The sequence below is a fragment of the Diplotaxodon limnothrissa genome, linkage group LG4 (genome assembly GCF_057381915.1).
Source record: "Diplotaxodon limnothrissa isolate DT_005_m linkage group LG4, D_limnothrissa_male_GT1.1, whole genome shotgun sequence".
NCBI classification, from domain to species: Eukaryota; Metazoa; Chordata; class Actinopteri; order Cichliformes; family Cichlidae; genus Diplotaxodon; species Diplotaxodon limnothrissa.
In genome coordinates this window covers 25,316,559-25,388,647 of record NC_140599.1, presented here as the reverse complement: position 1 = coordinate 25,388,647, position 72,089 = coordinate 25,316,559, and the positions used below count along the sequence as shown (strand labels likewise).

General features: G+C 38.6%; 1 protein-coding gene across 1 annotated transcript; it reads left to right on the top strand.

The window, feature by feature from the left end:
• The first annotated feature begins 33,499 nt into the window (after nucleotides 1-33,499).
• On the top strand, nucleotides 33,500-67,351 carry hs3st2 (heparan sulfate (glucosamine) 3-O-sulfotransferase 2). The gene is made up of 2 exons (XM_085352673.1): nucleotides 33,500-34,008; nucleotides 66,733-67,351. Exons 1-2 carry the CDS (start codon nucleotides 33,500-33,502, stop codon nucleotides 67,349-67,351), a joined length of 1,128 nt encoding a protein of 375 aa, XP_085208799.1.
• Nucleotides 67,352-72,089: the final 4,738 nt, after the last annotated feature.

Sequence of the window (72,089 nt, the reverse complement as noted above, 5' to 3'; positions counted from 1 at the left end):
GGACGCCGAAAACAAACAGCCTTTATTATGTCTATTTACCATGCCAGGCCAGTGTAATTTGTTAGTGTGAACAGAATGAAAAGAGGCGTGACCTGCCATGGTGCAAGAAGGGCAACTAAGCGAGGACAAGCTTTTCTGCCTGCTAAAATCCAGAAGCAAATGTTCAGCTGGGGTAACTTCAGATGTTTTTCAGAGAGAAAAATACAGAAACTTGTACGACAAATGACACCATCTCCCTCTTTTTCTTTTTTTTTTGGTCCAGGAGACAAAAGAAATGTCTCTTTTCACAAATCAGAACTTAAAGAAGACAATATAAATTTTCAATTTATATTCTGTCTATCACAGAAATCGGACCACAATGGCAATGCTGTGAAGACACATGAGTCAGAATATATGTCAGTTTAAAACCACAACTGTGTGTGTGTGTGTGTGTGTGTGTGTGTGTGTGTGTGTGTGTGTGTGTGTGTGTGTGTGTGTGTGTGTGTGTGTGTGTCTGTCTGTCTGTAGCAGTAATTTACACTAAATTCTCTGCTTCTTGCCTAATCTCCCTCTAGGTCACTAAATAGATCATGAGAGCTCTGCTTGACGTTGTTCATCTAATAATAAAAACATTAACCTTTTTTCATGTGTATGGACGGGGTGATAAAAGAATCAAAGCTGAAGCTTTTCGAGGAAGATTAAAGGTTAATAAATATAAATATATTTAAATGGTTGTATGTCAACAAGTATCTCTTGAAAGAAGTGGAATAACCCCAGAAACTATATAGAATCCTACAAGGGTTTAGTCCTTGTCTGTCTCTACGTTCTGGATGAAGGAGCAGGTCAGAGTGACCACAATCCCATCTAAATCTGATAAATCCTCAGCGCAGCTTACTGTGTGACTTTCTGGCACCTTTTTTTTGTTGGGATTAAACCTTCTAACCTTCTGCCACATGCGCCCTATTTCCTCTTCCTCCACATAGAATTTACTGACCTCTGACCTTTCATGCATACTTAACATGTGCTTTTTTAACATTGACACTTGTTTAACTCGTGAAATAAAGCTGGTGCTTCAAACCCTGACGTGAATGGTTAGATGTTTCTGGTGGATTGCAAAGATAAGATCATTCTGTGACTGCTGAGGCCTGTCAACACTGTAATAACTGATAGAGCCTGTGCTGTATTTAATAGGGGGAGAGGAAATGTATACGAAGAAAAAGCAAAAAAAAAAAAAAAGAAAAAAGAAATGAACAGAATGCCTTTTTTTTCTTTCCTTGTCTAGAACACACCATATTTTCCAAATCACAACACCTTTACTGCAAATTAGCATTTAATTCATGCAGTCTATCAACGAACCAAAACACTGATTACACAGTACTTGTGCAGATAGGCACTAGTTTGAACTTTGCTCCTTGCCAGGTTTTTCATGGTTCCAGATATAATCAAATTCCCCGACTCATGCCAGCCCCTACAGATTGAATGAACAAGGCACCTGCTGTGCCAGTCTGGGAAGGTGACAGGGCTGGCAGCTTGTAGATTAAATAAAGCTGTCTCGTCTGTGCCAAGGTAATGGCTTCTCAAACCAGAGTTAAATGTAATACTGATGCTGTGTCAGTGTTGCTTTGTTGGATAACTCGGTTTGCTGTACTGAAGCAAGAGAGCATTGCACACGGTACACTTAGGGCTCCAGCTGAGACTGCTTCAGTTCTGGGTCCACAGGGGCCCCAAAAATGTTCCTTTTATTTCAGGTGTGCAACACGCCAGCAGCGAAAGGGCTGACAGTATATAAGAACATGCATGGGAACAAATATTTAACTTCAGGAATTTTAATTATTTAAAAATTAAATAATGAATAATGCATCTATATGTAGCTTTACATAAACTAAAAAATTAAACATTACTATACATTTCAGCATTTTTGTTTATTTTTGCCAAGTACTATACATAACAGATCCTTCTGGCTTAGCATGGTTACACTATATTTTTAGGGTTTCCTAATTTAGAAGTGCTAATTTCAGTCATGTTAACATCAAATTAAATTTAGCTTTAACAACGTGCTTTATATGTTTATATTTAGATCAGCACTTTGCAGGTATTTAGTTATGACATCTTGTCAGAACTACAATAACACCTCCTCTCCAGCATCCTCTCTCTATGCGTTGAATAATATGTGACTTTAGAAATGCCGGGTAAATGTGGTTGTTCTTACATCACACATAACCTCTAAAAAGACGTTCACCCTTATTAGTAAAATTTAGCATGGATTCATGCTTTTTTGTATTTGCTGTACCCTAGTAACATGGCAAGTGGGCTGGAAATCACTGTATTTGTCACAGCTTTCATGAAAACATCAAACAGTGCATATTTCTGAAATTAAAGCACCAGGTTTTTAATATGAGTCTTATCACAGTATCATTCACGTACAAATGTGTTGCTGTTCGAATTACACACACAGAGCTGTGTGTCATGTTACAATTTGGTGCATGTTGGATTCACTGTATTATATAAGTATAAAAAGTCATATAATCATTATGTATTCACATATGACTCGATACCTCAACTTTCACCCAGTGTCACCTGGGATAAGCTCCAATTAGAGAATGACATTACCATGTTCAAATCAAGTTACTAAGCAATAGAGGGAAAGACTCATATTCAAAACACAAGGGAAGCTTTTGTGGCATTCTATGGTGAAAGTTGAGCTTGTTGTGAGAAACATTTGATATATTTCTACATTAGAAATATAGGACTTGACTATAAATATTCATGAATAACAAGGTGAATAGAGTATGTCGTAAAAGAGGTACAATAACTGGCAACAAACCCAAGTACATGAGTACTTTTATGTAGTCTTGATGGGGTCATTCACTCTGTCAAAACACAACCATTTTCTTTTATCTTAAATCAATTTCTGTGGAGATAATGTAATTTCTTATTTCATGACCACACATTGGTGGTTGCCATGACAAAGAATCAATCTAAACTGTAACAAATGACTTCAATTCATACAGGGAAATGGTTCCCATTTGTCCCCAGCTGGTCAATACACATTTGAGGTCCAGTCGAGAGCTCTTTAATGAATGTGTGCTGGCTTGTTTACTCTGGGAGAAAGGAGACATAATTTCTGACTGCGTGTCCCTGGCCACATTTTGCAAGAGCTTCATGCCATGATTGCAGCAAAGCCAGTTTTCCACAAAATGTTCTGGGCTGATCAACCCTTTCTCTTTGGCAAGCTACATCGCATTCTCCACCAGGGTAAAGGATGGAGATAATCACTGCAGTTTTGTATGCTTTACTCGCCTCCCCATTTTTAAAGGGCGGTGCTTAAGGATGCCTCACTGTGAAGACATGCACACGATCCACAACACTCAAAAATAGATGGAAGACTGCAAAGCTTGACCTATACTGTATGTTTCTCCTGTTGTGATGAAAGGACATCAAGCTTTCTTTGCATATAAACCAGTTAAGTTGTGTGAAGGAGCTCAAGGGCAGGGGCAAATTCATAATCAATATTTGCTAAAGATCCTAATTTAGCACATTATTCATGTTGACTACTTTGTTCCATGGCTATTGATCGATGGGCAATGTTGTCAAGATGACAAAGATGAATAGGTGAAATAAGAAGCCTTAATAAAGGCGACAGAGTCGTGTCTAGGGTCACCGTGTACCTCCGTGAAATGAACCCATTAAAAATCACATTTTGCATTACCTCTTCATTTTTGTCCATGCCGGCTGTTTCTTCCTGTCCTTTATTCACACAGACTCACTGTAGGGACGTCTTAGTTTATATTATCGATCTATGATGTTGAGGGCTGGTCATCTTGGCCTCCACAGTATGGATGTCAATAAGCATCCATTTACACTGGCATCCAACAAATGGAGAAGGAATTCAATTTGCCAGCATTCATTCAAAAACGATTTTGTTCTATGGTCTTGCTGACATCTACCATCAAGCAAAACCAATGTGGTGGAACCCACAGACAGCCTGCAGGCTGACAGTGAATGTTCCCCCATTACTGCAAGAACAGATCAATCCACAGCAACTATGGTGGAAGTGCAGACAACTGACAATAAATATGTATGGTTTTAGGAAACTGTACTGTATGGTGACCATTTTTTAGGAATGTTTTTCAACACAGTATATAGTAAACAAAAAATACTCTTTGCCTGAGAAGGACATGTTTGTGTCAGAGCCATTAGTGCAGGAAAATGCATGTAAGAAAGTAATCTGGAACCATTTTTTGCCTCACCACAAGAACAATTAATGGTTCCTGGGTCTAATGGTTAGACTGTCACGGTTCAGTCCTCTAATCCCAATAGGAACATATATGTTTAAAAGATTAACACAATTGGGATTTTGTCTATCTGCTGTTTTACTATGTAGATAACAATAACCGTCTGTGTATGCTCAACAGAGAAGTTCAAGATGCATCTATTATTTAAACCATGACATTATAGATGAAACTAATTTAAATATTTAATTGTTTCATTGTTTATGGTCATACACTTTTAATATTGTGAATTCTACTTTTGATTCTTTAACAAAAAACAAAATCCTTTTGAAAAACAAGCACCTTTCATTCTCTTAATAATTGGATGTCACAAAGCATGGATTAGAAATCCCTCATACCCAATAAGAGACACCTCAGAAGGTGGTTGAGAACAACAGGACTAAGAAACCTCGAGTTTAACGCAGACAAGCAGCTGCAATTAATCAAAGCTGTGGTTGACAAGGAGAAGAAGTGTTCAGTTGTGACAGACTCAGATGACAGTAACACAAGAAAGAAGATCATGAGAAAATTGTGAAGTGCTGGGCACTGAAGGCCTGAACTGTATATATGGAGAGTAAATTCCAAACTGCAAGAGTGGCTCCAGCAGATTCCAGGCACACTATCTCTGCTCTGTCCTGATGAGTACAGTCCTAACAGCAAGGATACAGACACACACATACACACACAGTTAGGTCCATTAATATTTGGACAGGGGTAAGTTTTTTTCTAATTTTGGTTCTGTACATTACCGCAATGCATTTTAAATGAAATAATTCAGATGCAGTTGAAGTGCTGACTTTCAGCCTTAATTCAGTGAGTTGAACAAAGGGATTGCAAAGAAATGTGAGGAACTAAAGCATTTTTAACACAATACCCTCATTTCAGGGGCTCAAAAGTAAACAAATTAAACGACTGGAAATAAAAAGAGTTGAAAACTCTTTTTTGCCAACGACAGCCTGAAGTCTTGAACTCATGAACATCACCAGATGCTCTTTAATGTTCTACCAGGCCTTTACTGCAGCGACATTAAGTTTCTGTTTGTTTCTGTCCAAAGTTTAGTCTTCAACAAGTGAAATGCATGCTCCATTGGGTTAAGATCAGGTGACTGACTTGGCCATTCAAGAATATTCCAGTTCCTTTCTTTAATAAACTCCTAGATTGCTTTAGCTGTACATTTTGGGTCAGTGTCCATCTGTATTATGAAACGCCATGCAATTAATTTGATTGCATTTAGCTGGATTTGAGCAGACGGGATGTCTCTGAGCACTTCAGAATTTATTTGGCTGCTTCTGTCCTGTGTCACATCATCAATAAACACTAGTGTCGTAGTGCCACTGGCAGCCATGCACGCCCAAACCATCACACTGGCTCTACCATGCTTTAAAGATGATGTGGTATGCTTTGGATCATGAGCTGTTCCATGCCTTCTCCATACTTTTTTTTGCCATCATTCTGGTAGAGGTTGATCTTGGTTCCATCTGTCCAAAGACTGTTCTGTTTTTCCAGAACTCTGCTGTCTTTTTAAATGGTTTTTAGCAAAGCCCAGTCTAACGTTTCTCTACTTTACGCCTATGAGTGGCTTGGATCTTGCAGAGATGCTTCTGTATTAACTTTCATGCAATTCAATTTCAGTTCAATTTCAATTTTATTTATATAGCGCCAAATCACAACAAGAGTCGCCTCAAGGCGATGCAGTCTTCTCTTCATGATAGACTTGGATATCAATACGCCTACCTTCTGGACAGTGTTGTTCACTTGGTTGACTGTTGTAAAGGGGTTTCTCTTCACCATGGAAATGATTCTGTGATCATCCACCACTGTTGTCTTCCATGGATGTCCAGATTTTCTGCATTGCTGAGCTCACCAGTTCTTTCTTAGGATGTTCCAAACTGTAGATTTTGACACTCCCTAAAATTTAGCAATTTTTCGGATGGTTTTTTTTTTCTGTTTTTGCAGCATAAGTAGGGGTGGGTTTTTATAATCGATTCATCGATTAAAATCGATTCTGGCTTGGATAACGTAAAATCGATTCATTAAAATCCTGAATCGATTTTTTAATATAAATTTATTTTGTCCGAAATGCCAGAATCTCTGGTGACATCTCACAAAATTTCAAGAACCACCAAACAGTAAATGAGAGCAGGTACTGATTCTGACCCGCGGATCAGAATCAGTTAGATGTCGCCTTTCTCACAGTCGGGGCTGAAAGCCGACAGCTCGCTGATCCGGGTCCGCGCTTTGTGTTCACGCCCTTTATGCGCTGATTCTAAAGCTGTTAGTTTGATCTCTCTCCAAACAATATTGACCGAACCAGCAGCTAAAGAAGATCCAAACGCTTCACATAAACATCGTCATGAATTCACTCTTTTACTGTTTTGCTTCCATTGCGATGCGCAGCTCTCTCTCTCTCTCTCCCTCTCTCCCTCCCCCTCTCTCCCTCCCACCCTCTCTCTCTCTCTCGAACAGTTTCCCTTTCTTCATTATTCGCTTGCTTGTTACGCACAAGTCTACTGTTGTTTACAGCGCTGTCGGCCGCTGTTTTTTTCCCTTTTACATTCTTCCGAAAAGAAAACCTCATTTCTGCTGTTCAATACTGAACAAATTTAAACTTTTTAATATTATTCAAAATGCAAAATGCTTAGCCGTGTGTCTAATAAAACCGCTGTAACGTCAGAGGTAATGTTCATTAATTAATGGTTTTCTTTCGTTTTTGATGTACTGCAGAATATTTTTATAAAATCCCAGGCCAGGAAAATCACCTTCATGTTTTTCTGTGTTTTATCTTCAGCTACTTTGACACAAAGGCATCTGCTGTGATGCTCACACCTTGGATAAAGTCTTGCGAGTGTCAGCTTCCTTTTTATAGATACAAAAATATGTAAATGTTCTGATCTGAATTATACTTCTGACTGTCAAAATTTCCCAGATTTAAATCGAATCGAATCGAATTAAATCGAATCGTGGATCGAATCGATTTGGGACCTTGTGAATCGGAATTGAATCGATTCTAGAAATCAGTGACGATACCCAGCCCTAATAAGGATGCCTTGTTTTCATCTTGTTTCACCTGCAGGGAGACCTTGTTTGTTGTCTGTTCACAGCAAAATCTTCGAAATACAAGTGCCACACCCCAAATAAATTCCATCTGCTTAATTGATTATGATATAACAAAGGAATTGCCCACACCGGCCCATGAAATAGCCTTTCAGTCAACTGTCCAACTTTTTTTTTTTTTAACAAATGCTAGGAAGCTGAAACTCCCAAACCCTTCATCCAGCTTAAAAGGGGATACCCTAAAAAGAAAGTCTTCACATTATGTGTCCATTAATGGATATAGACACATTATGGCTATATCCATTAAACAGGACCTAAGAGCATGCATATATATATATATATATATATATATATATATATATATATATATATATATATATATATGTATGTGTGTGTGTGTGTGTGTGTGTGTGTGTGTGTGTGTGTATTTATTTATTACATACTTATTAGAAAATGTATGTTTTTAGAGAACATTTTATTAATACTATTAATTTATTTAGCCTAATACCTAAATATACTAAGTCTAAATATATTTCTAATACCACTTACATCATGTCAGTGCTTTATGTTATTCTGATGCAAATACTATGCTGCTGCTAATTTCTCAGTCTGCTATTTATGTGGCGTGAAGATGTAATATATTGACCTGTCTATGGGTGGCACTACATCAACACCACCAGCAGAGGGATGGGTGATCATTATTATGCTTCCCATCATATCTGTTTGTTTGACAAAGATGGTAAAGTGTGTTGCATAGTAGCTCATTAAAAATCAATCAAACACTTCATTAAGCCTCTCTGAATCCAATAATTTAATTTCTAGTGGCCCAAAGCTTTGTTAATGTATGTTACTGGTATAATTTTTCACTAGGTTCTAAGGCTTTTGAGCAGCACAAACATGTCCGTTCTTGTGTTTAAAACCTTTCATAAGACAGTGTATACTCCAATTAAATACTTTTGAGCAAGACCCTAAACTAAAACAGCTTTATTTGATCTGTAACTCTATCTGGAAATATGTCGTTAATCTTCACTGTTGCCTGTATTTTAACAGTTCTGTGACCACGTTTTCCTGTCTAATTATATACTGAGCCTACGCATTTTACTTTAATGTACTGTAGGATTTGAATCACATATCTGTAGTATGCACTCTGAGTCAATTTTTAAAAGAGTTTCTGAAATACGAAGCAGTCGAGAGGTTTCTTTGATCATTTTCTTATACTGACATCTGTATAATGTGAGGGCCTGGGATGTGGTTACAAGAGCTATTTTGAGCTCAGCTTGCTCTGATCAGTGAATTGATTAGCTGTGAATGAATCCCTACAGAGGTCACTGAAATCAGTACAAGGACATCAAGGACCATTGGACTAATACTTCCAGCCCATCAGTTGCACCCATGTTTCTAACTCAACTCCTCAAATAAAGATTTATTACAAATGTTATTACAACTTTGTTATATCTGTGTTTAGATATTACAGCATCCATGCTCTGCTTATACACCAACTCCCCCTAATGTGTATCCATCAAAGCAAAACCACTTTTCTTTTGTTGCAACTATCATATTTTTTACAGCAGTTACAGAATGCTGTAACAGTTTTTTTTACAGCATTCAAATGCATACTTTAAACATGAGCATCAATGATAGTGACTAACAAAACATAGACAGCCAGAAGGTATTATAATTAAGATTTAATTAGATGTGTTTAAAGAAAGAAAAAAAAAACCCAGGAAGCAGTATTAGTACTATTAAATCTTGTTCAACATGCAAAGGTCACATCAGTATGTAAAAATCATATTTTTGACTGGTAGTTCAGCTAATCAAGGAAAATTAGCTGCATTACGTACATGACCGATTTTAAGCAGAGCCAATGCGAGTGTACTGTAGGTGTCAATGTATGTTTGGTTATTTGGCGCATTTCATTTAAATTGGGGGGAAAATGTATGAAACATGTACTAATGTGCTTTTAACTGCCTGCTGTAATACATTTGTCAGATATTTCATCATCATTAAACCTTAAATTGAGAAGTGATCAAACATTTTTGTTTCACTTTCAGTTACACAAACGGTGCATTTGTGATTGAAACACGCTTCATCCTTTAAGTTTTGGCTTATATTGTCATTTACTTTGCCTCTGTAATGACAGACTTTATTATGTGACTTTACTGTAAATGTATTCAGTGGTGATAGTGCCTTAACAGCAATTTAGCACAGATTTCCCACTGAGACCAATTCATGCACCCTTTTTATTAAAATAAAATCTTGTGTTCAGCAGTAGACAGTTCTCCACCCATAGGAAATGATGAATCAAGATTTAACATTCTGTCTACACAGGAAGAGAGTGCCTCACAAACAGAGCTCCTCTCACTAACAAAATGTATTCTCAAAAGACAGAATTATAATGCCGCTGCAAGCGACAAATAGATGAGCCGAGTCCAAATGTTCACAGATGAAAGATTTTCAATAGTGGTAGAATATTCATTCAGTAACACTTACAGTGCAGCCTGCCAACTTTGTCATTGTACTAAACTGACTGCAAAGTAAGTACAATGCCTGGGCTGCAGATACTTTCAGACTCTGTTAGCAGGAAAATCTAAAATCCATCATAATGCACTCTCGCTGATTTCAATCAGAATATAAATTACAACATTTGTAAGTGATTTGATAAAACTCAAATCAGAATAAAAGGATACGTTTTGTCCCTTCTGGCAAACCGCAAGTCATGGTTTTTGTTTGCATATTTTTGAATGCACATGAATTTAAATAAAGTTTTTTTTTAATATAATAAGAGAGAGGAAACAATGAAAGCAGTTTATTTATTTCATCTGGTTTGAATTTTTATTTCATTATTATTATTACATTTTAACCTCTTAAGCTGCAATGCCCCCTGATACGGGGGCAAAAGGCAGGAGATCAGTTAGGCTTGGGGCTTAAGATGGCAAGCTACAATGTAGCTTGCCATCACCAGTGTGTGAATGTGTGTGTGAATGGGTGGATGACTGGATATGTAAAGCGCTTTGGGGTCCTTAGGGACTAGTAAAGCGCTATATAAATACAGGCCATTTACCATTTAAAGAAAAAAATGGGTTCTGATGTATATTATTCTAAGCATCAGGAATAAATAATTACTTGCTTATAATCAGCAGATATCATAGACTGCACCTAAAAGACAGACACATCCAGTGGTAGAGAAAAGTGACACTAATATTGCAGATCATTAAAGATACCAATTCTTATTAGAATAGGCAGAATAGAACTAAAAATGAATGTCACCACTAGGTGACATTGTTTTGCCACAACGTGGAGTTTCTCTGTAATTAGAAACAAGAAAATACAAAACGTGCAACTGTCAAGGTCCCTCCTGTCCTCCAGGTATGAATCCCTCTCTCTGTCTCTCTTCTGCTGCTACTTCAGTTCCCTAGTCTTTACCCCTCAGTCATTATTAGACTGTTGCAATACTCAGGCTACCTTAGCTTTTGTAGTTAACATTACTTACTCTGTCTGTCCATCTGAAGATCACAGATGTGATCTGGAAAACCTGCCTATCTCAAAGCCTTCTGAAGAAATTTACCTTAGAGCAGAATAAGCATGCTTGGGTGTTAAACCTGTGGAGAATTCTGGAGACTTCCCTGAAATTGTGTAGCTCCAGAGCAGAACAGAAGCTACCTGAGTTTATTCTTTAACAGACTTCACTTGAAAAAAAGAGAAGTTTGAGTTATTATTCAATACAGTATTCTTACATTTTGTGCTTGAGTTATCACTACTTTGCTATCTAGCAATCTGTTAACTAGGGACTTTCAGATGAACTGAGCCCCAAATAAATGAGTTGTCTTAACTATTTCCAACATATAGTCATAGAGTTGATTGCTATCCCAGTGCTTGTAAGGTAAGAGGCGGGTTTTTTATTTATCATACTTTTTATTTAGTATGATGTAAATTTGCTATTTGATGCAAACAACTGGGAAACAGCCTCAAGAGTACTGTTAAAAATCAGGAAGAATATACTTTAAAAAGTTGCATAAATTAAGTTTCAGGGATTCAAACTGCACATTTAAATATTTTAGCAGAAACAATGTAAAGATATGTACAATTACGTGCAGTAAAAATCATGAGACATACACAGCTGGACTGTTATTCATTTCCAACTTCATTTAGGGTTTCAAAATGATCAATCTGCTGAAAACTTTCATCTTTAATCAAAACACCAAATGTGAAAAAAAAAAGAAAATGTCCTGCCAAATTTCAAATGAATGATATGGAATTTTAGCTGATACCTAACCTTGGGATACCTACCTTTGTGAAGAATTAGTAATTTAAATTGATGTCCATAGTCATAAAAATTATTATCATTAAATTTTTTTTGTTGTATTATTTTATTAGGAAAATACAGGGAGAAATTCAGAGTTTGCCCACCAAGGGGCTCCCTCCTCAAACTCTGATATAACTATGCAAAGCAGCTTGACTCTTTTGAATGTTAGTCAGCCACAGTGTGCTGTATGCTCTTTTTATTTGTTAAAAAAAAGAAGAAGAAAACAATCACATTTTTTACTCTCAAATAAATAAATACCAGAATATTCAATACAACATGAAAGTTGGAAAGATTTTATTTTTGAATGTAGATGGGGTTTTTTTTCTTTAATGCAAGAGAAATTTAGACCAGTGTCCTTATATTTCTAATGTTCAGTCATAGCTGAACATGTCTAAATTTGTTTCTCTGTTACATAATCATAACCACAAAATTAGAATAACCTATTAAATTTTTATTTAAACATATATTTCCATCTTTTATTTAAAAAAAATCATGTCTTTAAAAATGTTAAAAAGAAAACATCCATTTGTTTAGACTTCTTATAGTCAGAGTATTATTTATTTATTTATTTATTTTACTTCTTTATGCAGTGTAAGAAAAGTACAGTACACACAGTTTCAAAATCCAACATAATCAATAAAGTAAATGTTATTAAAAACTGAATCGAATGCAGAGTCAGGCACATTTCCATGTGCTTTCCCACTGCAGTGATGACATCCAGTTGTACAAACAGCCAAAACAATAAAAAAAAAAAATGTTTTGCATGGGGCCCACATCCTCCACTGACCTTTCTTGATTGAGTGTAATAGCATACAGAGCAAATGCAAAAAGGTCGCTAGTAGACAGCTTTAATGTTATAATTGGCACTTTTTTCAGAAAGACAACTGAGTTTCAGGGTGTTACAGACACTTTTTGCAGAAATATCTCTTAGAGATTAAGGGCATTAAATACTATGCATTCTAATTAATGTAATGGGGTAAACAGGAAGAGATAATTGGGAAGCATCACACAGAGCTGTTGTGTGCTTTAGTTAATAAAAGAGTCACGGTCATTGAATACAAACTTTAATGCAACATAATCATAAGCGAACTACGTGAAATTTAATATTGTGACCCGGTTCAGACATACTGTATTCTTTGGAGATGATATGGAAATGAAAAGCTATTCATTGTTGCAATAACTGTTGCATTTCTAATGCAGACCAGTTTCCTACTGGACACACTGAACAAATGGCATCATGACAACATCTGATAGATAGCATTCAGCCTGTGGATGATATCTTAATGACTGATGGGAATGTCAGAGGACTCACTGACTTCACATGGTGACTCTTGTCATCTTTTTTTTTTTAACTGTGCAAAGTCTTTATACCAGAAGGGACATTTCAATCTTATGCTCTATTTTTGATGATTATTGTGTCCTTGTCCCTTATGTCTGTGAGCAGAGCATTGAAAGGGTCTGAACTTGATTTCAATGTAAATTGCTATTTTGCATTTCAAGAGAATTTCTGCCTCCTTTTTCTTTCCTTCATTCAAAATTCCAATTCATTATTTATTTTTTTATTCCTTCCGACGAAGGTGAAATTTTGCTTCAGTGATTGGCTCACTAGTCATACTAAAATAACCCCCAAATTACTGGTTGGAATTCTGTGACATTTGGCTCGTGGTAATTAGGGAACATTCAGGGTCCCTGAATAATCCCTCAATCACCAAAAGGTGATACTACTTTCTTGTTGTTACCAAGATTTTCCTTTTTTTTGTTTTTGAGTGGAATCGACATCTAGCATTTAGCCGCTTGCATGGCCGTCAGCTATTATAGATACACATGACATTTAGGGTTCACTAATGTCAGGGGGGACACTCACATTACACAATAAAGTAAATGTTATTAAAAACTGAATCGAATGCAGAGTCAGGCACATTTCCATGTGCTTTCCCACTGCAGTGATGACATCCAGTTGTACAAACAGCCAAAACAATAAAAAAAAAATGTTTTGCATGGGGCCCACGTCCTCCACTGACCTTTCTTGATTGAGTGTAATAGCATACAGAGCAAATGCAAAAAGGTCGCTAGTAGACAGCTTTAATGTTATAATTGGCACTTTTTTCAGAAAGACAACTGAGTTTCAGGGTGTTACAGACACTTTTTGCAGAAATATCTCTTAGAGATTAAGGGCATTATGTTTGCAGGCTTTGCCATATGCACACAAGTTGGGCTACCTGGTTAATCACACAAAAGCACTGCTGTAATATGTATAACACAATAAATATACTGCAAATGTAGTGACAGTTTTTTTCCACTTTTTGTCAGCTGGCAATTGGCCCTGCCCTCAAGTCTTTACTGAGGCTACTCTGAGTAATTGTAAACTATGGCATATTTTCACCTGAAATGTGCATTTGCTTTTGCGGGTATAAACAGAAAGGAGATTTGTGCTGAAAACACTGAATTACGATGCTTACCTCAACATTTGTTGAACTAGCACAGTTCCATCGCATTTCAAAATGTTGCTTCTGTCATCTTCAGGGATAATCATCGCCCATGCTCCTCTGCTCTCTGCAAGCTAATCAGCAGAGAAAAATATTGTGTTCTGTGACTGTTAAGCACCTTCAAGCACTCTCTGACTGCCCTCTCCTTGTGCTATAATGATGAGCAAGCCGTTTGGCCAGTTTAATCACTGTTATTCAGGCAGGTTAGTTTTGTACGTGGGCTACATTGTTAAAGGCCAAATCTGAAAATATAGAGTGAAGCACAGTGGAGATACAATTGTCCCTGTGCTGGTTTTGTTTACATTGTTATTGAGTAGATAAAAGACATTGTCACACTGGGAAGTCAGAGGACAAATGGTTTTGCATTAATAAAATTCCAGTGAATATATTTGACCTGAATATGGGAATGTTTTGGTATTCTGATGCCTGATGTAGGATCATTTTGGTGCACGAGCTCACAGCACTTCATGTCATAGTATCCTAACATATTTAGCCACAATTCGTTACATGAAAAATGTAGTTTCACTGTGATTACCAGCGCAATAAGTCCAACTTTTTATGCACAGGTACATTGTTGTATTGGAGAATTAAAGAACACACACCCTGTGATGGTTTGCAAACTCAAGAAGCAGGTGGAACAAACAAAAAAGTTGGAGAAAAGTTCAGTAAGGAAGTCCAAAGTTTGTAGTGTTCACCTCAAGACGTTATATCCAAGTGCAAAGGGAAGACAGCACCACTATACTCGCATGCTGAAGGAATGAGACACAGGTGCACACAATCAACACAATCACAAGGGTGGAAGTAATACTAAAGACAACTAATTAGCAAAGTAAAACAGGAAGTAAGTAACAATAACTAAACTGGAAAACTCAAACATGAAAATATACTTGATACAGAGAAAAGAATAAAAGCAGGGGAAATAACTGAAAGGACTAATAAACTCTAATATAAAAAGTAAAAGTAACTAAGAGCTCAAAATGGCAAAATCACAGGCTATGATCCCTATCATCAACATCCTGTCATCACTGAATAGACTGATTTTACATCTTGGTAAATAATGCGGTAACAGTTTCCGAATGTAGTTTCCAAATGTAGCTACAGTATGACAATGGCAACAGTAGGTGGAGTAATTATTTTCACTCAAGCTAAATAGGTTTAGCTCAATGGCTTGTTTGTTCTGGGTTATGTAAATACTATGCATTCTAATTAATGTAATGGGGTAAACAGGAAGAGATAATTGGGAAGCATCACACAGAGCTGTTGTGTGCTTTAGTTAATAAAAGAGTCACGGTCATTGAATACAAACTTTAATGCAACATAATCATAAGCGAACTACGTGAAATTTAATATTGTGACCCGGTTCAGACATACTGTATTCTTTGGAGATGATATGGAAATGAAAAGCTATTCATTGTTGCAATAACTGTTGCATTTCTAATGCAGACCAGTTTCCTACTGGACACACTGAACAAATGGCATCATGACAACATCTGATAGATAGCATTCAGCCTGTGGATGATATCTTAATGACTGATGGGAATGTCAGAGGACTCACTGACTTCACATGGTGACTCTTGTCATCTTTTTTTTTTTTTAACTGTGCAAAGTCTTTATACCAGAAGGGACATTTCAATCTTATGCTCTATTTTTGATGATTATTGTGTCCTTGTCCCTTATGTCTGTGAGCAGAGCATTGAAAGGGTCTGAACTTGATTTCAATGTAAATTGCTATTTTGCATTGGTTGGAATTCTGTGACATTTGGCTCGTGGTAATTAGGGAACATTCAGGGTCCCTGAATAATCCCTCAATCACCAAAAGGTGATACTACTTTCTTGTTGTTACCAAGATTTTCCTTTTTTTGTTTTTGAGTGGAATCGACATCTAGCATTTAGCCGCTTGCATGGCCGTCAGCTATTATAGATACACATGACATTTAGGGTTCACTAATGTCAGGGGGGACACTCACATTACACAATGGAGTTCAGTGAGGTTTAGTCCTGTTGCGCAGCTGTCGACTCACGGGTCATATATTTACATCTGAACAATCAATATTAAAAACTCAGTGTAGCATGAGTATGAAGGAGGGTGAATTATATTATATTTCCACCCTCTCGTTACAGAATATCTTAAATCTTCAGATGCAAATGAACCCTAAAGCCGAGACACTAAAATTAGTCTGATAATCTGTCTGTGGAAATGATAAATGTGCGGCTGTCTCTATGGGTTGATGTATTCCAGTGAAGGTGTCAGATCTAACACTGTATGCGACAAGTGTCTATATGCACCTGTGAACCCCCTCCATGCTTTCGTGATTATAGCATTTAATGGCTCCCTCTCAGTAACACATTGACATTGTCTACCCGAGATCCTCTCAAAGATGGCTTGATTTACCAAACCCCTTGAAAGGGGAAAAAAATCTCATTGAGGAGACGGATTGCTGAGGGGCTCTCCAGCAGGCCTATAAATCATTCTTTAATCAGAGCACGCTGAGAGTGAGGTTACACATTCAGACCCAACATTAGCACCACTGACTCTCAGCTGTCTGTGGTTGTGCTCCTGCACTCCGCCTTCCGAAATTCTTCTTTGCACCTTTGCCCTTCATCTGCTCCCATCCTCAGCATTCAAAAATCTAAAGCAACATGTCATTTACTTGAGAGAAATTTGGAAAAATTAGGCATTCGTGGTTTCAATGTCCTAAATATCTAAGTCATATAAGATGCGTTAGTGCAAATATGAAATTGCAAAATAGGAGGGAAACATGTAGACTGGCAGGTTTAATTTCAGGGTTCTGTCAACAGTGAAACTGAACAGACAAGGAGCACCTTTTTTCCACACAATTCATTTTCAATATTTAATGTAAAACCATGAAATTGCAATGCCAGTTTTTTTCTGTTTAAAACAAAGACCTCTGGAGTCAAGCAATCAGTCAGTGTGTGTCTAGCCATCCAAAATAAATCCATCCAAAATATCATTCTTTAAAAGTTAAGGTTAAACAAAAACTATGGCATGAGTGTTTGTCCATCTTTGTTTGCTGAAACCAGACTGTTTAAATATGAAACAGGCTTTCTGGCCTTCCTCAAGTCATAGACAGACTGGTTAATATTAGTGGAAGCACTTTCAAAAATAAATAAAAAGAATAAAAAAGGAGGTCACAGAAAGAGGTGCAGGAATGTAAGATAAGAGTCAAGGAAGAACAAAAGCTAGAAGGCCCGTTGCATTCTTATTAGTTAAAATATTGTTTGAATGTAAAAATTAAAAAGCCTCTTCAGGATAATGCGCAAATGTCCTGAAGAACCTTAAAATATCAAGATGGTGTGCTTTGATGAATGTCAAGCTAACTTTCATTTCCTCATTAGAAGACTATAACAAGTGTGTGATTAGCTTTCTTTGTCTCCTCGGGCCAGAGTAATTGCTCTGTTGTTCACTCTGAACTCGACCACCTTCTTCCATCTTTGTTCACTGACTCATAGTTGACTATATGCCCCTTTGTCTCAGATACTTGGAAAGTGATCATCCTTCATCTACGTACTATACTTTGTGTCTTTAATTATAACTTCTTTTCCTAAATCATGCATGAATGATGCATGGAAATTTGCACAAAAAAAAAAAATCTCCTCTAAAAGAAGAAGCGTGAATAAAATCTGTGATCCAAACAAAGAAACTTAACCAAGGGTGATGAACAAAAATAACCTCTTAGATTATTGGACCAGTTTATATTCAGTATTTTCTCTGTTTTTTGTTTCAGTGAGAGTTGCATTTTAATAGAACCCTTTGCAACTGAATAATATTGAAATACTAAACATATGATGAAAACATAATCAATATTTCTGAAGGTTGTTTTGGAGGAAAAGTGATACGTTAGCATCCTCATTAGGTTTGCTGTGTACCTACGCTCACACTCCGCAGCGAAAGTGCACCCGGTCGTCATTGGATTTAAGTTCTTTCAACTCACTTCAAAAGCAGTCTTACGCTGATAGTGTGGCAAAAATTCAAGCTTCAGTACAGTCACATCACAGCCTGCACTCTGGATGTGTCAGCTCCATCATCTGGATTCTCTTAGTTGCCATCTTCTTCAAAAAGGATGCGTTCAGCTTGACTGAGATAGGGACTAGGGAACTATATTTCAGTCTATGCATTAGGACATCAAGTTTGTTCAGCCTGGGGATCATGGAACTTCACTTGTGCACTTCACTAGTGCTCTTTCTCTTTTAAAGAGAAAACAACAGCATATAGAAGTATGACCAGTTAAATGTGTATCAAGGTGAGCAGCATTTGTTCCAGAATTTAAAACACTATAATGTAGGGCAAAATAAAGTTAATAAACTAATACAATATAGCATATTTAATAGTTCAGTGGTGTAATTTGGGCATTTGATTGATATAGTTCTGGGATTTTAAACAAACTACAAACACAACACTGACAAGTCTTAACACTTTAAGTTTATATACTTGACCTGTAACCAAAGGCTTAGTTATTTAAGCATGCTGCACTAAAATTAACAGGAAATCATTTTGAGCTGGGAATTATTTTTCTCTTTCTTCTTGCGTCTGCCAGCTATTTGGTGATGAGCAAGATGTGTACAGTTGGATTTTACAACTTTTTTGTCTGCTGTACCCTAAAAGAATCAGAATCAGAATCAGAAAGGGTTTTATTGCCAAATGTTGAGCAGGTTTGCAACATTAGGAAATTGCTTCGGTACTTAGTGTCATATAACGCTTAAATAGACATTAAAATAAGAATTAAAAGTGCTAGGTAGATAGATATATACATGAGTGCAGGTGGTGATCAGTGCCAAACATGGAATGATGCAGTGAACACAGCGTAGGGTCATGTGTTAGTGGTGGAACAGTCATATGGTTATTGTTCATGTGTCCAACAGCAGAGGGGAAGAAACTGTTCTTATGGCGAGAGGTTCTGGTGCGAGTGGACCGGAGCCTCCTGCCTGAGGGGAGCAGGTCAAACAGACTGTGTCCAGGGTGAGAAGGGTCAGCTGTGATCCGAGCTGCACGCCCCAGTGTCCTGGAGGTGTACAGGTCCTGCAGAGATGGGAGTCTGCAGCCAATCACCTTCTCAGCAGAGCGCACAACACGCTGCAGTCTCTGTTTGTCCCTGATAGTGGCTCCAGCGTACCACACGGTGATGGAGGAGGTGAGGATGGACTCGATGATTGCAGTGTAGAATTGCATCATCGTCCGTGTTGGCAGGTTGAATTTCTTCAGCTGCCTCAGGAAGTACATCTTCTGCTGGGCTTTCTTTATGACAGAGGTGATGGTGGGCTCCCACTTCAGGTCCTGGGTGATGGTGGTACCCAGGAAGCGGAATGAGTCCACAGAGGTGATGGGGGTGTCTGTCAGGATGATGGGGGGGAGTGGGGCTGTGTGCTTCCTGAAGTCCACAAAAATCTCCACTGTCTTCTGGGCATTCAGCACCAGGTTGTTTAGAGCAATGAATGTACCAAAGCACTGAAATTAAAGCTATACAAAGCACTGAATATTAGTGCATATTCACATGATGGCAATCAATAAAAGCAACCCCTTTCATGCTGTGATTTCATTTTGTCATTATAAAAATACTGATTATGGGGGCTTTATGGAACAGCAGTGCACTCATCACTTCTTGATGGTAATGGCTCTGATTCTTTTGAAGCCAGGCTGAAAGAACATATGTAAGCCTTTATATCTACAGTGTGATTCACAATCTCTTCATATTAAACTATAAACTATGGGTTGAAATGATGAATCCACTTAGCAATAATCCCTACTCTGCCTGCTTTTATCTCTGAAACCTCAAGTGAAAGTTTAAATGGAAAATAGAAGATTATTCTTAGCATCCTCAGCTGTTGAATCCTGAACAGGTATAAGTAATTAATTGTGCACATTTCAAAGTAAATATCACCATACCGCCGGCTATACGAATTATTTCAGTGCCTCCAGAGCACATATGGTAATTTCAGTAGTCGCAAATCACATTAACCTTCTGCTGATAAATATCCTCAAGTTAACCTTCGCATAGCGTACAGTGTATGCAAAGCTCTCATACATCTCTCTCAGAGGATATCCCTGCAGACTCTTAATGGGTTAACCTTAACTTTAGTTGCCAATTTATAGCATGTTAATGAAAACTAGTCAGTGCTATGCCTCTGACCTGAGTTTACATCTTTAAAATGTTACACTTGTGTGTTTTGCATAGCATTTTGCTGTTGCATGCAAGTGTTCAACATATTGAGGAAAGTATTGTAGATTATCAACTATCAACATATCAACAGATTTAAAGATGGACGTAGCCATGGGGACTTCACCCACTGTTTTATGAAGTCTCATTATAAAGCCTCATGCTGAGTGTTTTCTCCATTGCCAACATGTTATTTTTTGTTTTTGTTTTGTTTTTAGGGGGGATTTGTAATAGACCTCCTTTCCTCCTATCTGACCATATTTTCACATAATGGACTTTATGTTCTATTTGGAAAAACCTCAAACTAGCAGCAAAGCTCATAAACTCATCAGGAAAGAACCCCTGCCTCATCTTTACTTTTTAAACCCAGAAGCTGCATCATTTATATTGTCTATCAATAGACAGCATAACACAGTGGTTCCCAAACTTTTTTTGCTAGGCCCCCCTTTGTTTTACACAAAAAATGTACACGCTTACATATACACACGCAGTTACTGTCCCTCCATTTAGAAAGGCAGAGGCGTCACGGTGCAATTATGTTACGTGTAGTTGTTTTTTTTTCCTGTGTAATGATATTCAACATTGCTATCAATACATTTTTCAAAAAATGCCTCTCTGTGCAAAATGGGTTTAAAAACATAAATAGCTGCGGGATACTGTTTGTCCGTGATCTGAACCGAGGGAACAAATTGTGGCAGGATTATTTGTATCCTGCTGTAACTTTACTGTATAAAGAGCTAACATCTCCAAAATGTCAGGAGTAGTTAGTCATTACAACAAGTGTTTGTGAAATAAAAATCAAGAATGTGGGATACTGTTTGCCCGTGATTTGGAGAGCCCAGCATGTGCTAGGAAAACTAATTCTGCAGGGGAGACCTACCTTGGCACTTGTGCAGGTGAAGCCAAAGGGAAGACATGCTTCAACCATATTTTCTAGTCTTTGGCTTATTTGGAAACATATTCAGCGATGCTTCATCTCCTGCTTTGCGTTTGTGTGGGAGCCCCGTCAAAGACCTGTCCATTCTGTTAGCAGTGTCCAAGTGTTCTTTTTTTTTTTTCCCTTTTCATACCCCCCCCCCCCCCCCCAGGGGGCGGGCCCCACACTTTGGGAAGCTGTGTTGTTGCACATTGGCTGCAGCTGTAACACATATGTTTCAGCAGGTAGCCTCACCTTTGAAAGGTGTCACTTTTAGGGGAAAAATAATATTTAGGCTGTGCATGTCACAACAATTTGGTGTATGACAGGAAACTTTTATCACGACAAATCACTTCCTGCAGCACAGCTTTCACGTCCTAAGAACCTAAAGGTGCAAAAAAAAAATTTTAAGTGAAATGTGGGGCCTTTTTATTCATAATTAAATTTAGTGTTTAACATTTGCCCGTGATAAATAATTCAAATCACTCACTGATGTGTTCTCCATCAGCTAACAAGTAGCAAATGGCAAGCAAGTGAATAGAAAACTCATTTCCACAACCAACTACAGCTACAAAGGAAGAAAAAAAAACTTTAATCATTTTTATGAGCTTTTATGTTTGGCTCATAAAATTGGTTGTTTGTGTTTTGATTATCTGTTACATTTCCACATATTCTTATGGCTTTAAAGCTGGAAAAATAATTCTGAAGAGAAGCAAACAAATGTGACCCTTGTGATCGTGTGGCCTTGCAAGTTCTTCCTCAGAGTTAAATATGTAGCATTTCATTTCTGTCTACCATGCAAAACATGACAAATCACTAAACCACCTTCTGTTTCTGCAGTTTTATCATCCCTCACCCTTGTTCTTTGTTTTCTGAATCTCCACCCCTATGACACTGGTGCAGCAAAAGGTGATAAATGATTGAATTCCCCTACCCCCTCACCCAACCATTTTTTCCACATTCTTCTGCGTGGTGGCTACACTATCTCCTTTGACAGACACCGTCTGTGAGTGGAGTTTCCCCTGAGCAGTGCAGGAATGGTATGGATACAGAGTCAGCCCTCTGTGAAAAGACAAACTAGGCAGAAAATTGAACACCTCCATCACTATTTGCAACAACCAATTTATATAAAAGTTGATAAAATATTTATGTAGCGATTCTAAAAGTCCCTCTTCAGATTGTGTAGGGTTATATCTACCAACTTATGATAAACTTACAAGGATTTTCCAGGAACTTGGTAAAGAAGAAAAAAGGCAAAAATAATTCCATTATTCCACCGTCTGTGTCTGAACACACAGATTGTTTCTGCTACCTGTTTCCATGGTCACTGCTGAGCACCTTTCCTTTCAAATCCTCCCTGAAATCCCAATAAGAACATTAATTGAGACTAGATTCCTGCAGGATAAAAGAGGTGAGTCTGCACGGATGACAGTAAATGAGATCTGAATATGTAGTGGGGACCAAGAAGGATTTAAAAATAAATTATGAATACAGCAGAATTTCAGAGTGCTCTAAAAATTCTCCTTCGCACTTTAATAATAGATATGGTTTAGTGCTTTGCCAATCCTGTTTTATACACCAGTGTTTGCAGGACTGATGACAGCAGTTGTTCCTTTTTACGTTAGATGACTGAGATTTCCAGTATTGTTTAGACATTTCCTGTTTAGTAAACATGAACTCAGAAATCAGTGTGTTCTTTTCAGGCACAGCCTTACTTATCGGATTCGATATTATAAATTTGAATTATTGCATTTACTTCAGGCTTGTTTGTTTTTCTTTGTGAAGAAATGAAATAAGCTTTAAGCTCTTAACTTTCACATTATTGGAGAGGAAAAAAAGAGGTGTCTTACCTGAGACAAATGAGCTGTTTTTAAATTTTAACATTCTTATACCAAGTCCCAGATCTTTGCACTGCTCTGCATGTTACTTGTGCTAGATTTACACATTTTTCATATACACTATCATAAAAAGATACTTTTTACAAACACCTTCTGTTCTCACTTCTGTTTTCACAGCGGGATGCTCTGTAAGAGCAGATCTGCTCTTTCCTGCACTGACACCTTTCATATGCGGAGATGTCTGATGAACTGCAAGACTTCTTGGGAAAATCAAAAAATTCTGTTCAAGGAATAGCATGCTTTAGGGGAGTCAGTACCAGGTATCTTTAAAAATGTATGCATGGATAGAGGCAGATAGGTTCTCGGCCCATCTCAGTCACCTCAGTCATAACACGTAATGTGACCTGCATTTTGGATGGGAGGATATTGGTATGCCTGTGCAGAAAAGCAAAAACTACTTCTTGAGGCATCTTACCAGGATAATTTCAGGCAAACTGCAAGGTATATACATGTTTATTTCATGTTCAGGCCCACTGGGAGATGGTAAATGGCCTGTATTTGTATAGCGCTTTGCTAGTCCCTAAGGACTCACACACTGGTGATGGCAAGCTACATTGTAGCCACAGCCACCCTGGGGCGCACTGACAGAGGCGAGGTTGCCGGACACTGGCGCCACCGGGCCCTCTGACCACCACCAGTAGGCAACGGGTGAAGTGTCTTGCCCAAGGACACAACGACCGAGACTGTCCAAGCCGGGGCTCGAACCGGCAACCTTCCAATTACAAGGCAAACTCCCAACTCTTGAGCCACGATCACCCCAGATAATTAAGGAGCTGAGGGCCCAATAAGCTGTGCATTCTAACAAGATACCAGGTAGGAAAAAATAATGTGGAATACAATTGCAGAAAAACAGCAATGATCCACCATCTACAGAAAACATCAGCTGACAAAGTGGACCTCAAATAAGGCTGAAGGAAAAAAAGGGACCACAAGACCAACTTTATGTTTTTTTTTCCTCTTCTGTTTTTTTTAGATGGAAGGGTTTTCAAATTGTTTCTGGTCAATCACCAATTTAGGAATTATCTCATCTCTGCTCTTCACAGGCCTACATATCAAACAACTTCTCTGCAACGTAGCCAAACCCCTTTGAGTTTCTACAAAGTATGGGTTTCTTTCATGCCATTAAAAAGTAGCAATTTTCTTTCTTATGGCCAAATTGAAGGTTTGAAAAATAGCTTGTGGGCCATAGCAAGAAAGAAAACATTAAACATGTAAAAGGTTTTAGCAAAACACAAACTTGAGGAATGGGCAGCAATATGGAAAGGGCTTCCGTGACTGAGGATGGGGAATGAAAATAATAATGAGTGAATAGTCTGCTCAGTCTTTCAGCAGAGAGGGAGAAGTTTAGAGTTGGAGGAATATTCCCCCAAGTGTTATTACTGTCATGTAACAGTCTGCTTATTACAGGAAAATCAAAAAGGTCAGCAGGGACATTGAAGTCAGAGAGTTTTTACCACATTTAATGATGAAAGCCCTGCAAAAATTCTTGATAGTCATGCACATGTGCTTTCAGTCCATCTTTGTCCAACTACTAGTAGAATTTCTGGATGTCAGCCACCTCCTCTATCTGCCAGTGGTACATACCACACAGGGGCCTGTCCTTCCATAACGGTTCCTCCTCTTGCTCCGCTTTCTTGGGTCTCTGCTGCCTGAGGTATTCACTGAGCACACGGTAGGTTGTGGCCATCTTTCTAATCTACTCATGTGTCAGGGTCCTGGGTCTCCTGACCCAGCGTTTTAGTTCTTTGTGATTTTTGTATTATTGTACTTGGTGTGAGTTTCTAGTTTCGATCCCTTGCCCTTCATGTTTCTCTATGTCCCCTCTGTTCTGTGTAAGTCTGTGTCTGCATGTTTGATTTCCCCTCTGTGTCTCTCGGTTCTTAGAGTCCTCTGCCTTATGGTTTATGTCTCTGTGTTTCTTAGTTGCTGTCTCCACTGTGTCAAGTTCGCGTCTCTGTGTGATCCTTCCTGTTTTACTTTGAAGGTCCGTGTCTTATGTGAATGTGTCCTGCTTTGCTTGTCTCGTCAGTTCTAATTTCCCCCAGCTGTGCTCTCCTTCTGTGTCTCATTCTCCTCGTTACTTCCCAGTGTATTTAGTCCCTGTGTTTCTCTGAGTCAGTGTTGCGTCGTACCCTCAACAAGCTGTGTGTGTTTTGCCTCCGTGTTGCCAGTGTTTTGTTTCCAGTTCCAGTTCAGTGTTTTGTGCTTCAGTGTTTTAGTCCACCAGCGTTTTTGTTTGTCTTTTGGTGAGTTTAGTTAGTAAGAGGTTTTCCAGCATTAAAGCTGCGCTTTAAGTTGAATTTCTGTGTCTGAGTCCTGCATTTTGGATCCACCACTCCTGCTTGCCCGCCTGCCACACAGCCAACCATGACATCATGGATGTTCGTTGTCTCATCCTGGACTGTATACTAAACAGAAGGAAAGAGGGCGGGGACTAGTGAGTGTCAGTACCACAGTCTCAGGGTGCTGGATTTGGGGTGAAACCCTCCATGCATGGCCAGGAGCTTCCTCATCTTGATGTCAGTGGCTTCTATCTCCTCCTTTAGCCAACTTATTATCCCAACAGGGTACCTGATCACGGGCAGGGCGTAGGTGTTAACAGCCTGGATCTTGTTCTTACTGTTCATCTGACTTCTCAGGACTTGCCTGACCCTTTGCAGGTTATTGGTGGTTGCAGCTTTCCTAGTGGCCTAAGGGATTCCCAGATACTTGAAGCTGTTCTTGATGTCTGCAATGTTGTCTTCTGGTAGATGGATCCCCTCAGCTCTGACTACCTTCCCTCTCGTTGTTACCGTCTGACTACACTTCTCGAACAGGAATGACATTCCAGTGTCCTTGCTGTAGATCCTGGTGGCTTGGATCAGTGATTCAGAGTCTTGTTTACTCTTGGCATACAGCTTGATGTCATCCATGTAGCAGAGGTGGCTGAAAATTGCTTCATCCTGTAGTAGTCGGTATCTGTAGCCAGTCTTGTTAATGATCTCACTGAGGGGGTTCGGGCCTACATATCAACTGATCTATCCATCTGTATGTGTGTATGTGTGGGTTTTTTGCTGTTAAATATGCATGTAGCATGTGGTCATATTCCTAATTTTTGCTCTTCATGTTCATGTAGAGACTGTTTGAGTGGGAAATGTAGAAACGCTTCATATAATATTCTAATCATGCAGCCATTTCAGCGTGTGTGTAAATTAAACAATCTACAGTTTTGCTCGGAGCACAATATGAGCCAATTAAACATTCTCATCTCCGCTGGACGTGAAATTCTGCTGGACTTCCCAACCAATATTTGTCATTGTTAATTCTCTCCTCAGGTGGAACAGCTAAAACCGAAATGTAGGGTCTTAAGAAATAACATCTAAAGCATTCATTCTTAACTTTGCAGAACCAATGTTTTAATTTAAAAAAAAAAAAAAGGTACAATGACTTTACTGGATAGTAAAGTTGTGCAACAAAAACTTCTCTTAACCAAGCAATAGCAGCCAGTTAATTTTCACAGAAAGACTCGTGGTGGTCTGTGTCATTATCGGACTTTCTCACTGTTCCCCCAGTTTGATTCTGTTCTGTGATACAACGGCCCAGTGAAAGACAGTTCTCATTTTGTCTGGATTCAGAATTGCTGAGCCCCAGAATAACAGAGGGGATTAGGTACTCCCCATTTGTGTGTTTTTCACAGGATGCTGGTCATCCAGAATAAAGAGGCTGTGATGCAATCAGAGAATACAAATCTGAGAGATACTGAAAGGACATCGAAATCCTCTTCACAGCCATCAATTGACTCTTGTCGCATTTAGGTAACAGAAACAGGAGTGTAGCCTCCTCTGCACAGTGATCAATCATTCAGCAAAGCTACCCTTTGTCTCTGTCATTGAGACACAAATAAAGTGCACAAAATCCATCAGCCATGTGGTCTGTCTAAATCAATAAGCAACTGTGTTCAGAAGTGCTTGCAGCAAAGCGACTGCTTCATATTTAACCACACCGATGTCCTTCTTTGGAGGCAGCTGTCCGTCAGACAGCTGCTACATCAAATTGGAGTGGTCGGTGCTAGAAAATGATGCAGATACACTTGATCAAAAGCATGACTGAGTAGCTTCTCCATAACCCAAACAACTTTATGAACTGACAAATGGTTAAGAAAAGAAGCGATGGCAAGATTTCCATTTCTAAAAAAGTCAGTGTTGGAAACTATTCCCCAGTGCAATTAAAAAGAGCATCGACTGCTTAGAATCAGTGTCTCTTACTTTATCAAATAAATGTGTATCAGATTTCTGCAGTGTTAAAGATAAAAGAAATCTGATTTTTCTTTTTTTTTTTTGTTGCTAAATTTGTAACTAATTGGAATTTCAGGATTCCTCTCGACAGTTAAGAGTCTTTTTCACCTGCTAGGGGGTAAAATCTGTGGGTGTTAACTTCACTCTGCATGCAAGAGGATCAAAAATGTTTGCTGCATCTAGGAAAATTGCTGAGTACTGTCAAAACAAACGGTGTGATAATTAGAAGATTTTGTCAAATATTGAGATTCTCAGCAGACAGCGGAGAAGGTGGCATTTCTAAACTATGTCCCCCGTTCGGGAAGAAACAAAAGAAAGCGGTGCATCAGAATAGTTTGGATTTAAACAACGTGGGCAAAATGTCAGCAGCAATTAACAGACACCGCAGCTGACAAAGAGAGAGGTAACCTGCTGTTCAACGGCCTTTAGTCGATGCTTGGCTTTTGTTCTTGTTGTCTTTTCTTGATAAATCCATGGCAAATTCAGAGGAAGAAGAACTTTTTAGGAAAAAAAAAACAGGAGTTGTTATAATCATGGTTATAGTGGCAATAGAAACTGGTTTGAACTGCAGATACAAGGAATACACGTTTAAAAACAAGTTACCAAAACTCAATTATGAGAAAGCTGAAAAGTGATGATTTTGCTTCCAGAAGTTCAGCACATAACAGGTTTCATAGTCAAGGCGTCTTTATTGCAAAAGCTTTTGGGTGGCTATTGGAGAAAAAAAGAAGACTTTCCCCCCTAATTATTAAACAAAACACATAGCTTCTTCTACCCTCTGCATTTTAATACAATATGTTTATTAGGCAGTGCATGTGCATAGTGCTCAGACTCATGCACGAGATAACATGGTCTGCACTTGTACACCCAGCAGTCTAGTAGAAGTGACACAATTTAATTACATATCTTTAGAGGTTCAAGTCATTGTTAATCACACACACACACACACACACACACACACACACACACACACACACACACACACACACACCTCCCTTTTTGCCCAGCACAGAAAGAGCTCCAGCACATTTGTTAATTAAGTAATGAATATAAAACTATTAATACATTCAATAGACCATTAAATGACCACCAGTTGGTAATTCAAGCGTAATTCTCTGACCTTAAAACACCAACATGTAGATAATTAAACTACATATACAATCCTCCGAAAGGACCACAAAAAAACCCCATAGAGTGCCACTAAATTTATTAAGCATCTTTAAATGAATTTTGATGGCACCATAATGGTGGTAGAAAAGGCTAATTGGGGTAGAAATGCCTTAGTTAAATTGTGCAGGCGGCAGAAAAAGAAAGGTCTTAGCTAAAATAGAAGGAAGAAGCAAACTGTCGCTTCTTCCAGTCTTATCACACCAATGATTTACAGCAGCTCGCACTTGCATCACTGCCAGAACATTATGATGAGGGTTGTTCGGTAGTTATATAATAACATGTTATGGATTCAGTGAGAGGGGAAAAAAAGAAGACAGAGAGAAATGCATCTTTGTTTTTAATGTTTGAAACATTAGCGCAGTCGAAGTGACACAAGACATTGCTGTAACTGCTCGGGTTCTGCAAACTCTTCTTTATTTGTCAAAATATCTTCTCTTAATACTTTTGGCTGCTCCCTTATTTCCCCAAGGGGTAACTACAGTAGATGGATCAGTATGTTTGAATTTTTTTTACACTGGATACCCTTCCTGATGCAACCTTCCTATTTCTCTGAGATTGGGACTAGCCCGAGAAGTGCGCTAGCTTGTGGCCCCCTGAGTCTGGATCTGTCTCCTCCCACTCTCAAACAGGAGATTTTTTATGTATAAGGAGAATGTGTTAACCACTACACCATGGAGTCACAAACGTTTCTTTTTCTTTTTTTTGTGAAGATATTAAGTAAAGACTCTTGATCTGGAGTGGGGACTGCTGGGTGAGAGTTAACCAGAAATAAACATGGCATATTTTGCTGTATAACCTGAGGTCTGAAATCCATCATCACTGTCATTGTCACCCCCACCCCTAAGGGAACAACAGCTATTGTCCTTACACCACTGTTTTGTTTTGTTTTTTCAGTTTATCTACAAACCTGCAGTCTACAGGAAGCCACATAATTTGCCACATAATGTCAGGTTTTCACATAGAGTGGGTGGAATAACTTAATGCTGTCAAGTCCTGATATCACACAGATACTTCTGATCCTATAATCTCTGAAAAGCAAGAAACTAAATGAAGAAGTGAGATATCCTGATATCCCTGGCATTATAGAATGATGGAAAGAAGAAAGGGAAGGTGTTTCATTACCACAGGGTGCTCTTGGCAAGGTTGCTTATTCTCAGTGGTTTATATCAACTTTTAAAAAAGAAGATTATTTGAATCCCCTGGAATAGTATTCTCTGTTTGAAACAGAAGTTTCACCCAGGATCCAGCTGGCAGTTTAGCAGAAATGGTATAGCAGCAAAGAGATACTATTTGAGGTTAATTGGGCCATAGTGGCAAGTGGTCAACTCAGATTAATTCAACAGGGAAATAGTGTGTTACTTTTGCTCTGCTGCAGGATCAGTATGAGCAAAACTAGGCACAGCATGAAAGTCAGCATGCTGCCCTGCAAATGTCATTTTCTGAAATCTGTGTAACAAAGTATCAGATATTGTAGAAACTTGTATTTAGAAGCAATCTGTGGGATACGAGCACATATCAGGCAACAGCTTTATAATATTCTGCTTCATTACTCAATGGGATTGCAGTTATGTGATCAGAAAACAAAAAAATAACCATCATGATTCCTAAAGTGTTGTGTTGTTTTACATAGCCCTGTAAATAAATGTGTTTGTGTCTGTTTTTATTTCCTGTTATGGATCTGTGTATGGTTATAGATCATGAGCATTATTGGAAAACTCTATTATATCAGTTTATACTCCACTGTCGGAGATAAACAGGAGCTCAAGTGTTATGTAAAGATCCTTTTAATACCTTATGTCTGTGTAAGTGTGAGAAGGAGGTTTCCTAAAGAAGGTGTGTATTTATTTGCGTTTGTGGAGTGAAGTTGAAGCTTTACCTGCATTGAGTAAAAAGTCAATAGTGTTTCAAAATTGAAGCATGAATATATTTAAATTTTTTCCTCCTTTTGCTCTTGAATTTTAATTCCAAGTACACATTCAAAGCAGCTACAAGTATGAATGTCCTTGCATACTAGAGCCATTCTTTCATGTTTTATTTTTGAGTGACAGTAACTGAACTGTTTTTGACTCAGTCTGTCAATTTTGTTCTTTAGTTATTACTGTCTCTATAGAAGTGATGCATATGTTTGGTGAAGACAAACATGAAAGACTGGTCCGGTCAAACATTCAGGTATGTGTCAGGAGTTAGGAATTTACAGGGGGAAAAAAATTTAAACTTCTATCTTACTGCCTGTTTTCCAAGAACAACATTAACTATTTTTCCGTATTTGAGCTGAAATCAGAAAGACAAATGTGGAAAAAAGGCAAAAGCAAATGCATTTCTGAGTTGCAAATGTTTTGGAGCTGGTTACATCCCTGGACACCATCCAACATCAGCTTCAGGTGAACTGATTCTGTCTGGTAAGCAGCACAGGGGGGCTGACAGATTATTTCATTAAAACTGTTCAGCTGCAGTAGAAGTAAAAACTTGCCACTTGTTTGTTTCCAAAAACACAGCAAAGCAGCATGGTGGAAAACCCCAAGGAGCCCTGAATGCAGTCTGTTTATAAAACAGCACTGAGTCTGCTGTGTGTCAATATTTCCAAAATGTATGTGGATGTTTTCTGAATTAATTAATAAGCAAGTTGTTCAAAATCTCTGCAAAAATCTCTGAATGGGCAACAGGTGCACTGGAAGAAAAGCTCCAAAGAACAAATATAATTCCAACACACTCTCTCACTTACTGCTGATACGTGTATTTAAAAAGGTACCGTACAAAGACCGTGTCCATATATTCACACACACCCAATCAAGCCATACTGGTTGATTAATACATTTATACACCATTAATCAGACGAAAACATCAGTTTAACAATGCTAATCATAAATACACATAGCCTTTTTTCTGCATAGGTCAAAGGTAGCAACAAACAATATAAACCCAATGGCAATCCCACATTGACTAAATCTATTAGCTGTAAGCAATGTGAGCAGGAGGTATATTCAACCACTTTGTGTTTTAATTAATAAAAACTGGCTGTTTTTCTGTGCAACATGATCCCTATTTACATATTTATTTTAAATTAAAGCAGCAAGTTAATGATTAAGTAAGGGAAAATATACTATATGCACATATAGATACTAAATGTGACCTTTTAGTTCTGTGTGCAGTTGAAGAGTTAGAAAATGCATATACTCAATATTAAGCTTCTGCCTCATTCTGTTTATGAGGAATTTCACCTTCACCTCCATGCACCTAGCTGCTATTTAGTTTTATGTATTACGGTTTGAGTACACTTTTATCATTAAAATCCTTTATAAAACTAACTTTTTCACTTTCGTGCTTCACTCTTTTGTAGACTCTGTGCCTTGAAGCAGCAGCTCTATGTTGCTACATAACTCAGCTCTGAATATCTCCCCTTCCAACCATTTCACGCCCTTTCTGTTGCTTAGACTGTGCTTCAGAGGACACCGATACAACACACAGCTGCTACAAATGGATCCCAAACTTCATGAAAAAGGCAGGGATGCATCTGCACAAGGCTGGAGACGCAAACAGAATAGTAATATATTACATTGATATTTTTGCTTTAGAAATCTATCCACTCCTACATATTTAAACAAACTTTGACCATGACACTGAAAGAGACAAATATCTTTGCATTCCACCCCACATCCAGTTTTTTATTGTAGCGACACTGAGGAAACGTGATCTAATGTTCAGGTGTGCGTACAAAAAACACTCGACATGTAGAGAATTCCACTCAACCTTGATTAGTCATTTTGCTTAAAGTAGAAGTTAAATTTGTAACGCACAACAGGAAACTTACTTTATGGCTTTAGAAGCAGCTGAGAACAGCTTTAAAGTCAAAGTGCTGGCTCTAAGAGATCTGAGCCACCATACACATTAATTCGGGCCCAGAATAGATTAAGTTTCAGTTTATTTGGTTCATTTTTGGGTAACAAGAAAATTGCTACAGCTTGTTTGTCATCCAGATCTGGCAAATGGAAGGGGGCTATGGCTGCATTATTCCACACAGTATGTGGTGTGTGCTGCCTAGGATGGGGTGGTGAAAAGAAAGAGCACAAAAATATAACCCAGATTTAAGCAGCACACAAAATAATTTCATGAAATTAACTTTGTGAGTCACCATGGCTGCAACAAGTCTTTCCCACCCATCTTCATCACTTTTTAATTTCCTCTAACTCTTTTTTCCTCGCCTAAATGTTCCACATATTATATAAAATATTTTTCGCAAGTTGCTTAGTGTCAAACTTTTAGGGCAGATTTGCAAGATATTATGAAGCTACACGTCATCATGGGCTCAAGTTTCAATAGGCTCAACCACAGTTTACCTTTTGCACGCACTTATAATGAAACCCACGTTGAAATGTTCCCCTGCCTGAAATATTTGGGATGTTCCTTTAAAAGATAAACGTATATAGAATTATGATCTTGTGCATGACGTCAGAGGGTTGATTAAATATTTATACCTGGTAGTCTAAGTGCATATATCTTCACAACTTCATTATGAAAGGGAGAGGCATCACAATCCCCACGAAGGCAAGCAGAACGCTCGCGCTACAAAGAGTTTCAGAGACACCGAGGACGCCTTGGACTTTTTCTTCTCTCACACAATTGACACAAGAGAAAAAGAGAAGGAGGGTAATGATGGGCGTCGAATTCCTTTGGTATACGTTTCGAGACAGTGCCATCAGTAATTGATCCAAATGACTCTCTTCAAACTACTTAAGAACAAGTTGTTTAAAGGAGTGACCCATTTTTTCTCTCTCTGCTGTGATCATATTCGGCTGAGCAGCCTATGAAAAGAAATAACACGACTTGTGCGCAGCTGATGCCTCCAAGAAACCACCCCTATCCTCATATGCCAGCCTGTCTGACTTTGGAACCCACATTACTACCGGACTCCGACCGCAGACCAACAGAGGAGGCAAGCTCCATGGAAAATCATGCAGGACTTTGAACCCATGGAGACATGGCACATAGGTTCCTTTCATCTGCGAACAGATTCAGCGCCAGATTCGCCTTCATATTCACCGTGTCACTGTCTTGCACCTATTTATGCTATAATATCATTTTTTGTCGCGGCACAATCATGACAAATCAGGGCTACGAGGGGAAACGGTGTCCGCCAGGCAAGAACGCAGGAGGGAAGAAACTTCTTGGAAAATTGGACCACTGCGCTTTGCTGAAAGCCAGGTCCACACTGGATGAGTCTGCTGCCCAGCGAGGAGCAAGCGATCTCCGCGAACAAAGTAAAGCCCCCTCTTCTGACAGTCACTGGACTGACGCGAAGTTGAAAAACATGAGTGTTGCGCAAAAATATGGGAACAAGAAGCTGCCCAACGCGCTAATAGTCGGTGTAAAGAAAGGAGGAACCAGGGCGGTGTTGGAGTTCATCCGGATACATCCAGATGTGCGCGCGCTTGGAACAGAGCCGCACTTTTTCGACAGAAACTATGACAGAGGATTAGATTGGTACAGGTGAGAAAAACGAAGCAAACACTGAAAACTAATTGTTCTTTCACTAAGATAAGCACGTTTACATTGTTGTCATCGATATGGCTAAATATCGCACATCTTTCATTTTGTCTTTATGACTTGGTTTATGATACGGGAGCTCTTCCAGGTCCATTAAAGTGGATTTCTGGAAAGCAAAATTGCGTAATTAAAGCACTTATCATTTACTCTCTGTTAAATAAGCTAAAATTTATTTGAATGAGCTTAGTTGATGGGACTACAACACACACAAACACATACACATGTTGGGTATTACAAACACAGCTTCTAAGGACATACACTGGCTCTACTTTTTTACAAGGTGTAATGTTGTGTTTTTTCAGCCATGCACATGTTAGCTGTCACAGCTCCATGGTGCTGAGCAGACAGCGCCATGAGGCTGATGTAGACTGATGCAGTTCACACACATACACACACATCACAGTCAACACCACAGTTGACAAAGGCAGCCCGCAGCTCCTTTCAAACAGGCTGCACCAGAGCACAGAATGTTCTTGCATTGGCAGGTGAAAGGACCCACAAGCGCAACAAGCCCAGGGCTCATCTCTGCCTACAGGTGTGTTGTGTTCACTAGATTCCCATCTGCATGGCCTTTTATAAGTCTGACACGACACCTTTCTGACTTGTTTTTAACCCACAGAGCATTTCCAAATCTTAAACTCTAAGAAACAAATTGATTATATAGCAGAAAGTAAAAAGTATCCTCAAAACCAAAAGCACACTAATTGCCATGAAAGCGTGAAGTCTGCAAGTGTTTCCCCAAAACAGCTTGATGGTTGTTGTCTCACATCACATCACACTGTTGAAGCTCATCTTCCCAAAAACGTACCTACTATGGCATCAGCACTGTGCATGCCATTGCTTGCAAAACAGGGAGGAAGTCTGTTCTCAGGCTGCACTGCAGGAATGAACACCACGGACTGCAGCAAATTATCATGTATATGAGTATCTGTCCATCACGGCTCAGTTCATGTTTTCTCAGATGTCTTCAGACATGCAGTTTGAGACATTTTTTGGCTTTTAGCAGCAAGATTAAAGCACATTCAGAAAATCTGCATGCTAAAGTTTTGGACAATAAAATCTCTTGTTTAACTTGAATTTGAGCTGCTAAAAGCTGTAAGATTGATTGATTGGCAGCTAATTCTTAAAATAACTCATGTTAACATCTTTTAACTTGAAATTTTCACATCTCTGGAATTAACTTGTAATTTTAATGCTACTACAACTACTATTACTACTACACCAACATTTTTATTTTTTATTTTTTACAGTACATCCAATTTACTATTAGGTCATCATTTCACACCAGATTTTTTTCCCTTCCTAAAATTAAAGTTGTGTATAAAGTTGCAAAATAAAAAAATATAGCCCTTACCAAAAATGATTTTTGATGAAAATATTCATCATCTGTGGATTCCACATAGAATATGTTGGAACTCCATATTTATAATACATGTGTTTTTCTTGAATACTGTATGAACAAATTGTACTGATGCAAACATAAGAGAACCGCCAACACACACATATACACACACATACACACACCTACACACACACACACACACACGCGCGCACAATGATGGCCTAAAGACTTCTAATACAATGGAATTATCACAAAAGCAGATTCCTACTGATGCAAAGAGAACTGAAAATCCTTTTCATCCCAATCTAGTGAACCAGAGGCTAATATTAAAAAACGTATCACAGAAAGACATAAAAGGTAACACAGAAACCCCCAGCAATGTTAAAATAGTAAAACTTTAATTTTTAACAATATTTTCACGTTACTAAAGACTTTACCACTTTTTGAGATTGATCTTATTTTTGCTTTCATTTGTTATGAACCTTATATTGTGACTTAATTGTGTTTGCATGCTCAATAAGGAACTTAATTTTGAAACAGTGGGGTCGAACTTTCTAACCAGTTTCTTTATGGACATGGAGTCTTTATTGTTATGTGTTTTGCAAATCAAATTGATTTAGAAACAATGCATTCACAAACAAAGGAGCAAAATCTTGGAAGCAGTTAAACAGCATGAGGTGATAAGATGGCAAAACACTTCAGCAAGCACCCAGTAAACTTTCAGAAAGGCCCAGAGGATTGCATCTTTTCATTGCTGAAACTGGTGGCTAATTTATGAAAACACTTGCACACAACACAGTGTAGACATAATGCAACTGAGCCAGTCGCACATAGTATATTCATACACAGACCTTACAATAACGAGCATCCACACAGCAACAACAACAATACAATTACAGAAGAACCAAACATCTGAATTTCAATACAAAACAATGACGCTTCTGACCCTCTGCTAGTCCATTGCTTACTACAGCAACCTCCCATTGTCTAAATATGGCATTTAATACAGCTTAATGATACACAACAGTAACTGTTCACATCATTAGTACGCAAACTGCCATACTAGAAGTTCTGCTTCTGAGTCACTGAGTCACTCCAAATTTACACATAAATAAACCGAGGTCTCTCAGTGATATGAAGCACTTGTAGAAAAATTACAAAGCTAAAATGTTGCACACTTGTGGCAAACTGACAGTTCATATACACGAGATAACAACTTAATTAATTGAAACTTTGTGTCCAAGGTACTGTTTAAGGCTAAAACAATTATTATTCAACTGGATTTTACTGAGTTACTGAGGGATGTTCATTGTGTAAGACTGGCCCTCGGTGATTATGTGTCACAATGTTTAGGTTTTTGGCAGCACATCAAATTTCATTTAATTGTGTCATTTCTCTCCAAAGGCAAAGAAGATAATGCATTTATATAGGCTGTATGCATTTTCCTTGAAAAGAACAGAGCGCTCTCCAGTAACACAACGTATCAACTGGCATATTTGTTTATCACTGTGTGTCAAAAACAGCTGTTTTTTTTAATTATAGTAAACAATACATTATAATTAATTTGTAATTATCATAAACAATAAAACAATCTGGTCCCAACTAATCAAAATGTTACACCAGACGTTCACAACATCTAGCAAAATTTTGCAAGCGATCACAGGTTGTACTGAGTCATCGTATCTCCGGCTTTAGCCAGGACGTTAAACAAAATAAACTCTGCACAAGTTTAAACTGACTTTTGTTCGTTAAGCAATAAATACAATACAAAACATCTGCATGTTTAATACCTGCAATGATTAATTCGACAAGCAAACTAATTTGCAATAATAAAAAAACTGAGGTGAGATGTAATTAAATATCCATAAAATAAAATTTTAAGAGTAGTGTTTATAAATCCACAGTAATAATAAAAGCACTCAAATTCAGAGTAGACAATGAGACAAACTGAAAATGCCACAGCTTGTGGTATCCCCTTTATTCAAGAGCAAGCTGCCCACTCTAGCCTATCCAAGTGAATATTAATAAGTCATTGCAGTTTAATTTAAATATATATTAATATATTGGACAGTTTTATTGAATAGATCATACCTCATTTGATTTTTTTATAATAAAAATATATATAATAATAATAATCAGTTGCTTTAATAAGTAGCTCAATTCTTATAGTCATGAATTAGTTTGGGATTTTGCACTTTGGTGAAAATTATTTTAAAAATACATTTTATGATGTCATTCTTGGCGTTAGGACATTTCACAGCCATTTTCACTGTTTGCTTAGAAATCAAATGATTCACTCAAAAAATATTAAATTTTGATGAAAAAAATTTAAGTGTCAGACATGTTTGAAATGAAAAGCGAAAATAAACCATCATTAATATTTGAGAAGTTGTAAATGAACATATTTTACCCACATTAGTCATGTGGCTCTCCATTGCTAATTTAAAGTAAAGGATTTTGAAAGCTATTGCTTGACTTTCCATTACAAATGTTCTCTATTTGGGCAAGAGTACTGAGCCACGTATACGTTACACCAGTGTTTCCCAATCACTGTGTGCTGCAAGAAATGATCAGGTGTGCCGTGGAAGATTATCTGCTTCCACCTGATTAGTACTCTAAGCAATTGGCGTGAGTAACGGGCAGAATGATTACTTTCTCTTCCACTGGAGGGCAGTACAACTACCTGCTCTAATTAAATGGGTTACCAACTGCCAGTAAAACAGAAGAAGATGAAGAAGAAATTACACGCTGTGAGATGCAACAGGCAATAGATTAGTATTTGAAAAGAAAAAGTAGTCAATCTGACCTGGGTCCTGGAGAAAATTCCGACCCAGATGAAGGCCCTAGCATGAGTAGTGGTCAGAAGAAAGGAAAAAAGGGTATACTGGGGACAAGCTGAACTAGTTCCACTATACCAGATATGCAGGGAAAAATTATGCTTTTTGTTTGGTGGTGTGCCGTGTGATTTTTCTAACGTGAAAGATGTGCCGTTGGTTACACCCACACACTGTACATGGTCTGCCAATGAGTTGCTGTGGTTCCTAAACACTTCCACTTTGCAGTAACGCTGCTTACAGTTGATTGTAGACTAGCTAAAAAGGGAAGACAAAGTGACTTGTAATCATGACTCCCTATTATGGTACTCAAATTCACTGATCTCCTTAGAACCACCACTCTATTTTTTGTTGTATTTACTTATTTATGTATTTATTTTTACAAATGTTTACAAAGGCAGACTGCAGAACTTGTTGAATGTTTTTATCTGTGGCAAATAGGACTGAAAAACACCTGAATTTAAAGATTAAGAAATACAGATACAGCCATTCAAAATAGCCAGAGGTCAGCTGGCAGCTAGGAGTCACCCCTCCTTCCCTTGGGAGGGATCTACATTTCACTATATGTCATTTCTCTTTCTTAAACGTTGACTTGAATCGTTCGCTATAGATGATTTTCTCAGTATTATTGTATGGTTTTTACCTTCTATAAGAAAGTGCATTGAAGCCACTGTTCTGATTTGGTGATGTATATAAAAAAACTAAATTGAATTTCACATTATTTTGATAGCTTTCGTTGTAACCCACCCAATAATACAAAAAGTTATATTAAATAATAAAACTTTCCAGTCAGTTTGCCTATTTATACATTTTATACTGCAAACCACTAAAACTATTTCCTGGAAAATGAAATACAGAAAAATATTATTCTTGCATACAAGCTTCCTCGTAGATCCCAAGCCAGATGTGGAGGTCATTTCTGAGACTGGTAAACTTAATTTTCCATTTAGCTTATTGTTTGCTGGGTTATTACTTCTTCAGACCTCTGTTATGATTAGGAGCATTTTTTTCTGTTAGGTTGCAAATGATTATTTTGATGTATTCTTTCTTTTTTCTTTTAAGGTTTCTTAAAACCTTAAATTGTACAAAAGTCTTCAGTGACCCATAATTTCTCTATATTTTGCATATAGAGAGGAGCGACTTTCACCTAGTTTCTTTTTTACTTGCTCTCCAGACTTTATGAATGTATTTCAAAGCTGTTCTTTGGACAGTTCCTACTTTATAAGTCATTTTCAGTCCTGTACCTTAGAGGGTGGTGTCTTTCCAAGCTCTACTTTTACTTGCAACCACAAAAATGAAAGTGTATTAGACCAGTGTTAACTTGACATATGTGTGTGGGTGTGTAACTCTTGTCAGCTGTTTGGACTTTGGGGTTTTGTGGGAGCTGTCTTTGGAATTGTGGGACAACACTGACCAAACAGAAGCGACCTCATGGTGCATTCCTGTTTGCTTGTCTGCAGAAGGCTCTTATTCACATCATTAACAGGTGAAATGAAGCTCAGCAGATGAAATGAGAAACGCAAAAATCCCTCATTTGAGCTTGTAATAAAATTCAAATTCAAAATACAAAGAAGATCATTGTTTTCATAACAGTCATAATACTTTCTGTCAAAGATTCCTGGAATACCATTTACATGTGTTAAAATCAGGGGTTGGAGAGCTGTTTGAATGTAATGTGTGATGAAGGAATCCACTGAGATGCTAATGACAGTCTGCGCTCTCTTACCTGTGTGTAAAAGTTAGTTTTGGCCTTAAAATTCACTCAGTGATTTATCAGAGATGTGCAGAACTTGGAAGGCGAGTTAAAAACAAAAACAGGCGGTTAAGATAACACAATCCACTCTTTAAGACAAACTGTTAATAATATAATAATATTCTCTGGGGGCAGAGAGCGCTGTTTGCTTAGTCGCTCATTAAGACCAGGTTGATCGCTAATAACTGTTATTGCTCTCCTACCTTTCAGCACATGAAGATTTCACTTAAAACTAACTAGCTAAAAAAATAATTAATGACTGCAGGTTGGACACTTATTGGCAGGACATGTACCCATTGTCGCATTTGGAGTGTCTCTTTCACAGCGCAAAATGTTTGGAGTAGAGTATTAAACTAAATCACCAAAGTGATATGTTAAGAAACAGACAACTTGACTATGCAGGCAGGACTGTGACCACTAATGTGGGACTCGTAAGCAGAGTGCCAGAGTTTTGTGGTTCTCTCCTACAGCAGCATTTCACTGACCTTATTAATCTATCGAAATGTTTAGAACAAAGCGCCACATCTTTCTGCCAGAAATACACACATGTGCTACATATTATTGCGCAAGTAGTGCTCATGTAGCAAGCCTGTAAATGAATGTGCCTCAGTTTTTCCAGAATACTGCTTAGGGGCGTTACTACTCATGTCGTCCTCGTCATTACAGTCAGGTTTCCCATTATGGTCAGGTTTCCATCATGGTCCTGTCAGGGACCGTAATGTACCTGTACCTGACCGTAATGTAACATGATAGCATCACACAGTTGCGGTTGGACTCATCTATGATGTGAGTAGGGCTGCCACAAACGATTATTTTGATAGTCGACTAGTCACCGATTATTTTTGCGATTAGTCGACTAATCAGATCATCATCCATTGGACGTAAAACTACAGCTTATTGCACCAGCAGCATCTGATCTTATATAACTATCATTAGCTTACAGCTTTAAGTGTTTAAGGTCTGTGCTAACTAAAAATAAAGACAAGATGATAGTTTATTAAATTTTAATGAAATTTGCAGATTGTTTCGGTGAAGTTTAATAAACTCCTTGCTATCTAAAATATAACAGGACACCGGAGTAAATTCTCAAGCATCTCACACTTCTGATAATCAGCTGTCTGCTTGACATTTATTCAGTTGTGTAGAAACTATAACTTTAATCTCAGCCAAACCGATTCACTCAGGAACAAATAAAATACTGAAAAAAGCCAAACAATAACATTTTTAAGTTATCTAAGTGACTTATATATCATGTTTAACCTGAGTAGCGAAAGACGGCGGTGAGTTTGAAAACGATTTGCTGGGAGTCCGGTGTTCTCACGGCGCTAGTGAGCCTAGCCCCCGGCTAGCTATCGAGCTAGTGGGTAACAGACGTCTCCGAAAACGTCGGAGCGCTTTTGAAAATATGTGGTGTCTTGATAAACTGAGCAGATATTTGAGGTTTCCACAGCTACATTCTCGCCTGAAAATATGTTAAACGTTTATTGTGTGACCCAGAAAGAATAATAAGAGTAACATTAAAACTAACTAGCTGCCGCCATTGTTGGAAACTGAGCTGGGCTGCGCTATGAATTCTGGGACACAGCTTCTTCTTCTTCGGGGTTTAACGGCAGCTGGCATCCTTGTACATGCAGTGCTGCCATCTTCTGTTTCAGTCCGTTATTACACTCTTAAATCCTACTACTCATTCCTGCGTCTTTTGTGATCTTACAAAGCTTCAAACGACGCGTCGACTATTAAATCAGTCGTCGACGATTTTGATAGTCGACGTAATCGTGACTAGTCGACTAATCGTGGCAGCCCTAGATGTGAGTAATCCGTTCTGCCATATCCTAAAAGATCTCAACCAAGTATTGATCTGGTGATCTGGAGTGCTGTGAACTCACTGCCATGTTAAAGAAACCGGTTTGAGATGATTTGAGCTTTGTGACAAAGATGCTTCTGGTAGCAGTCATCAGAAGATAAATACACGGTAATCATGAACTGATGGACATGCTCAGCAACAACACTGAGGTATGCTGTGGCGTTTAAACCACTTATTTTTTTAATACCAAATAAAAACAAAAAACTTGGTTTGATATTGGTACAGATCAGCTGTTATGTGTTGAGTGTTATCCTTCCTTCCAAAGGTTGCAGCAGAAATTGACACTAATCAGACGGGGCAACATTTTTCCTTTTATTTTCCAGTTTTGGTGAGCCAGTGCAAATTTTAGTCTCAGTTTCCTGTTTTTTGGTGTGATCCCCATCTTCATAACATTGTTCTAACAAGTGGCTATTTGATTTATTGTCGCCATCCTCTCAGCCTAAAGTAATCTGGCCAGGCTCTGACCTTTGGCATCAACAAGTTATTTTCACCCAGATAACTGCTGCTTACTAGATATTTTCTGTTTTTCAGACCAGTCTCTGTAAACCCTAGAGATCGTTGTATGAGAAAAATCCCAGTAGATCATTTTCTGAAATACTCAGCCCATCTGGCATCAACAACTCTGCCATGTTCAAAGTCACTTGAACCTTTCTTCCAAATTCTGATTCTTGGTTTGAATTTCAGTTGGTAATTTTGACGATGTCTACATGTCTAAAGACGTTGAGTTGCTGCTTTTAATTGGATGATTAGCTATTTGCATTAATAAGCAGTTGTACAAATTAGCAAAGAGGTGTACCTAGTAAAATAGCCAGTACATGTATATGTAAAAATGCCTTTAAAATTGGGAACATCCTTTTTTGAAGATGCTTCAAAAGAAAATCATAGCTCGTTTTCTTTTGTTTCTTCTATTTACATTCATTCTCAGCAGCTTATAACTGAGAAACAGTCAAAAACATAGAACATGTCAGACGAAATTAACTCCCCTAAGTTTCAGTAGAGTGGCCAGTTGTTTTGCACAGTCTGTCTTGTTACATTAAGCGTGTGACAGACCATTTAGGCTCAGAAGAAAAATGGTTCAGTGTTCATTACTGTGCTTCCTGAACAGAACACACACATGGCCTCATTTATTTTGTGTGAGGGTACTCGCATAACCATACAGGACCTGATGAAACAGACATTTCTCTGCCACCAATTTCCTCACACGTTTCTCACCACTTTCTCCATTCTCGCAGAATCATAAAGATCAAACAAAAAAACCTTGCCATACACCATCAAGACTTAAAAGGGCATCTCAGCTCTATTGATTTCACAGGAGTCAGAAGCACTTCCAGTTGCTTCTCTGAAAAGTGTTGAAATTGTACAAGAGGCTGCATCTACAAATATTCTCCTGGTCCACATTAATTGGCTCGGGGAGGCAGGGAACTCTGGAACAGTATCATCAGAAAGGTTGATGAGGACAGAAAGTTAGATGGTTCTCATTTAACACAGAAAACTACGCATTATAGACTGAGGGATGGTCAAGTCTAACTCTGCATTATTAATAAGCTGTCTTTATTGTAGCGCAGCTCAGAGACATGCAGTGGTTATCATTAATTACCAAACTACTTTTTTTGCGTAGACAGCCTGAACCAAGAGAGTGCACTTTTATCCTTATAGAAAAGTTCAGGATATAATCTGATCACGCATAAACTCAGCATAGATCAAGGTATTGTGCTGAAAAATCACATTTTCCACCACAACTTTATTAATTATTGATTAGTAACGAGTAAATCAGTTCAACCTGCAGCAAGATGCATAAAACTATGTGAAGATTCACTAGTTAGAATCAGATGTGTGTTATTTGTGTCATCAGTTTTATAAAATAATAATAATTTTTATAATATCAGCTGTTGTGAAATTTTACACAAGTGCCCAAAGGTGATTTTCACTCCTGTCTTTAGTCGGAAATGCCTGCAGAAACTCCTATACTATTTGCAAATAACTATATAATTTGTTGCACAGTTACTGCAATTAAAACAGGCTGCTTCCCTGACAGACGAAAACTACTGAAGGATAAAAAAAAAATAATGGAGGATATCAGTTCTCTAAGTTTTGAGCGAAGGATGCTGGCAGAGGTAAAGAAAATGATGGGGGGGCATGGTCTTAGATATCCAAGGTCCACACATTCTTCATTTTTCAATATTCCTAGTTCATGAGGAAACTGGAAGAATTAAAAGCATATTTTTTGTGCACATACTTCAGTCATACATCAAGCCCCAGACCGGTTAGCTTTTGGTCCAGACAGAAATATCTGTTACCATGACATTTTCTGCAGATTCAGTCCCAGATAATGTATTGTAACTTTAGTTAAACCCCGGCTTTCCTGTAAGATAGACTGTTGTGAAATTCATTCACATGATCCTCAAGAAGAATTCTAATAACTTCCTTTGGCTATCTTTGTGGCAGAAGCTTCCAGAATGTATCACTACAAACGAAATTTAACATAACTAGAAAGAGTCTAGGATTTCTTGGAAATATCACCACATTTGTTAAGAAACAAAAGAAATGACCAAAATTAATGACTCAAAACAACCTGAGAATTGTTGCGGGATTTGGTGTCCGCTCTAATTTAATCCAGAGAGAGAGAGAGAGACAAAGACAACTTCCTGCTCATCATTTATAGGTTTGCAGTTCATCAGACCAGATACACCTGTGGGATGATCATAAGTAACAGATAAACCAGTAGGGGAAGGGAAGACTCAACACAGGTCAAGCAAACCAGCCAAAAAATTTGCTAAACATGGTGAACAATGTTGTTCATATAGTTCATGCTGTCATTTCGATAATGTAAGCAGTTTTCTTAGGCTTAATCTGAAGGCATGACCCTGGATGTGAATCCTTGTCACCAGAGTCAACGTCCTATATATTGTGCACCCACCATTTACCCATCAATAATCAGGTAAGCTTGTTGTTTACTGGTACACACTACTTTTTTTTAGACAATTTGAACATAAACTTCAGCAAAACCATTAATTGTTCTAAGAAACAAGTAGTGATATTGTAAATATATTGTTTGTCAAGCAGCACATGTCTGACAGTGACTGTGCCGTTAGATGCATAGAAAACAATACATATATATTCTAATTTTTCGTTTCAGTCATCCCTCTACTAAATAGTAAGATTCAAATTACTATCATTTGACATTATGATTGTGGAAATATTTTGCTGTCAGCAATCTTTAGCTCACTTTTAGTAATTGTCAGCTTGTTAACTTTCTCCTCTTGGCTAACCCAGCGTGTCCCTGCTGAGCAGGGATCAAATCCTGTCTGAGCTTCCTCTTCTGCCTTTGCTCTCTCCTTTTGTAGTTTCCCATCATCTAAGTAAACATCGAAAAGCTCTAAAGGTGTGGAATGTGCTTCTCGTCATTTATAAATATCCTTGACTGTCACATTGCTAGAGGCTATACTGTAAACTCAGAGAGAACTGCTAAGGGCTTCTGTGTTGATGTAAATTCATGGCATCTTGATTCATGTCAGTTAAGATGGTGCTGTAAAGATGAACAACTGGGTGAGAAGCTGAGGGGAAGTGTGAAGGGACAAATGTAATCTGCTTATCAGTGAATAAGACATTCACAATGTCATAATGTGGGTTTCATGTAAATGCAGATATACAAATAACGCAAAAATATGAATATAGCAGTTCATCAGCTGGAACTTCAGCAACAGCCCAACTGCTTTAAATTCATTTTAAAGAGTTTAAAAAATATATGGAATGAGCTGTAATCCTCCGGTGAGAATATGCAGTTTAGGATTTCAGAGGCTTTCCTGTCTGTCTCAGTGTCTTTCAGTGTCCATGGATACTTTGCCTTGCCACATGTTAATGTGACAGCTCGTAACTCAGTTCAATTGAACGTGTTATTGCTCAAGGAGAGCAAGTGTCAGTCATTTCCCTCTGCAGGCCAAACCATGAATAATTGTTATTTCAAGGAAAACAGGGGTCTTGAGTTGAAATGACAGCAGTTCAATGGGATTTTGTTTAAGGCTAAAAATTTCATGCATTTTTTCCAGTGCTGCAGTACTGCATTGTACAGCATTAGATATGTTTTGATTTTATAATGTAGCTGACGACATGCCTGGTGTCACAATGAACCCCTGCTGCAACACATCTGACTCAGTTAGTCTGCTGTTTTCAGCCAATTAAATTAGAGAAGTAGATGCTTGATTCTCAGGACACTGAATTGTTATTCACCTCTTTGCCTCACGTAGCCAGAGCTGGCCGCAGGTTTGCTGTAATCGCCTTGACTGCCCTTTGTTAACTCTTAATAGACTTTTGAGGTGGCAGGCTTCTGTTGCTGGTGATTAATGATCAGATGTCATCACAGCTGTAATCGAAGTGAGTGATAGTTTAATAATAGAGCCGCCTCACCAGTGGAGACTGGATCTGTGCTGTCATATCAGGAAAAAGGAAGATGCCATTTTTAGGAAGCGCATTGTCACAGACATTATGAGAATCACGCAGCATAAGAACATTTTCTCTGCACAGTCTACCTGCATAATACAAAGTGCTAATGGATTTAGACGCCATGGAGCAGGTCTGTGCATCTGTGGTATTGGCTTTTCAGGACATTTCAGGACAAATGGTTTGTACAGTTCAAAGAAATCATGCAAACAAAAACATCTGAAAACACTGGAACCTGTTTTTTTTTTTTATTTCCAATTGGACAACTCAAGTTTGAACTGATTAATTTACATCAGTAGCAGAACATTGTTAGTTTGGTGTTCATGTTCCATAAATATGTTGCATAGAAAACTGAAGAGAGTAGCCTATGGGTAGATGACGTGGTGGTGGAGGGGTTGTATGAAGAAGAAACTTAAACAATCTGCGAAACTGGATACTTGCATTCAATATATGACATGAGGGCGATCGTGGCTCAAGACTTGGCAGTTCGTCTTGTAACCGGAAGGTTGACGGTTCGAGCCCCGGCTCGGACAGTCTCGGTCGCTGTATCCTTGGGCAAGACACTTCACCTACCGCCTACTGGTGATGGCCAGAGGGGCTGATGGCACGATATGGCAGCCTTGCTTCTGTCAGTCTGCCCCAGGGCCTCCACCAGTGTGTGAATGCGAGAGTGAATGAATAGTGGAATTGTAAAGTGCTTTGAGGGCCCCGAAAAGCGCTATATAAATACAATCCATTATGAGGAAAGTGAAGAATTTAAAGTATGTATGGCACACAGCATCTTGAGCTGCTTATCTGAACTAGCTCGGACTTCACAATCTAAAAAGTGATTAAATGATGCAAGTAAATTCATCATATCTAACTTGCTGGATCTTAAATTAAACAGTAATGTAGATGAAGACTGTTTAAAAACATTGTATCCAAAGACATTAAAAAAAATTACACCAATCCTTATATAACAGGGCACTGAAACAGTACATTGTTCAGCCATAATTATATAAGAGTTTACACTAAACAGATTTTAACATTAGGTAAATGATTCGACTCAGTAATAAACATTTTTCTCCATGCACTACTGCCATACAAGTTTAAGTTCATTCTAGAAAATGCCATGTTTTTGCTTTTACACCCAACTTTTTGTTCATTGCTAAGGCGTATGACTATCATTACTCTGCATGCTGCTTATTCTGATAACACACTGGCAATGAGAGCCCAAGTGACTTTTTCTTGTAATTTATTGGGTAACTTTTTCATTGTTAAATTACTCCTGAGACTGGATAAACACGGCATGTAATGGATACTTTAGTTTGGGCGTCTCTGCGGTCAGTCTGTGAGCTTGCATATTGTTTAATGGGCAGGGTTCATTATTACTCCTTCTAATGGCAAACACTGGTTGTCCGATGGGAGGTAAAGACATTCACTAAATTTCTTTGCCCCTGCAGAAACACTTCACAATGTGATTAATGGTTTCTAAGCTAAATCCCAAACAGATTTGCCAACTCATTAAACTGATTTATTAGTCATACTCTGTTGCAACACCTTGATTGATTAAAAGATATAGGAAGAATGGTGTGCAGAAAACACTGGTTAGTTCCTTAGCTCTCACAGTCAAATGTGTTTTCTTGCTAATTATAAAAAATAAGGTCGAAAACAATAGTTGTTAATGGAATATAATAATGATCATTTAGATTAAATTTTTTTTTAAAAGGAGAAAAAGCCCCACTGGAATCATTGTTTTAATGGGTACATCCAGAGGTGTGGACTCGAGTCACATGACTTGGACTCGAGTCAGACTCGAGTCATTAATTTTATGACTTTAGACTTGACTTGAAAAAATGTTCTCAGACTTGTGACTTGACTTGGACTTTTACACCAATGACTTGGGACTTGAATTGGACTTGAACCGGTTTACTTGAAAAGACTTGATATTTTACCCCAAATATAAAATTTAACATGCATATTATATAGAGATTGAAAATGTGACGTCATTCACGGGTAGAACTGCAAAGGATTCTGGGAACTCGTGGCAAGCGGTACTAGCGCACGCAGGCTTTCAATTAAAATCAGTCACACAGCGATAAAAAGAAACACAAAAATGTCAAGAAGCTGTTGTATTATTAACTGCAATAGCCGGTCGCATGACAGCCACGGGAAGCCGACGGGTAAAGAGATCGGTTGTTATCGGATTACGTCGTTGAAGAGAAATTGTTCGAGCCATGTTTCCGAAGTGACAAAGACGCGACGGGTGGCCTGGATTGCAGCCATTCAAAGATCAAATATAACGTCCCAGAACACTCCAGCTCACAGGTTAGTCTGCTCCAAGCATTTACACAAAGGTCAGTCTGCTGTTGTAGTTAACATAATTGGTGATATAGGTTACAAGCAAGTCTGGCGCTGAACAGAAATGGTCGCGCTATGCTCCTTTGTTTATTGTGCATAAATAGTGAATTGTCCTGACACAATATTGCGTTTCGCTTCTGTTATTATGGTACATTGACAAAAACATATACTTTTATTCACAGGATAAAACAGGTTTTTTGTATCACTAATTGTCCAGTACGATTACAGCATGCAGTATTATTGTCACTGCTACATTTCTGTGATGCTACCAGAAATTATTTCCACTACTAATTAATTACCGTTGAGCTCAAAGGTCCTATTAATAAACGGTTAAGGAATGTGTATTTATGACAACAATTTGTGAGACTGGTAAACTTATGATACGTACGATGGTCTTTCGTTCTACACGGTGCATTTCAAGGTCCTGCACCCATCCGTCGGTAAACTGTACCTGGGCTTGTTGCAGTGACCTGAAGTTACTAAACTTCATGAGTGTGTGCACTCACTCCAAGAACCGTATGATTATAAATATGCATATAAATATGCTACGATGAGATAGCTGACTTCATCTAACTAGCAAATGTTTTCAAGGCTACGTTGGTGATGCAGTTTTTTTTTTTTAAATGATATTTTTAAAAAAAATATCATTTATTTATGTATGATATTTTTGTCATGCGATTTCAAAGCCGGTCCTACAACCGCATCCAAGAATAACATGCAGCTTATCTCAGAACTGTCGGTGAAAATTATTCTTGGAGCTAGGTTTAATTGAGCTGCATTTTAAAGAGGTGCAATTTCACAATTTGTGTATATTTTCTAAGTTCACTATTTTGTCATGTGTTGAGAAAAACACAGATTAAAAAATTACATGGTCTAATATTTACATTTAGCATAACTGCAACATGCTTTTTTTCGTTTTTTTTTTTAAAGACTCGAAAGGACTTGAAATTCAAAGTTTCAGACTTGTGACTTGACTCGGACTTTTACACCAGTGACTTGAGACTCGACTCTGACTTGCCTGACATTACTTGAGACTTGACTTGAGACTTGAGGATAAAGACTTGAGACTTACTTGAGACTTGCAAAACAATGACTTGGTCCCACCTCTGGGTACATCTAAATAGTGAAGCAAAATGTTCACGCTCCATAAGCTCAACTGTGATACAAAAATCATTAATGAGCAGCCATTAATACCCCACAAACATGGCACATATCTCACATTAATAGGGCAACACTACAAAGCACAGAAATGTAGCAAAGATCTCACATTGAGTCTTCGATTTTAAGGAGGCAGTGTTGGTAGCTACGAAGAGGAAGAGAAGTGGTCTAGATGACATACCTGTGCATATATGGAGATGTCTAGGGATGGGGTCTAGGGGAGGATACCCGAGAAATGGAGAAGAAGTGTACTGGTACAAATTTTCAAGAAGACGAGTGATGTGCAGAACAGTGGTAACTGCAGAGGGATAAAGTTGATGAGCCATGTCAAGCTATGAGAAAGAGTTGAAGTTAGGTTAAGAAGAGAACTGATGATCAGTTCCTGTCAAGAAAGAGTACTACAGATGGTCAGATGGAGCATCATTTCTTTGCGGATCTAGACAAAGTGTAAGATAGGGTGCCAAGTAAGAACTGCCACAACATAAAAAGCCGCAACATAACTAAGGAGACGAACACAAACAAGGCCACCCTGAGGGGAATCAGTTTAAAAAAAAAGGTTTATTGCAAACTTTAAACAGAAAACTGACAGGGCTGTGTTCAACACGCCACTGGGCAACCAATTAACACATAAGGCAAACACAGGTGAGAATAACAAATGACAAGTCTAAACAGGCTAAGCTCAACCATACACCGGGGTTAACCCACAAAGTTCACCACTTTGAATAGAGTTGAGCGAGCACAGTTCACAGAGGGAGGCAGGAAGGGCAAATTGCACACTCTCCAAAACAGATGCCCCGAGTGAAGGTTTTCCAGTGTTTTGTAGCGGCAGGTGAGCACGATCAGCCACTGATTGCTTCACGGAGTGCCACAGGATCCCCAGGCAGCCAATCGTCTATGTAGGTTGCCATAGTGCAATCTGCATGCACAGGGGCTGGCATGAGTCTCCAGCTAGCCAATCGTCAGAGAGTCCTGGCACTCTTGGCTTTGCTTGAAGGGAAAAGGCGGTCTCACTTTCTCCAAGGCCCAGGGCCGTAACAGGTACTGTATGAGGAAGTCAAGAATGACAGAAGTATGTCAAGTACTGTATAAGAATAACCAAACTGTGGTGAAGTGTGTGGTAGGAGTGACATGTGGGCTCAAGGTGAGGATTGGATTACAACAGTGATAAGCTCTGAGCCTTTAATTTGGAATATTGATGAACAGGTTGACAGTTGAGGTCAGACAGAAGTTCTCAAACTATAATGTTCACAGATGATATTGTGATCTGTAGTGAGAGTAATAAGATACCAGGTAGAAGAGAACCCGGAGAGGTGGAGGCATGCTCTGGAGGGAAGAGGAATGAAAGTCTGTAGAAGCATGACAGAATATATGTGTGAATGCAATACGTGAGGGAGAGAGCTGTAACAGTGAATTTGTAATGAGTAGAGGCAGTGAAGGCAGATGAGTTTAAATACCTTGAGTCAACCATCCAAAGCAATGGACAGTGTACAAGAGAGGTGAAGAGGAGAATATAACCAAGGTGGACTGGATGAAGACAAGTGTCAGGGTGATTTGTTACAGAAGAATAGCAGCAAGAGTGAAAGGGAAGGTTTACAAGTGATGTGTGGTTTGGAGATGGTGTCAGTGACAAAAGGACAAGAGGCAGAGTTGGAGCTGAGAGAGTTGAAGATGTTAAAGTTTTCACTGGGAGCACTGGGAGCGACGAGATTTGAATATAAATGAGTTTCAGAGGAATAGCTTGGGTTGAGTGTTTTGGAGACAGAGTTAGAGAGGCAAGAGTGAGATGGTTTTGAAATGTGCAGAGGAGGGATAGTGGATATGTTGGACAAAGATCTCCACACTCAGTGGGATTGAAAGGATTGAAAATGAAGCTGCCAGCCAGGAACAACAGTTTGGTATGAGTTTTAAAGAAGAAAAAAAATCTTTAAGGTCAACTCTAGAATACAGAATAGTTCAACCAAACCAAACCGGTTCAAAAGTAACTGTATTTTACTGAAAACTGCATCCAAGACAGCAGCAATTGCAGCAATTTCCCAGGTTGTCATGCCCAACTGATTGTTGCGATTTTTGTGGCTGTAGTGCTCCTTCCACCCACTTCAAAGGGGTGTGCTTTTAGCCAGAAAAGAAGGTTGGCTTGTTAAGTACAATCCAAGTCAACTCCATTAGCAGAAGAGAAATATGGACTGAGTAGGTACAGCACAACTATTGCTATCTTAATTAAGTCGGAGATAAACTAAAGAAACTTCTGCATTGGCTTCATTTTTCTGAATTTCCCATCTGGTATGCTGACTATGGTATATATGAGTAATGCACAAGTTACAGATGCACTTTTATTTTCACTGAGAGAATGAACAGAGAACTTATGTTGAACTGGCAAAATGCAGTAGTGTTTTTTAAGTCCAAGCCACGGTAAAATGACAGTAATACATTCTGAGTTCATTGATTGTTCACAAGGAGATGATTCAAAGCTGACCTTTACTTGTTCTGATGGTCTGCATCCCTGATGAACCTGCATTGCTCTTTGGAAGTTTAAGTTGTTCAGCAAAGCGCATCTGGAGAAGATCAGTTCTTTCTTCGCCTCAGTCTTTCTGTGCTGGAAGTGACACAGCAATTTGCAGCTATACACTTTGTAGCCTATTAACAGTATAGCACACATGCAGGATCACACATAAAGGCCTGCTTCCTCATTAACAGTTTTAAATTAAATTCTGCTGAATTTTATCAGCGCTATCTAACCATTTGTTAACCTAGGCTTTCTGCTTCACAAGGGATGTTTTTCTTTACATGACTCATACTCTTCACAAAATGATCCCTAATGTCACCTGCTCCAATCAGAGAGGTTACATGATGATGATGATGATGATGATGATGATGATGATGATGATGATGATGATAAAATGGAGACAATATTGGAATTAATTTTTACTATCTGAATAGGTATTATTGGTGATAGTATTGGTGAAAGTACAAAACATACAACAATACAAAAAAGAAACATGACTTGGCAGAGGGAGGTACTAAGATGGAAGACTGAATGGCTTAAAGCTTGATATAGCTTGCTAGTGTGACTTTTCTGTCTCATATGTGTTCTTTATTTCCTAGCTAAATGACTAGGGTATCCTATACTATACACATAATATGGTCGAGAGGAGATTGTGTGTTCAGGGTTTCAGTTTAAAACTACATGTGGCTAGATGCGCCATGTTCTCATTAATTTTTTAATTTACAGTGTGTTTAAAGCGAAATATAGATTTAATATATAGTTAATTTGCTAAGCTGAACCATCAACATCAGGGATGAAGCCTACCTGTAAAGTTACACCTGCAAAAACTGTGTCACATTATTAGTGAGATTTGTACATATTTAGCCAACGATGCAGGGAATGTGTAAAGGTTTGTATACTTGATTCTAATCTTGTGATAAGTCTCACATTGCAGCTGCTAGAACACAAAACACACCAAGAACTCCTATTCCGTCAGTAGCATTCATTGTACTTTGATCTGTCAAAAAAAAGTGAAGCAGTTTCCATATCTTTATTATGCTATTGGACAAAGTCAGAGCTGAGCACACTCAATCACCTTTAATGTTTAAGAGTATCTAGTTTATAGTTTCAGAGCTTGAATGTGCAAGCATAACTTTAGAAAGAAACAGCAGCACAGAGAAAACAGTCAGGATTAAAATGGTTATCTAGTATTAACATGTTTTTGTTTTTCCTTTCTTTTAAATTGCACTGTGTTTTAAAGCCCAAGATTAAAGACTTCCTCCGGCATTAATTTCCTGTCAACACTTTTGCATTTTACTGTTATTTTTTATGTGTCCTCTAAAGAATTTTATTACCATTTTATCATCATGTGATAATATCTCTGATTGAAGTAGGTGGCACTCATAGAAACCAGAGTCATATAACGTCAGAGTCATATAATAATGTGGAAAACCCCCTATTCTGTGTGAGCATGCTCAGGGCCTGAAACAGAAAACGCAGTTTAAGTGAGAAAGCTGATAACCACTGTTGTTATACCCATTATCTCTCACTGGGATCTTCGGTTTTCTCAAAGCAGTTAACAGAATGAAATCATCTTTAATATATACCCCTCAGGTGGCACACAGAAATAACAACAGATATTGTGACAAAGCCTCAGGAAAAGCAGGCCTGTTTACACGCAAGGGCAATCAGGGAAGTGGCGACAGCTGTGGCAAACTAAACACAGGTGTAGACAATCAAGACAATGACACAGGAAAAAACTAATGGAAGGAAGGAAGGAATACTGAGGAAACTAAACACAAATAACAAACTCCATGTAACAGTAACTGGGACTCAACTACAACAAGAACTAAAGGCTCACAATTGGGAAAAAAGCACATAGAATCACAGTGAAACTGAGCAAAGAAATATAATATTTTAATAACAATTTAACATATTTCTAAAATAACAAGAATGAAATTGAAAATACTAGATGAGAAAGAGGACCAACAGGAAATCGAAATGTTTATATTTATATATGTTTATATTAATCAGAAATTATGAATAATAATGAAACCAAAAACACTAAGAAAATTCAGAACTTACAATACTGGGACAAAATCCAAGTAGTGTTGAAAAATTGAACTTCCAATTAAAGACTTCAGAGAGGTTATGTTTGTAATCGTTTGGTGCCGAATTATGCAGTATTGATAGAAAGCAGTCTGGGATAACCTAATTCAAATTCAAATTCAAATTTTATTTGTCACGTACACAGTCATACACAGTACGATATGTAGTGAAATGCTTGGACAACTGCTCGTGACCTAAAGAAAACAAAAAAGGAAAAGGCTATGAATAAGATAGGAAATAAATATGAAAAATTAAAAAGGGTAAATTTAACTAGGAAGGAATAAAATATAAATTAAGGTTAAAAATGAAATAACTGTACAACACAAATTAGAATGAAGGGTAAATTTAACTGGGAGAATAAGATAAAATATATAAATTAAAGTTGAAAATAAAATAACTGTACAACAAAATACACAATATAGAACTATATAAAAATGTATGAAGAAATACAAATAAATATATACACAATAACAGCAGCATATACACAATAACAGCAGCGTGATTTAAGTAATGAAGTGAAAACAATGTCCAGAATGTCCAGTGTGTGTAAGAACTGTATGTGTGGGTCAGTACTGTATGGTGGTGTGATTGAGAGACCGTATCGCCTGCGGGAAGAAGCTCCTCCTCAGTCTCTCTGTGTTGGTCTTCAGGGAGCGGAATCGCTTTCCTGACCTCAACAGAGAGAACAGTCTGTTGTTGGGATGGCTGAGGTCCTTCACGATCTTCCTGGCCTTGGTCCAGCACCGCCTGCTGTAGATTGAGTGCAGGTCAGGGAGCTCGGAGCGGATGGTGCGCTCAGCTGACCGCACAACCCTCTGTAGAGCTCGTCTGTCCTGCATGGTGCTGTTCCCGAACCAGGTTAAGATGTTTCCCGTCAGGATGCTCTCTATGGTGCAGGAGTAAAAGTTCCTGAGCACCTTGGAGGGCAGTTGGAAGTCTCTCAAGCGTCTGAGGTGGTAGAGACACTGACGGGCCTTTTTCACCACGGTGTTGATGTGACAGGACCATGACAGGTCCTGCGTGATGTGAACTCCGAGGTATTTGAAGCTGTCCACTCTCTCCACTGGGCACTCGTTGATGACAGGGGTCTGGTAGTTCCTCTCCTGCTTAGTGCTGAAGTCCACTATCAGCTCCTTTGTCTTACTGACGTTTAGAAGGAGGTTGTTCCTCTGGCACCAGTTCTCCAGATTCCTAATCTCCTTCAGGTAGGCCGTCTCGTTGTTATCAGAGATCAGGCCCACCACGACGGTGTCGTCAGCAAACTTGATGATGGTGGTGGAGCTGGTAGTGGCCACACAGTCATATGTGTACAAAGAGTACAGCAGGGGGCTCAGAACACACCCCTGGGGGGCTCCAGTGCCGAGAGTGGTGGAGGCTGAGACATGTCCGCCCATCCTTACTGCCTGTGGTCTGCCAGTTAGGAAGTTGGAGATCCACAGACACATAGATGAGCTGAGTCCCAGATGCTCCAGCTTGGTGGTGAGTGTGGAGGGAATTATGGTGTTAAATGCAGAGCTGTAGTCTATGAAGAGCATTTTAACATAATTCCCCCTTCTAGTGTCCAAGTGAGTGAGTGATGTGTGGAGGAGATGAGAGATGGCATCGTCTGTGGAACGATTTGGACGGTAAGCAAACTGTAGTGGGTCCAGTGTGTCTGGTAGTGAGGAAATGATGAAGTCTCTGACCAGGCGTTCAAAGCACTTCATCACTACTGAGGTGAGGGCTACAGGGCGATAGTCATTGAGAGAAGCAGGGTGGGGTTTCTTCGGGACAGGAACAATGATGGACTCTTTGAAGCATGTGGGGATCACCGACTGAGATAGAGAGATGTTGAATATCTCAGTGAACACAGGAGCTAGCTGGTATGCGCAGTCTCTTAGGATACGACCTGGGATGCCGTCTGGTCCTGCTGCTTTCCTGGTGTTCACTCTCTTGAAGGCTCTCCTTACTTCATGCTCGGAGATGACGAGCACGTTTCCGGTGCTGGCAGTATCTTCCTGTCTGCAGCCGTTAGCGCCGCTAACACTAGCATTGTTGGAGTCCTTAGCTGCAGCCTCGAAGCGAGCATAGAAAGTGTTCAGCTCGTCTGCCAGAGTCACGGCCGCGTTCGTCATACCGGTTGTTGGTGCTTTATAGTCCGTTATTGTCCTTAGTCCCCGCCACAGGCTCCTAGAGTCACTCTGTTGGAGTTGTGACTCTAGTTTCCTCCCGTAGCGCTGATTCGCCTCTTTCACCGCCCTCCGCACGTTATATGACGCGGCTTTGTACGGGTCCATGTCCCCCGTCATGAGTCCCGTGTTGTAGGCAGGGGTGCGGGATCTCAGAGCGTCGCGGATGGTTTTATCCACCCACGGCTTCTGGTTGGGAAACGTTGTGATAGTCTTTGTCTCCACGGTATCATCCGCTAGTTTCCCGATGAATCCCACAACCGCTTCCGTAAACACGTTGACATCATCATCGGAGCTGTTTCTGAACATGCCCCAGTCTGCGTCATCGAGTGCGTCCTGTAACGCGGCCACCGATTGATCCGTCCAGCGCGCGACCTTCCTCTGAACCGGAACTTCCTGTTTCAGCCTTTGTTTGTATTTTGGGATGAGGAAGATGGCGGCGTGATCAGATTTGCCAAAAGGAGGGCGGGATTGTGCCTTGTAGCCGTCCTTGACCGTAGTGTAGCAGTGGTCCAGTGTCCTTTCACCTCTGGTGGGGCAGGAGATGTGTTGATAAAAGTTCGGCGCTGCGCGTTTGAGGTTGGCGCTATTAAAGTCCCCCGTCACAATAAGCGCAGCGTCCCGGTGTTGTGTCTGGTGCTGTGTGAGTGCCTCATGCAGCTCGCATAAGGCGGTGACCGTGTCCGCTTGTGGTGGAATATAAACGGCACTTATAATGACCGATGTAAATTCCCGAGGTAGATAAAAAGGACGACACATGATGGACAGTAGTTCCAGATTTGGTGTGCAGGAGCGTGTGAGAGGAACAACGTTCGCACTGTTGCACCAGTTGTTGTTCACCATTAAACACACGCCGCCTCCCCTTGACTTCCCCGAGTCCCGTGTCCTGTCCATGCGGTGAACCGAGAAGAACTCGGCCGGCTGGATGGCGTGGTCCGGCACCGCTGGGTTCAGCCATGTCTCGGTGAAGCAGAGGAGATTGCAGTCCCGAATGTCTCTCTGGAACTTTACCCTGGCCCTGAGGTCGTCAAGCTTGTTCTCCAGTGACTGGACGTTGGCGAGCAGGATGCTAGGCAGAGGTGTGCGGTGTGCACGAGCTCTCAGCCTGTTCCTGACGCCGGCTCGCTTCCCTCTAGGCCGCCGCCGCTTCCCTTTGTTCTCCCTCAAGATCTCACTCGGCCAGCTCGGATCCGGAGTTAAAAACTTCGAATTGTGAGTACATTGTATACCAATAGAAACAAGAGTGTCACTGTCATACCTAATGTACCCAATGGTGGTGATTTTGCCGATTTAGAAACGCTGAAAACTAACTTAAAAAACAAAGACAAAGAAAAAGTGGTCGGAGCAGTCGTGACGGCAGCCGACCTCACCGGCGCCATCACCTAATTTAAATCTTTATGTTATCAGTGCATAGTATAGTCATAAGGTTGAGGGTAATAACATTTTTAATAGATACGTTAATAACTGTAACATAATAAACTTTAACAACAAAGCTGCATATTGCACAGGGCAGTGCTTACCTATACTGCACCACCGGCCTACTGCAGTTGATATATATATATATATATATATATATATATATATATATATATATATATATATATATATATATATATATATATATATAAATATATAAAAATAAAAAAACAGATAATAACAAGCAAAATGCTGTACCCGGGTTTAATAGGGAATCCTTGGTACTTCAAATGAAGATGTTCATATTTGTAGGTTATTAATTTTGTAATGATATAGCAGCATCTGGGGGGAACTCAGCATGGAGTCCAAACCCCCTGCTTCCACATTGCCAACAGAGAAAATCATTGAGCAAACTAGCCAGCAAGCTTTTTCAGGTTCACTTTAATATTTAGACTATCTTTCAGCATACTACACTTCATTAATGAGAGGCAAGGTCTGACGTGCTTTCTGCAGTTGACCCCAACAAAGCTGTAGATAAGAGATGCAAAAGGATGTTCATTTCTGTGTTTTCTTCCTTTTCTCATTAATATTCTACCACAGTGTAATGTTTTCAAAATTCATTTTTATATGACGCTCATACCGACATTGTAATTATTACCAGAATGGTCAGAGTAGTTATTCTAAGACTAACTCCAGCACAAATTCTAAATGTCACCACCAATCATTTAAGTCAGTGTTTTTAAAATTATAAGTGTGTTGGTAAGAAGTGAAAACGTGTCACTGTGACATTATTACATTAAATCAGCTGTTGAATGTTTTAATTAATTAAAAAAAAAAGTGCAATTGCAGATTCAAATGCAGTGCTGAAGCATCCAGAACAAATTAGCTTTCATCCATGTTCTCCAGGAGCCGGCCTCATTTACTGTATTGAGCAGATCTTCCACCCATGAGTTCATTTTCTTGAAGTGATTAAAATGTCAGAGCCAAGACTGTAATGCATCCTGACTTAAAGTTTGACCAAGAATTGTGAAGTAGATTGCAAATTACCCCCAAAGAATTTACTACTTATTCTGAGTGAGAAGGTGGTAATCAATCAAGGCACTTCACTCAAATGTCAGTTAATCAAGGTGTGTGTCTGGGTTTTTGTGCATGTGTTTGTGTTCGCAGGTCCAAAAAGCAAAGTGTTCAAATGGGAGTGTATTTTAATTCGAAGCATTTTGATTCAAACTTTCAGAAACAGTGACTGCCCCCCAAACAAGTCTAGGGGAATTAAAATCTATATATTTTGTTGTAACAAATAATTATTATCCACAGAGTTCGTGAGCAGCTTTTGCGTACCTGCTGCTGCAGGAACCCTCAGTTTTATCTTTTTATTTCAGATGCCGTCTGCAGTGCTGATAGTTTCTTGGTATGGTGAGGGGGGGGGAAAAAACAAAAACGCTGAAAAGCACAATTTTTGATGATGGGTTCAGACACCTGCCTCAGGTATTGCATATTCTCCTTCGGGCTTGATTCCTGCTATCTCGGTAATGAAGAGACACACAAATGAGGCTGCTACTACTGTGTGTTTAAGTGAGCAAAGGTGTATGCTTTATTAAAATAAAATATTCAGTCTGTTTCAGCTAAAAATCAGCCATACCCGACCGAATTGTGTGATAACCAGACAAATAAACTTGGACATAAACCTTTGCTCCAGTGTTCACGATTAACATCTCTCTAAATATCTCACTAATATAAAAGTGTCCCTGTTAAATGGTTATGATTTTAATATATAAAAGAGGACCATCATTGTTTGATTATTGGATTTTACTTTTTGCTCCCTGGCTGAAGTTATAGCTAGTTAAACAATATGATGAAACATCAGGTAATTATTTAAAGAATCATAAAAAGAACGTGAGAGTCGGAGGATGCAAAGCCGAAGATAAATGTAAAAATAATTTATGTGTAAACAGATAATGAAGAAAAAACACAATTTGTTTCATAATTGGTAACAAATTGTGCTTCATTCAAGAAATTCCCTCAGAAAACAATAATTAACTCATATAAGATTTATTCATCCATTAATGACAATTACTGTAAACACCTGAATAGTTTTAGTAGGAATCACACTCACTGCTGGTGTAATGCTTTCCACTCAGGCCTGAGAAAAGTTGGTGGAGATATCCTGTACAGGCTGGGAAATCAGCCCTATTCAATTCTGAAATAGATTTCTAGATGTTCCCTGAAGATATATTTTAAATGGCCTCGTCTCATTTTCCTGGTTTTGGGCTCATAGAACATGTACACAAAAGCTGAGGTAGAAAGCATCCATGTCTGAGATTAACTAAACCAACTGAACACCTCCCAGCACACATTGATGGGAAAAATTTATAGAACTATTACCACTCAATCTAGATTTTATAAATCTTTCTGGACTAAATAGATTAAAACCTAAAATTCTAAACATGTATTCATTATTTCAAAGTTTTCCAATGATTGCATTTGCAGAAAATGCATTTTGTTCAAGTGTATGTAACGTAAAGAAATCATACATTGCTATTTTGTGCTCACTGGTCATTACTTTCTAATACTGGAAGGAAATAATCCATTACTTTAATTCTTTCATAATGTTGGATGTGATATCTGAAGAATCTATTAAACCTACACTGATTACACTTACACCTTCCTATCACTGTGAGTCAGACCACCTTCAGATGTGTTTTAGATGCATTTGATTTCAAATGTATGCTGCATGCATTAGCACCTTTCAAATGTTAATGTGATTTTAACATGCGGCTGACTGCAGTGTTTTCTCTGTGGACATGTTTATTTAAAAAACTACGTGCATTTTCAAGTAAAAACCTTTTGTCTTGAACAAAAGACCAGAACAGGAGAAGCAGGTCACAAATGAAAAAAGCCAGTAGACCATGTGGTTTAATCTGGTTGGTGGATTACTCCTATTAGAAACAAAAAGCATAGCGGTGTACTACAAAGCAGGTTTAATGTAGTTGGGCGTTCTTGGCAAAAACCTCAAACTCCATTTAGAGGTAATGACAGTATAAAAAGTATTTAGCATGTTTCTCTCGTTACCTGGTCTTCCTGCTTCAGGTTCGCATAAAATGTGACATACCATTTCACTCTTTTGAGCATCACGAGAGGTTAAAGTGGAATCGAGCATCTAAGATTGGGTGTAACAGTGCATATATGAAAAAAATGACTTGTAAGACACATGATAATTTGTTTTGTGAGCTCCAGTAGATTTTTCTTTGTGAGCACACTGTGATCAGCTGGCCTATGCTGTACTCCAGTACTCTGCGCTCTTTGTGGATTTAGTCAACCTGGTCTACAAGCTATAAGTAGATAAGTATAGCTCTATGGCTGATTTCCAACACTGTTAAAGTCTGAGAAATATGAAAAAATATCAGAAAACACTTAAACATCTGCAAAAATAGAATGACATAAGGCATATAAGGTGAAAACAGAGTTTGTATAATTCTAACAAGCTTAACAGTCAATATTTGCTCTGTCCAATTTTATTCTTCAACACAGCCTGAGCTCTCTTAGGCGAGCTTTCTTGTAATTTTTTACGTAGTCTCCAGGAATAGTTCTCCAGGCTTCTTCAAGCACATTCAAAGCTCTTTTTTGGATGTTGGCTGCCTTTTATTGTTTCATTGTGTGTATCCAGGTGTGCTTTATTTCCACTGACAGTGTATTTGGGATCATCACCCTTCTGAAAAATTAAGCATTTGGCAGTCAGATGATATCCAGGAAGTACTGCATGGTGGATCAAAATCTGACAGGGTTTTTTTGTGTTTATAATTCTCTCAATTTCTACAAGAGTCGCAGCTCCACTGGATGAAATCCAGCCCCAAACCATGACAGAGCCTCTGATGTTTTACACATGGCTGGAGACACGCACTGCTCTCCTGACCTCCTCCGTACATATTAGTGACAGTGAGTCATAGATCAGTGTTAAGTTTAAAACTTTAAATGATATAGCACTTTTAAAAAAATCTTAATTTACACTCTCTCCTTGGCAGCAGATAGCTATGCTTTGGTTCTGTTGCCACAGTTTCTTTTTCCACCATGAACACATAACAATGAATGTGTTGAAGATGTAAGCAGACACGTAAAAAAGGCAAGGCTGTAGCACACACACTCACACACACATATATAACCCACACCTGTCTCTAAAACATTTAGAACATATCAGAGTTTTTGTTTTTTTGTTTTTTTCTGATAATTTTAAAACAGCAAGATTTTTAGACCATTGAGTTCTGACATCCTCCTGACTAATAAAGAAAATGGCAGATCAATGTGAAATTACTGTTATTGATTGAGTATTCTGAGTGATAAATAGCCTACAAAAATAACTGATCAATTTTCTGTGCTTTGAGCTGCCATTCCACTTGTGTAAAAGACACTAGTGCAGCACATAAGGACTAATTATTAAAATAAAATACTGCAACTTAGTTTTCATTTGGTAATATTACAAGTAGTGTTTTTAAGACAGTTTAAAAATTGTGTGTATAAATGTATTCCTTCAGAAGAAACTCAAAGCAAACTGTAAATAAAAGACAATGTGACATTTTCAGATGACTTCATGTGTTTGGCATCAGGGACAAAGGGAGCCAACTTTGTGACACTGAAAACTTTAAGTTCAACATAACATGATTTAATTGTGCTTTGTAGAATACCATCAGGATGGAAACAGGACAATTACTCCAAGCCACACTTGATCAGTTTCACAAAAAACAACTTCCTGGTCCAGCCTCACATACGATTCAACAGCAGATACGGGAGGTATGCTTTAGACTGTGATTGACATGTTGCTATGGTATTAAAGCACAGTGCGCCTCAGTTTCTCAGCCGTGCCTCATCGGGCTTCAGAACACCAAGATGTTTTTGATGATGATGATGATGATGATGGCTTCACAACTGGGCTTTATTAACACAGTAGCTTATAACATCCTTTCCTCCCTTAACTTAAAAATAGAAATGTATTTGAGATTCGTGGGGTTTTTTGTTCTTTTTCTTTAAGGAGATCTTGTCAATACAATATCCATGTCTAGTCCTGCGCCTCACTGGGAATAAACAAGCTTAAAAGACAGGCTCACTACCAGTGGGAGTTAGGAATCCCTGTCAAATATCTTCTAAATTTGACATCCTTATCGTTTTCATAAATGTCACAGTCCCAGCCTCTTCTCCCTGCACTGCAAAGGTGTTAACATGTTCTCTACAGAAAAAGAGTTGTATATGCTTGCACAGTAAACACTATGTGCCCTTTCTCTGTATGTGTTAATGTTAAGCTTTGTGTAATATTAAATTGCAGTTTTTAACCAGTGCATATTGAATTTACTTTGCAACTACACAATCTTCATCTCTGAGGGTGGTAAAAACGTAAGGAATTGACAAATCAGATAACAAAAACACTTATTCGAGAAGACAACTGAAGATCTCTTTAGGTTCTGCACCGCCTTTTTTTTTATTTTTATTTATTTATTTTTCCAGTGTGTAGCAAAGCTGTTTGCTTGGAAGGTGCTGTTCTTATAAAAGATTAATAGTTCCCTGGTGGCCCCGAGGCACCCGAGCCAACAACTAAGGATTCATAAATAAAACTAAATGGATCAATAATTCCAAGACTGTAGAGGTAACCTATGGCTACCCCTACCTTGAAAGAAAAGGCTTTCAGAAAGGTTAGGTTTTAATCGAAGCCTTCCTCCGGTAATAATAAAGAAAGTTTGATATTTATCATCAGAACTGTGTAGTAATGTATCTGATATCCAGAAACCAATTCACATGCTGAGAATGTAGCTATGTAACATGGTTTAAAGTCACCCAGCACTGTGCTGGACTTGCAGATCAAAAGTATAATGTTTATTTTTGCCATGTCCAGAACCTAATTACTGAGGTTATATGGACACTAAATGTGGCTAATTACTAACCACAATACCATAGATAGTATTTTTTTCCACAGATGCATATGATCCAGTCATGAAGCATATCAGTATGTTATGTGTGTGTTCTAAGTACTCATGCAAATGAATGTTGAAGACTAGCAAACAGAAAGCATTCTCCAAGGCTTCAAGGCTCATCTGACACGCCAACATCCGAAGTTAATGTCAGTGTTTTTTGAACATCTCTCACTACCTGTCGTTTGTTTTAATTAGCGCTACACAAGGGAGTTGGGGTTTGACACTTTACAATCTTTAAACTTTTTACTGATGTTTCAGCATTGTTTCAGTGTGAACTTTGTGTCAACCCCAACTTTAGATAAACTATGTGGATAAAAGAGTACTGGGCCAGAATCCCTAATCTTTGAATTCAGGTGTTTTCAGTCCTATTGCAGCAAGTGTACAAAAATCAAGCCAGTAACCATGCAGTCTGCCCTGTGGAGGAATAGATCATTCTAAAGAGCTCACTGAATTTGACCGTGATACTGGAATAGGATGCCATCATTGTGATCAGTGAGTCCATCAAATGTTCTCCATCCTAGCTGTTCCACAATCAGCTGTAAGTGGTATTATTGCAAACTGGGAGGTGTAAGGAAGCACAGTAACTCAGCAACAAAGTAAGAGACAGCATAAAGTTACATAGTACTCTGTTGGCCCAGCAACTGCAGAGTTTGAAACCTCCTCTTGCATTAACATCTGTGATTAAAAAAAAAATGCATGCCAGGAACTTCACAGCATGGGTTTCTATAGACGAGCAGCTCCTGGAGGTTTAGGTGTCCCGGTGCAGTCTACTACAGCATACACTATATCTGGGTGTATGTTGTTTTGAGATTTCATGTACAGTACAGAGTCTAAGGAGCTGGAAAGAAAAGTGTCTGGACTTCTTTAAGCTTCTTGAAGAAGTTTCACCTCTCACCTGAGAAGCTTCTTCAGTTCTAAGAGCAATTGGTGCCGAGTCCCAGATTTTAAGCCCTATTGGGAGTGTCACTAAGAGGGTCTTGGACTCCCTGTTGTCCCTCTGCCTAATCACAGCCAAGGTGTAAAAACGGGTGTTGGTCACAATCAGCCAAGGTTTCAGGTGATTGTGAGACCTTGCCCCACCCTATCATGTGAATTACTGAGAACAAATGACCCAATGTGTGAGTGACTGTTAAGGTGTCTGGGAAGGGATCTCAAAGCTGGATTTTCACTAGCTGGGCCCACGTCCTCCGTTTAGGTTAGACAGCATTTTAGTAGATGAAGGTGAATGGCTTGGACGTGAATTGAGCAGCGGTTTGGGGAAGGCCTCGAAGGGGACTGCTGGTGGCTCCCGGGCCTAGCAGATCCCCATGTACTAAATAGAAGCGAAGAAGTTAAAGAATTGGCACATAAACGAGAATGAACAGCTTGTAGAACTGGGGGAACATATATAGATAAGAACCGGAAGAAACATGTTTGGAGGCGTGGTCCCACCCCTGAAATTCGATACTTTATCTCCACATAGATGGCAGACAGTTGGTGTCGTGAGCCACCCCCTCTGTTCAAGCAGGGTCGTTCACAGTGGACGTAGATGGCTTCTTTCATCTGGGACTCTCCACCAATTGCTCTTAGAACTGAAGAAGCTTCTCAGATGAGAGGTGAAATGTCTTCAAGAAACTTAGATGAGCCCAAACGCTTTTTTTCCCCAAGCTCCTTAGACTACGATGACCTGGATGACTGAGACCCTTCACAGACATTTACAGTACAGACATTTAAGCATTCTTTTTAACATGCCATCAACCCAGCATTTGTCCTAACCACCAAATATCAAACATATTGCAGACACAAAATATTAATGTTATGTTTTCAGGTACTCTGTAATCTGTAATAATAAACATAAAAGGCTATTTTAAAAGAACTGTCTCGGAGCTGTTCCTATCAAATTGGTGAGTTATTTTGCCAAAGCTACAGCAGTCACTTGAATATGTAGAGCAAAGACATAACTATAGAGAAGTATGGATGATCTCTGAATCGTGAACAGGGGATCCATTGTCTCAACAGCCAACACCAGATGGTTATTAATCAACTTTTATTGAACCAAAGTGCCAAAGCAGAATGACATTACACTGCGAAGGGAAACTCTTGTGACAAATAGGACGAATAAAATCATTTGCCTGTGGATGTGCAAAGCCATTATCTTGGCAGCATGATGATGATAATTATGATGCATGTTTTGGTTGTACAAGCTGTCCTGTCAGCACCGAATGCCTAACAAATACATCCACACCGTGTTTATTTGGGTGTTTGTTTTAACAATGCAGTGCAAAAGACGGACAACTTTCTTTGTTAGCTCTTAAATATTTTGTATTTTTCTCTTGCTGTTATACAAAAGTCAGTAAGATTTGACATTGACATTTAATTAATGCTTTTTTTGTTTCTTCTTTCCTTATATTATTAATTAATATTTTCAATGCAAGACCAAAATAGACATATTTGTGAGTAATAACTTTATAACTATAATAAAAAGAATTAGAGACACACTAAGTTTAAATTTCAATTTGCCATTATGCATAATTTGTGCTTTTGATTTTGGTTGTTATTAATGACAATATGCTTAACTAAAGATTTTGGATCTTCCTCATTGTGGAATTGCTGCTTGCCTAAAAATATTTGAACACCCACTTTTTTTTAGCTCTGTGATCCAACTGACAGCCTTTAAACTTCCACCTAAGATAGATGTGTGTGTGTGTGTGGGGGGGGGGGGGGGGGTTCAGTCATAAAACATAAAAGCATGTGGAAATATTCCTGGACATGAAAATAACAACTCCTGGTGACTCATTCATGTGAATTTTATTTTTTGTCTTTCTTCCCAGGGGACTAATGCCACGTACACTAGACAGCCAGATCACATTAGAGAAGACTCCCAGCTACTTTGTTACCAGAGAGGCTCCCAGACGCATTTCCAGCATGTCCCATGAGACCAAGCTGATCGTTGTGGTGCGTAACCCAGTCACAAGAGCCATTTCTGACTACACACAGACGCTTTCCAAGAAGCCTGACATTCCCACGTTTGAAGAGCTGGCCTTTAAGAACAGAAGCTTAGGTCTTGTTGATACTTCCTGGAATGCCATTCGGATTGGGATGTATATTGTGCACCTGGAGAACTGGCTGCAATACTTTCGCTTGTCGCAAATGCACTTTGTGAGCGGTGAGCGACTGATAACAGATCCAGCAGGGGAAATGGGACGTGTCCAGGACTTTTTGGGACTGAAACGAATTATTACGGACAAACACTTCTACTTTAATCGAACCAAAGGTTTCCCCTGCCTGAAGAAACCAGAGAGCAGCAGCCAGCCACGATGCCTCGGTAAATCCAAGGGTAGGACTCATGTACAGATTGAGGAGGAGATCATAGAACAGCTGCAGGAGTTTTATAGACCATTTAACATCAAATTCTATGAAACTGTAGGACAAGACTTCAAGTGGGATTGAATGTACCTTATTGAGAGAGTGTTGTTTATTAAAATGTCTGTACCACTGGAGAAATGTATCTTTAACAAAATATTTGAAAGAAAAGTTTATTGAGATATGTAGATTAAAGAAAAGATCTAAAAGAAATGATATAGAACTCTGACTTCAAAGCTTAAATATAGAAATGATTTCACAACATTCCCGATCATTCTGGGGACAAAAATTTCTTTAAGAAAACACTTAATATATACAAACACGGTTTTCTTGTCATACATGGCATTAGGAATTCATTAACATGCAAATAGTTCTCCATTAACTAATTCATTAAGAAGTAGCCAACACCTTCTTAATGAATTAGAAGGCTTAGTCATTTAGTCACACCAGACATAAAAAGATTGCTTATTTATTCAGTATTTCTGCTGGAACTGAACCACTGTCTTTACTGTCAAAAAGCACTCAACATGATGTCGCAGCAAACCGCCAAACCGATAATAAAACCAGCCTGTCAGTTATTCTGCAATGCATTTTATTGCCTTACTGTTGACAAAAGCTTGCAAGGAAAATTAAGAATGTGTGAATAAAAAAAATAAAATGTGAATAAAAATCATCATCTTTATTAAAATGGCTTCTGTATTACTGATAAAGGTTAGAATTTGCTGAACTCATTCAGCTCTTGCTGTGTTTACATTTTTGTTGTGATCATCAAAATAAAAGACTGCATTCAAGGTTTTATCTTTTTTAAATTCTTGGTGTGAATAATCTTATAATAGAGATATAATAAAGACATTTTTCCCAGTTAGAAAGCACAAGATCACTTATACACAACCATCTTATCTATTGAGATAAAAAAAAAAAACAAAAAAAATTCTCCTCTCGCCCCTGCGGGTGGTATTGCCTTCAACCTCGGGTCCTCTACCAGAGGCCTGGGAGCTTGATGGTCCTGCGCAGTATCTTAGCTGTTCCCAGGACTGCACTCTTCTGGACAGAGATCTCCGATGTTGTTCCTGGGATCTGCTGGAGCCACTCACCTAGCATGGAAGTCACCATACCAGGTACTCTGATTACCAGTGGGCCACTGATATCTTCACCCTCCACATCTTCTCGAGCTCTTCTCTGAGCCCTTGGTACTTCTTCAGCTTTTTGTGTTCCTTCTTCCAGATATTGCTGTCATTCAGTATCGCTGCATCTATCACTACAGCCGTCTTCGTCTGGTTGGTTAGCCACCACCATTTTGTTCGTCTGTATATGGAAATCCCGCAGGATCTTAGATCGATCATTCTCAACCACCCTATGAGGCGTCTCCGGCACAGATGTTCCTGTACACTATGCCGGCCACTTAGTTATGCCGTTCCACTGGTGGGACTTCTGGATGTCAGCCTCTTCCTCTATCTGCCGGTGGTACATACCATGCAAGGGCCACATTAACCACATAAATTTCACTCTGAAGCCAATCAGAGTGGTCATTAATGATTTCCACTGATGACTCCAAAATTCTCAGAAAAAAAGGAGAAAATGAATGAAAACAAAAGTCAATCTTCAAAAGTACTGATGAGCTTAAAGAGTCTGACTGTAGAGTCTGAGATAGCTCTTGGGTTTGTTTGTTTTTTTGCAGTTTCTCTAAGTACTGCACACTCTGGGCCTGGGCTGAATTTGGTGGGATGTCCACTCCTAGGGGCAAGATTAGGGCATTGTGTTATCACACAGCTGTATGTAATCAGAAAATATCTGAATCTAAAACTTTACAAATAAAAATTACACACACTTTTCATGACATCAGCTAAACTTAATAGAAACTACAAATGAAAATGCCTCACAGTGTCATTTTCAGTGATGTTTCACAGTAATGACACGGGATAGCTTCATCTTGAAAGTGTAGATCATATTAGAATATTCTATATTAGAATATAGAATATAGAATATATATATATATATATACAAGGAAAACATCCTGGCTGAACCAATTTGCTGTACTAATTTTCAAACTAGTTCTTGCATATTTAGCATATGAAAAGCAGTAAATTCTTCTATAGGTGTTTCACTTTCATTGTTTAATCTCCTGCTACAGGGCTTTAAATTCAGGAGTTCTATCTAGTCACACTTAGACTAATGTGCAAATGTGACAATGTGACCTTCCATATTAAGGAAATTAGATATTCACTTGCATTCCGACTGTGCTCCACCAGTACATGTCCGTCGGCCAACGGCAGTATTTAAACTGTCATTTGTGATATTCCCCATTAATTTTTGATTAACCTGCCAATGCTGTCTTCAGCTGCCTGCTACTTAGTGAGCCATCAGCAGACACACCAGTTTAGCAACAAGCTCAACTTTATCTCTGCTCAGTTAATTATAACTTTTCCCCAAGAATGCTTAGAGCTTGATGACATGGCGCTGAGGAAAAGCTCCCACATCATTGCCACCATATGATACCCAATGAATACTCTCATGTGTTATCAGTCCTAAATATGACTTTTTTCCCCGTGTGACTTCTATTAAAAGATAATAAACTTTTTTGGAAATATTCATGCTTCCTTAACCAAATGCAACAAATTGCACTGGGCCACATAGCTTTTCCACATTTATATTTTTGTTGTTGTTGCTTCTTTTTTTTTTTTTTTAAGACAACCTACGCCTTCAATGTCACAGATGTAGCTGCGGCGATCAAAGCACACAGTTCATTGATGTATATATTGTATTAACTCCTCATTATGAAGAAACAAAGGTTCACAAGCTGTCTGACTAACCTTTCTAACCTTCAAAGTAAATACCAAAGAAGCTCTTGTAAATGTCATGAACTTTGAAAGACTCCCAGGTAAAATACACCTCTGCTACTCATCAGAAATGTCTGGCCGTACACACTGAAATCCATTACCATGGAGTCCATTTATTTTCCTTTTTATTAAATAAAAATAAATAACGAAGCAGAATTCAAATATGTCTTTTACAGTCACCTCTTGTGGACTCTAAAGCTGCAGAGTGCTTTTGAAACTACCATTATAAAAGTCTATTGAGCTTGTATTTCAACCTCGAAACTTCTCACACACTTCACAATCATCTGTGCGTGTGTGCCACTGTATTTTAGGTAAGACATCTAAAGAAAAACAGCTATTTATATTCTCTAGCTCATATACCCTGTCTAAAAATAAATAAATAAATAACAATAAAATGATTAAAAAATGTTAGAATATTTGTAGACTTGTTCTCTCTAGTGTGCCTTGTTTTATATTCAATTTCTTGACATTTCCACATGCAGTGGAAACTGATCTCCACCTTGTTTCTTGGTGGAATGTATAATTTCTCCCAAAAAGTCTTTTTTTTCATTTGGGGTATAGTGTGACAGTATTTATATGGATACATCTCCTTGTCCCCTTTAATGAGCCAAAGCCATGGAGGATAATGAGGATGTCCCTTTTCTCGATGGACAATGAGAAGAGCAGACTTTCTTTTAGATGATTTGAAACTTGGCAGCCAGAAACCCCTCTAGATGAAATCTCATTAAATACTAAAATGGCATACGCGGTAACCTCTACCTGCATCGATGCACTGTTTGAATATGTCATCATTCCCCAAGGTATTTCCTAGAATATGTTCTATCACTGTGCATCTTCAAGTACTTCAAGCTTTTCCTCTAAATTAAAGGATGTACAAAACTGATTTATTTCCACTGCAGATGCATGTTAGGATTTTCTGAGGACGTTTCAAATGTCTCTGCAATTTCACCATGGTTGATGCGACTGACAAATTTTTGTGCCGCACTAATGAAATTCTTCCCATTAAGAGCACTACACATTCTTGGGAGAAAGAGGAGTAACATAGCCACACACGCACAACTGCTATATGTACATGCACACACCACTAACCAATGTAAAAACCTTTCCCCTCACCTCATTTCCTCTGGTCTGTTGAACATGTGCTGCTTGCCTTACCTTCAGAAAGGTCAAGTGCAGAACTGGTCTCCAGGCACACACTCAACTAATTAAGCAGTAGTGGTGGAAGATGCGTACCAGCTCCTAGGAGACCGCTGCAGTCGGTAGCCACCCTCGAGGCTACCGAATATATTGTTTCGAATGCAAGCACAGAAGGGATTTGCATTACACTGCTCTTGTGAAATATGAAAGACCACTACTATTATATATCAGGACAGAAATCAACTTTATGGTAACATTGAGAAAAAACCCAAAAACCAATGTCTGAATCACTCAGCTATTCCCATTTTTTAATGCAAATCATTAAAACATTACTTATTATTAAATACCATAAAACAAATGCAAGTATATATATATATATTATCTTAATTGTGATAGTATGAGAATGTAAATGCAAAATGCTTATTTGATTAAAAGATTTGGTCATTTATTTTTATCCATCAATGGCTTTATCATTGAAAGGAAATGTTCCTTAAAAAGAAAGAGAAAAAAACAAACAACCAAAAAGAAACTACCTCTACTGCATTCCAGCCAACAGCATTGCAGAAGTGTTCTTCTGGATGATATTTTTACTGGAAAAATAAGATAAAAATGCATATAGGTACTAGTTCAGTGCTGAATTTACATTCACCAGCTACTTTATCAGGAATGCCTGTGCTCCCAGGTAATAATCACACACATTTACAGTTTGCTAGGTTATTAGTATGTTATTAAATAGAAACAGGCAGGTCTGCATTTTGCTGGTCTGTTTCCTGCTTATTACACAGAAACTACCACAGTTAATTGAGTGGCAATAACTTCGAAATTACCACATTATTACAATATTGTTTCGG

What these genes read in the sequence shown, in the direction of transcription:
- hs3st2 (XM_085352673.1), top strand. Translation starts at nt 33,500, where the DNA reads ATGGCACATAGGTTCCTTTCATCTGCGAACAGATTCAGCGCCAGATTC. An exon ending in AGAGGATTAGATTGGTACAG is followed by an intron (nt 34,009 to 66,732) that starts GTGAGAAAAACG and finishes CTTTCTTCCCAG; the next exon opens with GGGACTAATGCCACGTACAC.